The 72,089-nt window shown below is 32.3% G+C and overlaps 2 long non-coding RNA genes and 1 pseudogene across 2 annotated transcripts; all 3 read right to left on the minus strand.

The window, feature by feature from the left end:
- Positions 1-11,697: 11,697 nt before the first annotated feature.
- On the minus strand, positions 11,698-27,380 carry LOC127721975 (uncharacterized). Its single transcript, XR_007991554.1, has 3 exons — positions 27,107-27,380; positions 21,917-22,137; positions 11,698-12,511 (listed from the first exon to the last, which is right to left on the minus strand). It is a non-coding gene; the product is annotated as an uncharacterized LOC127721975 (long non-coding RNA).
- Positions 27,381-34,138: 6,758 nt separating this feature from the next.
- LOC127721976 (uncharacterized) lies at positions 34,139-40,523 on the minus strand. Its single transcript, XR_007991555.1, has 2 exons — positions 39,962-40,523; positions 34,139-34,856 (listed from the first exon to the last, which is right to left on the minus strand). It is a non-coding gene; the product is annotated as an uncharacterized LOC127721976 (long non-coding RNA).
- Positions 40,524-51,678: 11,155 nt separating this feature from the next.
- Positions 51,679-52,198, minus strand: LOC127721117 (putative nuclease HARBI1; annotated as a pseudogene).
- Between the last annotated feature and the right edge of the window lie 19,891 nt (positions 52,199-72,089).

Raw genomic sequence — 72,089 nt, forward strand, 5'->3', positions numbered from 1 at the left:
CCTGCCGAGCAAGTCAAATTGAAACCTGTAGTGTGAGGAAGAACCTGCCTGCCCGACAATACGCCAGCCGGAAATGTGAAGCGATGAGTCTCCACGAAGGGAATGAGACTAGGCGTCTCATCTGCAGCCGGGGTGTGCAAGGTCTGCATGGGGGATAGCCCATGTGGTGCTATTACAAGTAGTAAGTAGCAGGGTCTATCAATCTGGATCTGGAATAAATTTGATAAAATTTTCCCCGAAAAGCTTGGGGATGAATGAAATTTTAGGAATGACCAGTGATAAAATTCCATCAAGGTCCAAAAACTCAGATGGTTACAGATGAGTGCCCCCAAGGATTTTGGATAATTATACTTTCAATAATGTCATGAGAATAAAAAAAAAATTAAAAAAATTAAAAAAAAAGATAATATACATGTACACAACAAGACATCCTATTTTACAATATAATATAGTGTAATATAGATGCCATAAAAAATGATATTCAATATTCAAAGTTTCAAACATGATAATACTATAAAAATGATACTCAATACTCAAAGCTCTAACATGAGAAAGCTATAAAAAGATATTCAGTAATTCAATGATGAGATTACTATAAAAATTATTATCAGTAATTCAATGATGAGAATGCTATAAAAATGGTATTTAATATCAAAGTTCTAACATGAGAATGCTATACAATGATTATCAGTGATTCAAGGATGAGATTGCTATAAAAATTATTATCAGTAATTCAATGATGAGAATGCTATAAAAATGGTATTCAATATCAAAGTTTTCGAACTGAAAACTACACTAGATTGATTTATATAGATTTGAACATCATGAGAGATGCATTCAGTTAAATTGTAATTCAGAGAGCAAGAAACTGCCTGTATGGCAATATGCCAGTTTGGGAATGTGGAACGAGGGGTCTCCACAAGGGGGGTAAGACTTGGTGTCTCATCTGTAGCTGTAAGTGTGCAAGGTCTGTTAGGGATAGCCTATGTGCTAGTAGATTAGCCAAGGTCTATCACAACTGGTACTGAAATACAGGCATGATAATGCTATAAAACTATATTAAGTATGCAAATATGATAAATTTTTAAAAAGATTTTTGAATAAAATGCCACTGTTCAGTTATGCAGTTAATAAATAATTCTTTCTCGTGCCTGAAGCTCTCATCATTGAATACATGTTACATGCAGCTATATATCTAATAATTCTTTTGATGTGTTTGTCTGAAGATCAAAGTACACAGCTATAAAGAACTGTTAGATTCTGGGATGGTATTGACTGTTTGTATGTACTGCTGTCTCCAATGTGAACATTTGGTGTGTAAATATAAAAAGTTGAAATGCATTTATACTCTACAGTAAACATCACTGTATTCCAAAAAATAAATAACTTTAACATAGTAAGTTTCAACAGTAAATTCTCCACTGTGTATAATGCAATAATATCTATGTTCATACTGTTTCTGCTATTGTAAAAAGTGGTAAAAACACCTGTCTAAAATATAATACAATCTCTATAATATCTTTAAAGAAAAAGGCAAACTGTACGGTTCCTGGGTCATGTTGGTTCATGTGGTTTGCCATATTTTAAATGCAAAGTAGTCTATTTAAAAGTGTTTGTTGTCAGATTCTAAGGTATTCAAGCATGCTTGAAATAGCAACGTCCCAAGTAAGTTTACAATTTGGTTTGAAATCATATACTTCTGGACTCGTTTGGCACTGATGGGGCTGTAGTGCTGCCTCGTAGTCAATATGCTGAACCGGGTATCTCTTGGGTCCATGTGGAAATACCGAGGTTCTAGTATCAAAATATGGTAGTCATGTCTGTTGTAATCCTGTTTACACATGAGAAATTCTGAACTTGATAAATGTGAGACTAGTTGCTGATTGTGCTTTAAACCACAGGTGAAAGATGAAATATTGTTCAAGATTATCCAACTGGTGATACTATGATTAGCATACTGCCAATGTCCATGAGAATATATAGGTATGACTGAGCTCCAGTTGAACAAAAGTAAAGTTGAATAATAAGGTCTGGAAATAATTGTTCGTCCCATTGACATATAATTCTAGCTGTAGCCACATCTTAGGTAAAATAAAGAACTTGATAGTGTCATGTGTCTTTGATTGTGAATCTGATGAACCTAATGTGCATACAAGAGGTGCAATCTGTCTCCATTTCCTCAGTGTTTAGATATGCAAATAAAGAAAAGAAGAAAGTTGTCAGTAAAAGGCGATTTCAAATGCTTATTGATAAACTCTAAATATATATACATTTATATGTAAAACAAGCAAAGTTACTGTTTATCCATTTAGAATCATTTGAAATCTGTTATAAGGATGTAGGTAGGTGAAATTAAAATGGATCTGGAGTTTAAAATTTTACTATAAACCAGAGCTCATTAGTTCAGGGGACAAAAATAAGTTAAAAATTTATATAAAACATTGCATTATTTTTGTCTCAAATCATAAGAAAAGAAATCTAAGATCTGTTTAAATTTGGTAAGAAACCTTTAATGACCTATTGAAAGTCTTATATACTAAGAAAGTAGGTGATATGAGGAAACTTATTTTACCCTGTATCATAGGAAAATAGGAAAACCCCAAGAAGTCTGAGCACCTGACAAAAATTTAAACTTGACATGACTACATCCTTAGATTACACCATGGAAGTATTATACTGACTCATTTTACTTCGATTCCATGATTACACTAAATGTCAACAAGTGTCATTTCTCAACTTCTAAATCAGTAATGGATATTAATTGAGATGCACAAGGTGTGTAAAATGTATTTAAAATCTTCAAATTATATACTTGATGCAAGGACTAGTAATAATATATTCAACATGTATAAAATATACTATTCTATGTGATTGTCAAAAAAAAATGTTAAAATTATACTTCGCTCATAATGCTAAGGCCCTTGAATTTCTTTATCTTAGCTGTCTTTAGATCATGAAACTATTTAATAATTATTCTGCATAGGTGGGGTAGATTACTATGTTATGAGGACAACAAACAAAAATCTTATAAGAGAGAAAAAAAATAGAAAATAAATAAAAATAAAACACTTTTATTCCTAAAAAGATGATGAAAAGAATCCATGATACTTAAGTATTTCATGAGGCTGTTTTCTGAATTAGCATGTAAGATATGTATATATAAAAGAAAGATGAAATTAGATTATTTCTTTTATATAAACCAGTGAAATCTAGTCTCTAGTTTGCCTTAAGTTTATAATTTTCTAAGAAAATCCCCACATCTGTATATAAGAAATAAAAGTTCAATACAAAATACTTGCCTACAACAGTTGTATAGAAGGTATGGCCAGTGCATAAGCACTCGATGGAATGATGGAAATCTCTGTAAGGTCACAAATACATATGGATCTGATGATGTCAGGTTCTGCTCTTTCACACAATACTCTCCGACACAGTTAACAATGTTATAAACTCCACAAGTATAATACACACAATGCAATGCTGCTTCATGTAAGTCATCCAAATTCGGATATATCCAAAATAAAAATGTGTTAATGTACTACACAAGTTTTTAAACATTGAAAACTCAGCTGTGTATAGGTTAATAAGATCTGATGGTAAAAACAAAACAAAGTTACATTTACAAAGCATTACAAATCAGTATGGTAGCTGTTCAGTAATGCAGCCACATTGTGACAATGTTCAAGTTAAAAACAAAATTTTAAGTCCAGTTGTAAAGTTGAAATAATGATAAATTGAATTCTAGCACTGTAAAAATGTCAAGTTGAACTTAGTTTGTCTGCTTTGAACCAAGAAACTGATTGCACAAAGACCATGCATATGGCTTAACACACAGATTTTGGGTACATCAGTCATCTAGTGGGAGGAGACTGACAGTTTATATATACATTTTAAAGTGTAATTATTTTTATGAGACTGAAATTATTCTGCCTTTCATCACACACAGTGAATAATTGTAATATGTATCTGATTAGGAATAGATTCGTATGTCCCCTGGTGAGATTGCAGTGTAACTTCAAAGTATCAAATTCCAGAGAAATTAATCTCAAGATGTAGCAAGTGGTCTTTGTATGTTAATTAAATGTATCTAAGATGTCAGCATTGTTTACTGGAAAGATTAATTATCAAAGTTGGCTGGAAATATTGTTTGTATAAACATTACTTATATTACATATAAGTAACCTATTAGCTTGTGTTGCAAAATCAGTAACTTTTTTATTTGCAAAATGTACACTAAAAACAAACTATTTTACGTATAATTGGAATATTAAAAAAAGACACCAGGTTAAACATTTAGAAAATTTCCAAACTCTTTACCTTTTCTTTAAAGACTTTGAATATGAACTAATTTGAAATGCAGTTGGATAAATTATAATGTGGTTATTCCACACAATTTTGTTACAAATTTTTCATATCATCTAAAAACGACTATTTCACGTACAACCATTGACACTTGACACGTGCATGTAAAAATATATCTAGATACTAAATATATCTTATATTAATTTATATCTACTGTACTGAATATAGAAGTAATGCAGATTTAGTCAGGTTTAAGCCGTATTAAATCATGGGAGCAAACGTAGCTCATTTTCAAGCAATTAGCGTTTTCCATACATCTACATCTTTCAAGTTTCGGTTTTGAACATTCCTGATGAAGGTAAATTCAAAGGAGCTCTTCGAACACACCAACTTTATAGAGAGTTATTTTTATTTTGCACTGATATCGCTGAAACTTTCTTAATCTTTATTCAGTTCTTCTGTTGATACCATACAAGTACGTTGCACAAATTTTTTTATATGCCGTTATAGCTACGGTATCGAGCCTTAGATTTAGACTGACAAAAAGAGTCCCAAAAAATGTAGTTTTATCATCCCTATATTTGCCTTTTTTAACCTGAAATTGAAATAAGATGTTCTTCCTAAAATATAACAGCTTATGACAATTATAACAAGACTAATACATCCGGTGTCTTGATTCCCTATTGTCTAGAAGCTGAACATGGTAGCATGTCTTTAATTTTGTGATTTTCGGGACATTTTCCTACCTTTTAAAACATGTAAATGACTTACAATTTAGCATAAACAGTCCCGAATCAATACATCTATTAAACTCTGCATACAAATCTTGGTATTCCATAAGTAAATTTCGTCTATAAACGAACAGGTTACGTTTCAGATGTTTAAAAGTGTAAGAATTTTGTAAAAGTTGAGAAGAATGTTCGTCAAGTTGAAATCCGCTGGTATTCATAACCTTAACAACGTATGTAATTAGCCTGTTATTTACATGATTTAAATCTCCTTGTCCAGGAACAGCCAAACTTAAAATGACACTTTCTTTAGATGATAAGCTCCATATTTAGATCTTCTACGAATAAATGTTTCCCTAGCGCGATAGCGTTAACAATAGTGGTTTACTCCAATGTGATACAGTAGAAAAGACATTTATAACTTATCCTGTTTATAGAGGTGGAGAGGTTGAGTGTTCCATATTTCGATATGCTTATAATAGATGTTTCCTACCGTGATAGAGTGGAAAATGTTTTCATAACTTACCATGTGTGTAGAGGTAGAGAGGTCCAATATTTTAATATGTTTACAATAGATGTTTTCCTCACAAATATGGCGTACAAAATACTTTGATAACTAACCATGTGTATAGAGGTTGTGGAGTTTACAAGTCCTTATTCTAATATGTTTACAATACATGTTTTCCCCTCTCTACTAGAGGTAGTGAGATAGTTAGTCCTATATATTAATCTGTTTACAATTATAGAGGTTTACTCTATTGTAATAAGTCTAAAATACATTTATAACTTACCCTGTGTATAGAAGAAGTATTATTGATAAGTCCCATATTTTAATATGTTTACAGTAGCTGTGTCCCAACTCTGATTGAGTATAATAAACATTTAGATCATAGTAGATGTGTCCCTACTCTGATAGAGTACAAGATACATTTATAACTTACTTTGTGTATTAAGGTAGTGAAGTCCCACATTTCGATCTGTTTAAACTAGATGTTTCCCCTGTCGTGATATAGTACAAAAGACATTTACGACTTATCTTGTGTATAGAGGTAGCGAGATTGATAAGTTCCATATTTTAATCTGTTTACTATAGTTTTTTCCCCTGTGCTGGAGAAGAACTAAAATACATTTATTACTTACCCTTGGTATAGAGGTAGTGATATTGATAAGTTCCATATTTTAATCTGTTCACTATAGATGTTTTCCCCTGTGCTGGAGAAGAATTAACATACATTTATAACTTACCCTGGGTATAGAGGTAGTGAGGTTGATAAGTTCCATATTTTAATCTGTTCACTATAGATGTTTTCTCCTGTGCTGGAGAAGAATCAACATACATTTATAACTTACCCTGGGTTAAGAGGTAGTGAGACTGATAAGTTCCATATTTTAATCTGTTCACTATAGATGTTTAAACATGTGCTGATAAAGAATTAACATACAGTTATAACTTACCCTGGGTATAGAGGTAGTGAGACTGATAAGTTTGATAAGTTCCATATTTTAATCTGTTCACTATAGATGTCTTAACCTGTGCTGGAGAAGAATTAACATACATTTATAACTTACCCTGGGTATAGAGGTAGTGAGATTGATAAGTTCCATATTTTAATCTGTTTACTATAGATCTTTTCCCTACTGTGTCATTTCCTATTAAAGTTATCACATATTCCAGTAATGCCATAATTGTTTTATAAATTAAGTGAAAATTGTGAAACAGATTTATAAAACATGTCCCTTTAACACGGACTTACACAGACAGAATGACCGTTACTAACAGGGACTTAGATAGACAGACCATGGCTACTAATACGGACTAAATTAGACAGAACAATGGCTACTAGCAAAAACTTAAATAGACAGAACTATGGCTACTATATAAAAATAAAAAGGCGTAGTATGATTGCCAATAAGACAACTAAGGTTGTGCTAGCACGGACTTAAACGGCCACTGTCACGCAAAATAAATAAACAGGAATTGACAAAACTCACCAAAGACACCAACCAGGCTTTTTATTCAGTCTGTCTTATTTTAAACTTTAAAAGTGAATCATAATTTTCAGTATAGAGAAAAAAGTATGATGTATGGAATGTTGATAGTAAAAGTCCAAATTGAAAGCACATCAAAATTGTGTAATAATAATATAGATTCAAAACAAATACCTGATTTGTATGCAATGCATTTCATTAGTTAAACAAGTCAAAATCGTAACGATATTCATAATTCTTGCCTATAAAAAAACAACAGAAGCAAATCTTCTTTTATTTCGATGCGTTTACACACCGGATGTGAGGACTGATATTTCTGTCTTAAAATGTCACGGAGTATCGAAATCAATTTTATAATTTTCATAATAAGATGGTGTCAGTGGTTTATACAACTGATAAATAAATCATAATTTGCTTTTCCTATACAACTATATGATATGAAATATGGGTGTCTCAGTTTACCAAGTCAAGATATGGGACATGTCAACGATATGTCTAGATCTTTTATCTGTGTTATATTTGTCGTTATGTTTGTGTGTAAATATAACCGTAGAAAATAATGAGTGTCGTTTTAAATTGAATATTTCTTGTTTTAAATGTTTATTTATTCTTAAATATAATGTTTCGTTATTTCAAATACCTAAATCGATTATAGATTTTAATAATTTACAACGTAATCCGATGGCATTTAAAAGTGCGAAAGATAATACACGTATCTTACATTCAACTACAAAAGAGGCAATTGTCGCTATTTTACTAAGTTTTGCCGGAGGACGATTATTATTGTATAAGATTGGACAATAATAGATATATTTTATCAGAACACTTTTTAACGTTTTAAGATTTGATTGAATGTATAATTGTTTTGCAAACTGTTGCTTGGGCATTCTTCACTAGTTTCCAAACTGTATACTTGTGTGAATAAATTTGTATATGTTGTGAATGGTCTTCTGTTTAAAGCAGCCACAGTGTCGAATATAGACCAACACACTTTAATGTAACCCGTATGAATTTATGGGATTATATATATACATGATGTAAAAGTCATCATTTGGAAATGTTGTGACTACATTTGTTTTCTATTTGTACACCGTCTATTCAATTCTTGTCAGTGTGTTGGTATACATATTATTATATAAGAAAGTTTAAGTTTCAGTTTTGTGAAATTTAATGTCAATTAAGAAACTTGATACATCTTTTTGCACTGGCTTTAGTGAAAACTATCGACAAACTTATCATAATAATAATATTAAAAACAATTATAGTATCTTCTGGATATGCCTTTTTTAAAATATTTTTGTCTTTAAAGATTTTCTTTTTAATTTCCCTTTGGAATCTAAAATAACTTAAAAATATCTTCTATATTGCCATTATAAAAACATACATGTTAAAACACATTTGATTTAAATAAAAGTAAATAGATTTCATATAATATCAAAATAAGAAGATGTGGTATGATTGCCAATGAGACAACTCTTCTTAAGAGACCAAAAGACACAGAAAGTAACAACTATAGGTCACCGTACGGCCTTCAACAAAAGCAAAGCCTCTACAGCATAGTCAGTTATAAAATGCATGATTGGTCCTGTGTCATAACCTGACAAACGATACTACGCCTGTACGTAATAAACGAATGATTAAGACATATTTTTTTTCTTATTTTCAAAATTTCATTATAAATATATATGTCTTGTATGCCTGGAAAGAATAAGTGACAAATACGAGTTAAGTATAGTTATCTATAAAGGTCAGGCAGGGGGTGACTGAAAGTAAAAAAGAAAAAAAACGGATGTTTGGATGTGTAAATCACTAGGCAAGTCTGAAACATTTCGAGTTATTGATTGTTATTGTTTTTTGTTGTTTCTTTTCTCTGTAAAACTTAATATTTTGAATCCCCCTTTCAAGCCACTAAGTCGATATGTATGCAATCTTTCTGTGAGGTTTTGGGGGTTTGGATTGAAAACTGAAGGGGGAGTTGATTACACAAATTATGTATCCATTTTTCTCCGTTGCTCGCACACCCGTCCATCCGCCTATACGACATCACCACACTATAAGCTGGTTTTTGGCCAATGAAAATATTTGGGGTAAAGGTCAACGCGATAGCAAACCAACAACATCAATAGCTTAAGGACATCTATAGGTCAACGTTTGATTTTCAACAACAGCCAGGTGTCTATACCCAGGCAAATTTTGCTCACATGAATTTCACATGCATCTCACGTGAAATTTGTTATGTGATATTCACCTCAAACGAGCTTATACGTGAAATTCACGCGAACATTTTTATGTTAATTTCACGTGAATTGAGATTTACATAAATCTTGCGTGAATTTCATAAGTTAACAAACAATAAATTGTTTTTTTTCTTAATTCTCATGATTTCAATTAGATTTGAAAATTTAGATATTATATTTGAATAACTTTATTTTAAAAATTCACGTAAAAAAATCATGTGAAATCAGTTCACGTGAATAACAATTTACGTAAGTGAAATTTCACTGTGTACATCATGTGTCTACAAAAGATCCCCTGCCATCTACATCAAATGTTCAAATGACACAAACAATAAGATTAGACACAAGACAACCATTGCCGAGGTTCCAGACATACAAATGACTATAGTGATATGGGACTACCTGACAGTCGACCAACCTCTTGTACATATTTATCACCACCTACAGCAAAATATGTATCATCTTTTATTGTCATAGTAAATCAATAACTCACATTGCACATGAGATACAAATATAGTTACAGTGTTCGATGACCAGACATATGTTATGTAGCTAACACAATAATTCAATTATCAAGTATCAGAGGACAAATACTTGTGGGGGGGGGGGGTGGATCGGTGGCCGAGTGGTCTGAGTAGTTGAACTACTGTAACACTAGCATGTTAACATTGAAGTTTTGCGTTCGAATCCCACACGTCGCAGGTGCGCTCGACTCCAATCTTAATTTACTATCATTGTCAGTTTTCCTACCGAAGGTAGGTGTTTCTAACTGGGCACTCTAGCTTCCCATACCAATATGAATTGACCGCCACAAACAGCACAATAGGGATGAAAGTGGCGTTAAACACCAATCAATCAATCAGAGAAGAAGTATGTCCTTACTATTATTGTTTATAGATATAAGAAGGTGTGGTATGAGTGCCAATGAGACAACTCTCCATCCAATTCACAATTTGTAAAAGTAAACCATTATAGGTAAAAGTACGGCCTTCAACACGGAGCCTTGGCTCACACCGAACAGCAAGCTATAAAGGGCCCCATAAAATGACTAGTGTAAAACCTTTTAGCTTGTGTTGCAAAATCAGTAACCTTTTTATTTGTAAAATGTACACGAAAAAAAAACTATTTTACGTATAAATGGAATATTAGAAAAAGACACCAGGTTAAACATTTAGAAAATTTCCAAAATCTTTACCTTTTCAGTTTTTATATTTGGCATGCTTTTCAATAGTTCTGTGTATCCTTTTCTTTTAAGACTTTGAATATGAATTAATTTTTAAAAAAAATAATAAATTATGTTGTGGTTATACCACACTATTTTGTTACAAATTTTTCATATCATCTAAAAAGCGGTTACCATTTCACGTACAACCATTGACACTTGACACGTGCATGTAAAAATATATCTTAATACTAAATATATGTTATATTAATATATATCTACTGTACTGAATATAGAAGTTTATACTGCACACGTTCTATTTGAGCAGTCAAAATGCGTTGACCGTATATTTCTATGTCATATACAGTCACTGACCTGATATCACTTTTCCCCATGAATATTTAAATAGAAATTGCCGAAACTATAATTAATTATTTATACGACCTATTCAACCTGTTCTTGTTTCCAATGTATACAACGACTCAAACTTATTTCTTTTGCAATTTTTTGAAAAAAAAACATATTTCACTTGTTAATATTTTTGGTTTGCAAACTATAAATCATTATGTTTTATGCTTATTGTTGATATTTTAGTTCATTCTCAAACAAATTCGTTCACCATCGATTGCGGGTTTCAACAGGTAATTAATGTACATTTCATTGTGTTGTATATTTCTCCGCCTGCATGATATGAGTCCTTTTTATAAAAGGGGGAAGTTTCCCAATATTAAAATCAAATAATAACATTAACACATTAAACAACAATTTGAAAATGTTTTTTTTTAGATTGCAGTATAAAGACAATAATAGTGCATTGACTTGACATATCAACGATATAAGGATTCGGCTCGAAACGGGGAAAAAGCTCGGCAGAGCCTCGCATTTCACCGTTTATAAGCCTCATCCTTATATCATTGATATGTCAAGTCAATGCACTATTATTGTCTATATATGCAGATTTAGTCAGGTTTAAGCCGTATTAAATCATGGGAGAAAACGTAGCTCATTTTCAAGCAATTAGCGTTTTCCATACATCTACATCTTTCAAGTTTCAGTTTTGAGCATTCCTGATGAAGGTAAATCCAAAGGAGCTCTTGGGACACACCAACTTTATAGAGAGTTATTTTTTTTTGCACTCATTTCGCGCAAACTTTCTTAATCTTCATTCAGTTCTTCTGTTGATACCATACATGTACATTGCACATTTTTTTTTATATGCCGTTATAGCTACGGTATCGAGCCTTAGATTTAGATTGACAAAAAAGTACATACAAAAATGTAGTTTTATCATCCCTATATTTGCCATTTTTAACCTGAAAAATGAAATAAGGCGTCCTCCAAAAACAACTTATGATAATTCTAACAAAACTAATACATCCGCTACTGTCCAGAGGCTGAACGTGGTACTATAATTTTGTGATTTTCGGGACTTTTTTCTACCTTTTAAAACATGTAAATGACTAACATTTAGCATCAAACAGTCCCGAATCAATACATGTATTAGGCTATGCATACAAATCTTGATATTCCATAAGTACATTTCGCTTATAAACGTAGAGGTTACGTTTCAGATGTTTAAATGTGCAAGAATTTTGTAAAAGTTGAGAAGAATTTTCGTCAAGTTGAAATCCGCTGCTACTCATAACCTTAACTACGTAGGTAATTGGTCTATTGTTTACATGATTTAAACCTCCTTGTCCAGGAACAGCCCAACTTAAAATCACACCTTCTTTTGCATGTCTGAATATATTGTCCAAAAATATACCCTCGTATTGCTTTGGTATATGTTCGGCTACTTCAATTGAAATAACCCAATCATACACTGGTAGTCCATATTGAGGAATTGTAAGGTCCATAAATTTAACATTCCCCTTGCTCTCCTCTTCAGAAAATGGTCCACCATCGTATGAATCATATGATTTTATATTTCCTAGTTTTAGAAGCTCGTTTTTATACTGTCCAGTTCCGTCTCCGAAGCTTGCAACAGTTTTTCCTTGCAAAAAATTGGACAATGCAGGCAGAAGTGTTTTATCTGCTCCACTATGCCCACCTCGTTTACAATATCCCCCTCCTTCAACTGTGGGCCTTCGCCTCTGAAATAGGATCATGCAAACTAGAAAATAACAATAAAAAAAAGAAAAATATTCCAAAAAATAAAAATATAAAATCTGATTGTTGTCAAGAACTTAATGGCGCATTGTATTATGTATACCCGCTTTTTAAAACAAATTTAGTTTACTAAATGGCAGGAGTTTTTACTGGGTTTCATGTTTTTCGGTTATAGATTTTCTGTATTTCGTTAAATTGCTACATTTTTTTTTCTCTGGGTTTGTTAGATAACTTTGAGGTTTAATCTAAAAAAGAATGAATGTCCGTTAATGCTGGCTGAAACGTGGAAAATTTCCTCAAACAAATTTACGGCGAGCCGAACTTCCCACTTGTAAAACAGTCATTTCAAGTTGTCAATAGAACTAATATTGCGACTGTCTCGTGATGTTTTATACAGTTTTGATAAAGATGCTCTAAAATGTACATTTTATTTGGCTTTCCATATTTTTGGTTCTGAACTATCGGCAAACGGTCCGGGTACACAGTTATCGTCCTTTGATTTTCGTTGTCCACGAATATAGTCCCTAGTGTGGACAGTGTGTTACTTGTCGATTTTTTTTATACCCCTTCCGAATTTATTTCTCCATGTTTTATGACTCAAATAGTAAGAAGGGGGGTGAAATGACACTGTAAAAAAATTTGGGTCATGAATTTTAAAGTAAAGTAGTGATTTGGTCCAGCTGAAAAATGTTAAAAATTAGCACATCGGAAGCTGTCAAAAGATTTGAAGACCCCCTTAGCATGAAATTGTCCATATTTTGAGTTAGAGCCGATGAAGTTTTCTATAATTTTGATATAATTTGTCCCAAAAGTAGTACAACACACTGTAAAAATATTATTGAGAAAGCGCAGGTGGGATTTTTTTAATTTCCATTTATTGTCTAAAAGAAATGCACTACGAAATAACTGTGTACTCGGACCTAAGAGGTGAAATCAGGAAATATAGAATCTGTACTTTGGCAACTTCCCTGAATGATTTGATGGTGTCAATTTATCAAATAGCATAAAACTAAAGGATTTAAACTTTTATTTGATAGAATTTCTGCAAAAATGACCAATTTTGGCATTTTATGGTCAAAATAAACATTTCATAGCTTTTTCAATTTTGATGCATAAGTGGCATTCTGACTTTCTATCTGACAGGTTTTTATGTGTCAATATTTGTGTTTCTATGTTTCAATCCAGTTGTATTACTCATTTGTGAACTCTGAATCTACAGAAAAGAAGATTATCTCAGACAATATGCGCAAAATGTGTTGTATATATGATCATCGTTTTACGCCCTGTTTGGATCAAGTTAAATGTGAGGAGCTTGGAACATAAAAGTTGAAGTCCATTATAAAGACCTCACTAAATTTGTATAAAAAGCACTTAACAATGTCTTTTGTACCTGTTTTATGTCACAAAATACCTTTCTTTTCTTCTGTAGGATAGCAAGTGGTTCAAATATAAGCCTGTTGAGACTAAAATTGCATGCATGTTTTTCACTAAAAAGTGAAAAATCTTTGTATCAGACCATACTGTCTGCAAAAAAAGTTGAATGCAAGAGTCTTTTTGTGCTCAGATTTATTGTATCATGTCACCTGAGTATAGAAATGATAGAAAAGACACAAAATTTTATTTCATATAGCTTCATATGCATTTTTAAATGTAAATATGTGATACGGCCTAAATTGACCCTAAATTATTTTCAGTCTTACTTGGCCTAAGACCCTTTTAAGCTAATGTGATATGTTATTTGTAAGTTTTCTTTCCATTTAAAGTACATTAAATACATATGTAAGGATTATTTATAACCAAAAAGCTTTACAAATTTAAAATTGCTGGAAAATATTACATCTTCATGTAAGGCCCCCCTTCATTGGAAAACCTCCATTTTTAGCCACAGGCTCATATAAATTTGACTTTTTAATAATTATGATAAGTCTGATGAATCAAATGAGTACTCTATTGCTTTTAATACATAATATATTATATATTAAGGCATTTCAAAAGTATTTTTTTGCAATATTTTAATTTTTTAAGCCTCAATTGTTGATAGTTGAAAATTTTCAATTTTAACGTCTAAATTTAACACTCAAAGTTCAATATAGAATTAGTCATATTGTCTATAATATATATCCTATTGCCATGAAACTTTGTAAGCAGTCTTATAATTTAATAAGCTTTAGTCATACCAAGTTTCATTAAGATTGGTCAACTTTTTCTACCCTATTAGGTCCGGGTACACAGTTATCGTCCTTTGATTTTCGTTGTCCACGAATATAGTCCCTAGTGTGGACAGTGTGTTACTTGTCGATTTTTTTTATACCCCTTCCGAATTTATTTCTCCATGTTTTATGACTCAAATAGTAAGAAGGGGGGTGAAATGACACTGTAAAAAAATTTGGGTCATGAATTTTAAAGTAAAGTAGTGATTTGGTCCAGCTGAAAAATGTTAAAAATTAGCACATCGGAAGCTGTCAAAAGATTTGAAGACCCCCTTAGCATGAAATTGTCCATATTTTGAGTTAGAGCCGATGAAGTTTTCTATAATTTTGATATAATTTGTCCCAAAAGTAGTACAACACACTGTAAAAATATTATTGAGAAAGCGCAGGTGGGATTTTTTTAATTTCCATTTATTGTCTAAAAGAAATGCACTACGAAATAACTGTGTACTCGGACCTAAGAGGTGAAATCAGGAAATATAGAATCTGTACTTTGGCAACTTCCCTGAATGATTTGATGGTGTCAATTTATCAAATAGCATAAAACTAAAGGATTTAAACTTTTATTTGATAGAATTTCTGCAAAAATGACCAATTTTGGCATTTTATGGTCAAAATAAACATTTCATAGCTTTTTCAATTTTGATGCATAAGTGGCATTCTGACTTTCTATCTGACAGGTTTTTATGTGTCAATATTTGTGTTTCTATGTTTCAATCCAGTTGTATTACTCATTTGTGAACTCTGAATCTACAGAAAAGAAGATTATCTCAGACAATATGCGCAAAATGTGTTGTATATATGATCATCGTTTTACGCCCTGTTTGGATCAAGTTAAATGTGAGGAGCTTGGAACATAAAAGTTGAAGTCCATTATAAAGACCTCACTAAATTTGTATAAAAAGCACTTAACAATGTCTTTTGTACCTGTTTTATGTCACAAAATACCTTTCTTTTCTTCTGTAGGATAGCAAGTGGTTCAAATATAAGCCTGTTGAGACTAAAATTGCATGCATGTTTTTCACTAAAAAGTGAAAAATCTTTGTATCAGACCATACTGTCTGCAAAAAAAGTTGAATGCAAGAGTCTTTTTGTGCTCAGATTTATTGTATCATGTCACCTGAGTATAGAAATGATAGAAAAGACACAAAATTTTATTTCATATAGCTTCATATGCATTTTTAAATGTAAATATGTGATACGGCCTAAATTGACCCTAAATTATTTTCAGTCTTACTTGGCCTAAGACCCTTTTAAGCTAATGTGATATGTTATTTGTAAGTTTTCTTTCCATTTAAAGTACATTAAATACATATGTAAGGATTATTTATAACCAAAAAGCTTTACAAATTTAAAATTGCTGGAAAATATTACATCTTCATGTAAGGCCCCCCTTCATTGGAAAACCTCCATTTTTAGCCACAGGCTCATATAAATTTGACTTTTTAATAATTATGATAAGTCTGATGAATCAAATGAGTACTCTATTGCTTTTAATACATAATATATTATATATTAAGGCATTTCAAAAGTATTTTTTTGCAATATTTTAATTTTTTAAGCCTCAATTGTTGATAGTTGAAAATTTTCAATTTTAACGTCTAAATTTAACACTCAAAGTTCAATATAGAATTAGTCATATTGTCTATAATATATATCCTATTGCCATGAAACTTTGTAAGCAGTCTTATAATTTAATAAGCTTTAGTCATACCAAGTTTCATTAAGATTGGTCAACTTTTTCTACCCTAAGAGGTGAAATCAGGAAATATAGAATCTGTACTTTGGCAACTTCCCTGAATGATTTGATGGTGTCAATTTATCAAATAGCATAAAACTAAAGGATTTAAACTTTTATTTGATAGAATTTCTGCAAAAATGACCAATTTTGGCATTTTATGGTCAAAATAAACATTTCATAGCTTTTTCAATTTTGATGCATAAGTGGCATTCTGACTTTCTATCTGACAGGTTTTTATGTGTCAATATTTGTGTTTCTATGTTTCAATCCAGTTGTATTACTCATTTGTGAACTCTGAATCTACAGAAAAGAAGATTATCTCAGACAATATGCGCAAAATGTGTTGTATATATGATCATCGTTTTACGCCCTGTTTGGATCAAGTTAAATGTGAGGAGCTTGGAACATAAAAGTTGAAGTCCATTATAAAGACCTCACTAAATTTGTATAAAAAGCACTTAACAATGTCTTTTGTACCTGTTTTATGTCACAAAATACCTTTCTTTTCTTCTGTAGGATAGCAAGTGGTTCAAATATAAGCCTGTTGAGACTAAAATTGCATGCATGTTTTTCACTAAAAAGTGAAAAATCTTTGTATCAGACCATACTGTCTGCAAAAAAAGTTGAATGCAAGAGTCTTTTTGTGCTCAGATTTATTGTATCATGTCACCTGAGTATAGAAATGATAGAAAAGACACAAAATTTTATTTCATATAGCTTCATATGCATTTTTAAATGTAAATATGTGATACGGCCTAAATTGACCCTAAATTATTTTCAGTCTTACTTGGCCTAAGACCCTTTTAAGCTAATGTGATATGTTATTTGTAAGTTTTCTTTCCATTTAAAGTACATTAAATACATATGTAAGGATTATTTATAACCAAAAAGCTTTACAAATTTAAAATTGCTGGAAAATATTACATCTTCATGTAAGGCCCCCCTTCATTGGAAAACCTCCATTTTTAGCCACAGGCTCATATAAATTTGACTTTTTAATAATTATGATAAGTCTGATGAATCAAATGAGTACTCTATTGCTTTTAATACATAATATATTATATATTAAGGCATTTCAAAAGTATTTTTTTGCAATATTTTAATTTTTTAAGCCTCAATTGTTGATAGTTGAAAATTTTCAATTTTAACGTCTAAATTTAACACTCAAAGTTCAATATAGAATTAGTCATATTGTCTATAATATATATCCTATTGCCATGAAACTTTGTAAGCAGTCTTATAATTTAATAAGCTTTAGTCATACCAAGTTTCATTAAGATTGGTCAACTTTTTCTACCCTATTAGGTCCGGGTACACAGTTATCGTCCTTTGATTTTCGTTGTCCACGAATATAGTCCCTAGTGTGGACAGTGTGTTACTTGTCGATTTTTTTTATACCCCTTCCGAATTTATTTCTCCATGTTTTATGACTCAAATAGTAAGAAGGGGGGTGAAATGACACTGTAAAAAAATTTGGGTCATGAATTTTAAAGTAAAGTAGTGATTTGGTCCAGCTGAAAAATGTTAAAAATTAGCACATCGGAAGCTGTCAAAAGATTTGAAGACCCCCTTAGCATGAAATTGTCCATATTTTGAGTTAGAGCCGATGAAGTTTTCTATAATTTTGATATAATTTGTCCCAAAAGTAGTACAACACACTGTAAAAATATTATTGAGAAAGCGCAGGTGGGATTTTTTTAATTTCCATTTATTGTCTAAAAGAAATGCACTACGAAATAACTGTGTACTCGGACCTAAGAGGTGAAATCAGGAAATATAGAATCTGTACTTTGGCAACTTCCCTGAATGATTTGATGGTGTCAATTTATCAAATAGCATAAAACTAAAGGATTTAAACTTTTATTTGATAGAATTTCTGCAAAAATGACCAATTTTGGCATTTTATGGTCAAAATAAACATTTCATAGCTTTTTCAATTTTGATGCATAAGTGGCATTCTGACTTTCTATCTGACAGGTTTTTATGTGTCAATATTTGTGTTTCTATGTTTCAATCCAGTTGTATTACTCATTTGTGAACTCTGAATCTACAGAAAAGAAGATTATCTCAGACAATATGCGCAAAATGTGTTGTATATATGATCATCGTTTTACGCCCTGTTTGGATCAAGTTAAATGTGAGGAGCTTGGAACATAAAAGTTGAAGTCCATTATAAAGACCTCACTAAATTTGTATAAAAAGCACTTAACAATGTCTTTTGTACCTGTTTTATGTCACAAAATACCTTTCTTTTCTTCTGTAGGATAGCAAGTGGTTCAAATATAAGCCTGTTGAGACTAAAATTGCATGCATGTTTTTCACTAAAAAGTGAAAAATCTTTGTATCAGACCATACTGTCTGCAAAAAAAGTTGAATGCAAGAGTCTTTTTGTGCTCAGATTTATTGTATCATGTCACCTGAGTATAGAAATGATAGAAAAGACACAAAATTTTATTTCATATAGCTTCATATGCATTTTTAAATGTAAATATGTGATACGGCCTAAATTGACCCTAAATTATTTTCAGTCTTACTTGGCCTAAGACCCTTTTAAGCTAATGTGATATGTTATTTGTAAGTTTTCTTTCCATTTAAAGTACATTAAATACATATGTAAGGATTATTTATAACCAAAAAGCTTTACAAATTTAAAATTGCTGGAAAATATTACATCTTCATGTAAGGCCCCCCTTCATTGGAAAACCTCCATTTTTAGCCACAGGCTCATATAAATTTGACTTTTTAATAATTATGATAAGTCTGATGAATCAAATGAGTACTCTATTGCTTTTAATACATAATATATTATATATTAAGGCATTTCAAAAGTATTTTTTTGCAATATTTTAATTTTTTAAGCCTCAATTGTTGATAGTTGAAAATTTTCAATTTTAACGTCTAAATTTAACACTCAAAGTTCAATATAGAATTAGTCATATTGTCTATAATATATATCCTATTGCCATGAAACTTTGTAAGCAGTCTTATAATTTAATAAGCTTTAGTCATACCAAGTTTCATTAAGATTGGTCAACTTTTTCTACCCTAAGAGGTGAAATCAGGAAATATAGAATCTGTACTTTGGCAACTTCCCTGAATGATTTGATGGTGTCAATTTATCAAATAGCATAAAACTAAAGGATTTAAACTTTTATTTGATAGAATTTCTGCAAAAATGACCAATTTTGGCATTTTATGGTCAAAATAAACATTTCATAGCTTTTTCAATTTTGATGCATAAGTGGCATTCTGACTTTCTATCTGACAGGTTTTTATGTGTCAATATTTGTGTTTCTATGTTTCAATCCAGTTGTATTACTCATTTGTGAACTCTGAATCTACAGAAAAGAAGATTATCTCAGACAATATGCGCAAAATGTGTTGTATATATGATCATCGTTTTACGCCCTGTTTGGATCAAGTTAAATGTGAGGAGCTTGGAACATAAAAGTTGAAGTCCATTATAAAGACCTCACTAAATTTGTATAAAAAGCACTTAACAATGTCTTTTGTACCTGTTTTATGTCACAAAATACCTTTCTTTTCTTCTGTAGGATAGCAAGTGGTTCAAATATAAGCCTGTTGAGACTAAAATTGCATGCATGTTTTTCACTAAAAAGTGAAAAATCTTTGTATCAGACCATACTGTCTGCAAAAAAAGTTGAATGCAAGAGTCTTTTTGTGCTCAGATTTATTGTATCATGTCACCTGAGTATAGAAATGATAGAAAAGACACAAAATTTTATTTCATATAGCTTCATATGCATTTTTAAATGTAAATATGTGATACGGCCTAAATTGACCCTAAATTATTTTCAGTCTTACTTGGCCTAAGACCCTTTTAAGCTAATGTGATATGTTATTTGTAAGTTTTCTTTCCATTTAAAGTACATTAAATACATATGTAAGGATTATTTATAACCAAAAAGCTTTACAAATTTAAAATTGCTGGAAAATATTACATCTTCATGTAAGGCCCCCCTTCATTGGAAAACCTCCATTTTTAGCCACAGGCTCATATAAATTTGACTTTTTAATAATTATGATAAGTCTGATGAATCAAATGAGTACTCTATTGCTTTTAATACATAATATATTATATATTAAGGCATTTCAAAAGTATTTTTTTGCAATATTTTAATTTTTTAAGCCTCAATTGTTGATAGTTGAAAATTTTCAATTTTAACGTCTAAATTTAACACTCAAAGTTCAATATAGAATTAGTCATATTGTCTATAATATATATCCTATTGCCATGAAACTTTGTAAGCAGTCTTATAATTTAATAAGCTTTAGTCATACCAAGTTTCATTAAGATTGGTCAACTTTTTCTACCCTATTAGGTCCGGGTACACAGTTATCGTCCTTTGATTTTCGTTGTCCACGAATATAGTCCCTAGTGTGGACAGTGTGTTACTTGTCGATTTTTTTTATACCCCTTCCGAATTTATTTCTCCATGTTTTATGACTCAAATAGTAAGAAGGGGGGTGAAATGACACTGTAAAAAAATTTGGGTCATGAATTTTAAAGTAAAGTAGTGATTTGGTCCAGCTGAAAAATGTTAAAAATTAGCACATCGGAAGCTGTCAAAAGATTTGAAGACCCCCTTAGCATGAAATTGTCCATATTTTGAGTTAGAGCCGATGAAGTTTTCTATAATTTTGATATAATTTGTCCCAAAAGTAGTACAACACACTGTAAAAATATTATTGAGAAAGCGCAGGTGGGATTTTTTTAATTTCCATTTATTGTCTAAAAGAAATGCACTACGAAATAACTGTGTACTCGGACCAAACATCGGCAGATTCCGTTACCCGACATCTTGTCAGATCTGTCGAGGTGTGCCGAATGGAACTACCTGGTATACCGAATAAAAAAACGCATGGCGTGCACACTTAAATATGTAACAAACGTTTGAATGAGATATGTATATTAAAACTTCTCCATATAAAAGATACGTAAGTTTTACAGTGTACGTCAGTTAGACCGCACCCAAGGGTTGACTGGGGTTCAAAAATATCATCACCTGGATTTCTCGTGTTCAGTAAAAGTCAAGCTGACGGGCCGGGCCGTCAGGCTGGCCTTGTGTGTATAAAGAAAGCAGCAAAGTTGGAATGTTGATGATAAATTATGTAGAAAGAATAATCACGCCCTCTGTACGTTAACTCTTGTAACAACAAGTTTATTGGTCCTTACAATATTGGCACTCGTACCACATCTTCTTATATCTACTTACAGTTCTGCACCGTTCTAACATATTTTCTATTTCCAGTGGCAGTTTAAATTTCCTGCTCCTTATAAATTGCGATTAATCTACTTTGCAGAATCTAAGAATTGAATTTATTGTTAATTCGTTATTGTCCTAAAATCCCCCCTTTAAATATGTTTTCTATTAAAAATACCGTAAAAACACAATAATCTTTTTTTTATAATTTACCTCACACTGAAGTTTCCCCATCTTTTTGCTCAGTTTATTCAGCATCTCTGACACAGTATTCCGTTGATTGCGTACATTGGTCATGTAAGTATCATTCTGTTCTGTATAGTTTCCATTGCTTAAGGTTACATAATATAAACCCAGTACTATGTACCCAGACAGCAATAATAGCAAAAAATGCTTGGCATTGTTGTTCACCATATTTGTACTGTCATGGACATCTAAAAAATTAAAAGTACTTCAAATCTAAATTCTATATTACCATGAACTTAAATGTTGCCCATTTTTCTCTATTTTCTATATTTTAGCACCTAGCTATTAATATCTTATCTTTTCATTTTTTTTGCCTATTTTTCTCTATTCTATATTTTTTGGGCCCATTTTTCTCTATTCTGTAAACCCCATCTAGACCCTCATTACTGTTCATTGGTGTCAATTTAAAACAAGTAAGCAGACAGAGAATGTTCATGTCACAACGATGTCTATGATTTTAAATGCAGTAAAAATATATGTTCTTAAGTTAGTTTAATGTTTGATGTTCTTCATACTCAAAAGTTCGATAAGTTTAAACACACTTGGCCTACACCAGTAATAATTCTTGATGTATTTTGCTCTAAATTCCTTATATTGAGGACACGCTAGGATAAAATGGAATTCGGCTTCAATTGGTATTTAACATAGACACTGATTTCACTTGATCGCCGCGATATAAAATTGAGAATGGAAATGGGGAATGTGTCAAAGAGACAACAACCCGACCATAGAGCAGACAACAGCCGAAGGCCACCAATGGGTCTTCAATGCAGCGAGAAACTCCCGCACCTGGAGGCGTAGCCTTTTTGTGCTGATGCGGCGTAAAGCAATCACCTATCAATCAATCACTTGATTGTGATACCATGATATAAGAATATAAATAATAAAAAAAGATAGACTATAATATATAGAACTATATTGCGACAGATAAATATAAAAAAGGCAATGATGAGACGAATAAGCATAAACAATAGAACAGTTGACTTGTATGATTGTTATAACTAATAACTTGCCTTGGTCACGGTGTATAACCGCCGTACAGTTAATTACGGACTTTGCTGCGTATATCGAAGCGAGGTTTATAAATACAGAGTCAAAGCATTTTCCTTCAAAAACGAATTGTCGTAAAAGTTAGCATATAATGCTTAAAGAAAAAAGGTTGACGAGATTCTCGGTAAAAATTTACATGTAATTGTACATTACTTTATATGTAGTAACATAAAAAGCTATCAAATAAAGTTTTCGAATACGCTTACCATGTTTTATTTATTGTTTTATTTGAACAAGTTGTTCGTTACCCGATGTTTATTTGTAATTTTATACATTTGTTTATTGAATAATGCTATATAATGAATTACAAAATCATTATTTTATTAAAATTAAAAAAATTTAAAGACGGATATTCGAATTTCACTACTGTACCCATCGTTGTCTGTATAGTGTGTGTGTGTGATTTGTACCGTTCGTTGTCTGTATAGTGTGTGTGTGATTTGTACCGTTCGTTGTCTGTATAGTGTGTGTGTGATTTGTACCGTTCGTTGTCTGTATAGTGTGTGTGATTTGTACCATTCGTTGTCTGTATAGTGTGTGTGATTTGTACCATTCGTTGTCTGTATAGTGTGTGTGCTTTGTACCATTCGTTGTCTGTATAGTGTCTGTGATTTGTACCATTCGTTGTCTGTATAGTGTGTTTAATTTGTACCGTTCGTTTCAAATTCTTGTACAATATTAGTCTTTTCAGTAAGTAGGGTTAAAATGATGATTAGCAGCCACTAGAGCCCTAGAGCAGGGTAGAGCACTAGTGGTATTTGGCCAAGGTCAAATAGTACGAGAGATAGTTGGTTGGTGACAAGGGTATGTTTGAGGGTGGTGTCCATTTAGTCTCCACGTCACAGAATCTATTTATTCAAGCGTTGAAATTCAGATATATTTTACCAGGTTTTCTTTACCACTAAAAAGGGGCCAGATATATATCGTTTTTTATATAGATTAGACCGTTGGTTTTCCCGTTTGAATGGTTTTACACTAGTAATTTTTGGGGCCCTTTATAGCTTGCTGTTCGGTGTGAGCCAAGGCTCCGTGTTGAAGACCGTACTTTGACCTATAATAGTTTACTTTTATAAATTTTGACTTGGATGGAGAGTTGTCTCATTGGCACTCATACCACATCTTCTTATATGTATTCAACCGTTGTTTCAACAATGTCAAAAAGTTGTTTTAACTCTCTGAATCTATGCAAACTATACTTAAATAATAAGATATATATCTGGCCCCTTTTTGTGGTAAAGAAAACCTGGTAAAATATATCTGAATTTCAACGCTTGAATAAATAGGTTCTGTGACGTGGAGACTAAATGGACACCACCCTCAAACATACCCTTGTCACCAACCAATCATCTCTCGTACTATTTGACCTTGGCCAAATACCACTAGTGCTCTACCCTGCTCTAGAGCTCTAGTGGCTGCTTATCATCATTATAACCCTACTTTTGTCGTTGTGCGTTTCCAAATGTCAGATTTCTACATCAATACGGTAGACATGTATGTGAATACTGCGTGACAAGACCTGAAAGCTTATGTAAATAAAGTACTTTAAGTTGTCATTTTAAATTTTTCTAAAGAATATAATAAAACGTTGTATCCATAGAGTAACTACTTGAACTGTAATTGGTTTAATTCAATGAAATTCAAAATTGGGTTAAATGTGTTCGACGGTATATTTGAATGTTCTGTGCTAAGGTTATAACTCATTAATAAAAATTTGTCAGGAACGTTTTTTGAAATTAAATTGAACAAATAGCAAGACCAGTGAATCCGCACATTTCGTGTTAATAGTCAGCTGCGATAATATAAAGAAAACGACCATTTAACTTCAAGGGGAGGGTTATGGTTTTTTCCTAAATAAATATTCTGATCCGCCATTTGATGAAAACAATATTGTGGTCAAGCAGATGACCAAAAAAAAATATTCTGAATCCAGATTTTCTTCATCTTATAGTGTTAAATTTTGAAAAACAATAATTTGATTGATAGCTTTGCGCTTTGCGCGAAAAAAAATTCTGACTCAGACAAAAAACCATACCCCCCCCCCCCCCCCCCCCCCCCACCCCTTGAAGTTAAATGGTTGCTCCCTAACGGCTTCAAACCCAAACAGTGTTGCTAGATGTGTAAGGATTTTAAAATTGTTATATGTTACATCATACATATACACGAGATTAAAATACCTAAAAGTTAGGTATTCCTATACAGACAACATAATAAGTATGTTCTTATCGCGCAATTACTAGTAACGTACAGAGTATCGAAGAACTTTGCAGTAAACAAGTTACAAAGACGAATATTTTTGAAATAATCATAACAATTACAATGAAATAGGCATTTACGATATATTAGGAATAAAATACGCTTGCAATACGTATACCAGTTGGGTTTTTTTTAAGTTTTTGTGTACAAATTTAATGTAGATCGTGTGTCTTTTATCTGTGCATCCCTTTATGCTCGGCATTTTGCAAAAATACTTTTTGGTTTAAGAATATTTAACTAAGTATCATTTAATACACAACACATACATCTAAAGTTTGAAATTTAAACTATAAAAAAAATCAAGTGTATTTAAGATTAAAAAAATCTTTTAACATCAAGGGCAGATAACTATATTGAATTTGATAGGACAATTTGTATTTTCTTTTTTCAAGACAATAAGTCCCGTGACCCCCTATTTGTATTTGATATATCGGAAGTATTTGTGAAATGTAATTCTTTCATTGAATTTTATCCAAGTCTATCTTTAATGATTCCTCAATAAGGAAACTTTAAGCAATCAACAATAAATATATATTAACAAATAAGGAAACAATAAGTTTTACCTAGTATATTATAATTCATATAAAATGACTGTGATTTCGATATTTTCAATGTATTTCTACGTAAAAACAAGGTCCGTGACCTCAGTTTTAATATTGAAATTTGGAAGAACATTGACCCAGAAGTCTTTTACAGAAGTTTTAGAATGGTTATTTTTTTTTCATAATTTAATATTGGATGTAACACGTCTTCTGATTGGCTGAAAGTTTTTTGTCTATCAGCTCATAGACATAATTTTGTCATGGTGACTGTGACGTCATCAACATTTTTTTGTGATTTATTCCTTAAAAATGGAATTTAGAATTAAATTATAAGGAATGACTGTAATATTTTTTATGTCTATTTTAAATTGCCTAAAAATGTGATTAAAGTAAAAATAAAACGTCCAAATGAATACAAACACAGAAAATAAATCTAATCAAAAACAAAAAATAGAGATGATAATAGAATTTAAAGTAAAATTTTGTCTTCCAAAATTTAAATAAGGGGTTCATGAGGAATTGCGTAAAAAACTATACAAAATGGGCACCACAAAAATTAAGCAATGGCAAAGTCCATACTTCGGTATAAAGGGAAAACCCAAATATGAATCTGACAAAGAAATAATAGTAGGTGCACAATAACATATTTTGATTAACATGTTGAGAAGGTTTTAATAACTCTTAATAGGGTGAGTTGCGGATACAAAATGGGTATCCCTAAATAAAGCAATGGTGAAGGCAATGCTTTTTAAGGGAAATCTAAAAAAAAAATAAAATCGAACCAAAACAAATAAAATAGCATTGCACAATATCATTATATGGTTAAAAATCATCAAATTATGATCAGGGGTTTAGGAGGAGAAAGGAAGATATTTAATTTTTAGGTATAATGTCCCCAAAAGGCTTTTGACAACAACTGCAACCTGTACCGTACAGTACGTTTTCCTGTGCCGTATAGTAAGCTGTCCTGTACCGTACAGTACAGCTGTATAAGGCTACGGTATGACCGGAATGTGAACAATTCAAAAGAGAAAACCACCGGCCTAATTTATACTACACAATTTGAAAATAAACGAATTATGACAGACAGCAACCATTGAACCTCACCCTGAACTACAAGTCCATGGTTGGGAACGTGATAATAAAGAAATTGGCGGGGTTCAACATGTTTAAATATGCTTAATGCTGAAAATTTGGTGGATAGTTGTTTCATTGGCAATCATACCACATCTCCTTATTTTTATATTAATACAAATTAGAATAATTGGTAATTACTAAAATAAAAACAATGGAAACATATATAATTACTTACCTTTCCCTGTGTTTGTTTAAGTGTTGCCTTAAATATCTATTAACGTTGTTTTTAATTGTGAACTGATATATTATTTACTTCCCAAAAAATCCAAAAACAGTGTAAACAGTTGTAGCTATTGAAGAACGGAGGAAATTATGCCAAATACCGTGTTTTGATTTTTATCCTGTTAAAATCGTTTTTTAAATCTACAATACAACTCAGATCATTTTTATAAATAATAGGTCCTTGGCACGTAAACGTCATAATTGTAAAGTGATTTAAATGTTCTATAAAACGCCAGTCAGTCACATATCTGATATCTGGCTAAAACTATACTGAGCAAGTTGAAAAAAATGCACTTAATCTCGGCATTTACATTGTATGTTATATTTTTAAACTTTAACTGAATTATTTGGGAAAAAAATAATTCACTGCAAATTAAATATCTGTTGACACTGAGATATGTTCCGCCTGTATCATGTGTATGTAATTTTGACAATATAATGCAATTGTTGATTTTAAAATGGCAATACTTAAACGTTTAAACTATGGAAAACAGTCAAAGTCAATGAACTATGATTGAAGGTGCAGTGCCAAATAATCACAGGTTATGAATAATGACAAGGCTAAAACATTGCACACTTTACAGCAACTATATACAAAATAACATTTATTTATCACATGTGGTCTTCTTTAAACTGACCTTATCCGACCTTTTATATATATAAAGTATGCAAAAGTTTCGAAGTCAATAAACCATGTCGGACGGGGAAAGCAAATATACTCTCCATGGGAATGAGACGTGCACACATCATTGATCTGCCATTAGTAGTTCATCTTAAACTACATAATCACATGTAAAATACAAATAAGTCATATATCATGTTCAATGTATATAAAAAAAAAACAAAAAAAAAAGAAACATAGAAAACTAAAGACTTAGCAACACGAACCCCACCAAAAACCGGGTGTGATCTTATCTGTTGCAGAAAGGGAAGCAGATCCTGCTCCACATGTGGCACCCGCGCCGTGTTGCTAACGTAGGTACAAACCCGGTATAAAGTCTAATTAGGTAGGTCACATTCGAGGGAAAGAAGACAACATTGTGGTTACGACAATTGGATCATATCCGTCGTCATCTGTGAAACAGATATTTCATAATGGTCAACCAAATTGAGATGGCGATCGTAAAATGTTCGAAGGAATGACTTCAACTTCACCACTTTGAACTTGAAAAGTTTATAAACATCATCTTATATATGCATTGACTTCAAAGGGAACTCTGTGACTTTTAGATGAAGAACAGCAATGAAAGCGCTGTTTCTTTGTCTTTTGTGTTGTTGTTTTTTTTTTGTTTTTTTGGTTTTTTTGCTGTGGATGTACTGATTTTGTGTCATCGATGGATACCCCATATCTTTGTTTTTCTGTTATCTTACAATGATGACTATCCGGATATATTAACCCCAGTCTGAGCTTCTCGTCTACAATTTTCAAGATATTAGACAATCAATATTTGTATTTTATCCTTTAGTTCTATTTTTTGTTGGCTATACCACCGGGTATAATTTTAACCCACCATTTCTTCGGAAAATGCATGTAACAGGTCAGGAATATGACAGTTGTATTTTTCTAAACTTGTTCTGTTGGTTGACAACATTTGGTTTTGTCAAATTATGTGGACTTCCCCTTTTTGAATTTACCTTGGAGTTCGGTATTTTCGTTATACTCTTTTACAACTAAAATCTAGACACTCTGAGGATAATATCTTGACATTTTATCTTGGTTTAGATATGCACGATGATCATAGTTTTTGGGCAATGGCAACAAACGCTACTTTATGGAAATAACTCATATGGTACAAAACGGCATTTGGACTGAAATCCGACAGAAAAAAAAAACAAAATATAGTTTTCGTATGTTTTGGGATGTGTAAAAAGATGTAGTCGAAAATTTGTTACAATTGAAATATTGTTTTGCTGTCTCTTTTTTATTTGTAAGTGTTAGGGCAAATTTCTTATTTTACGAAAGGGCCATTTTCAAAGTCTTCCAGTCATTTAATATTCAGAGTATAACTGCTTTATATGTCTACTTTGAGGTATAATATAACAACATTAATGGCGTATTTCTGAACCTGCTCCAAAATTTAAAAGTCTAAAAATTGCTTCATTTTGATAGATTTTGGCAAGTTTTGAATAATAATGGCGTCGCAAAGAACATTCCTAACGAAATGTAAAGCCATATTTTGTTTGTCTTTTAGATACACATTAATTAACGATAGTTAAGAATGTCCTTCAATAAAAAAAAAATCATTTAAAATTTGCAACATTGTATCAAAAACTGACTTCAACAGCAATGTTCAATGCTGAATAACATTTTGATTTTAATCTATTGATATTTGTAAAATAATTGTTAAAACTTAAAAAACAATTAAAGAGATTATGTAGGTTCGTCAAAACGGCAAGTATCACCAAGAGTCCAAAGGACGTGGATGTAAGTAGCAACTATATGTGACCCGTGACCGTACGGCCTTCTGCCATAAACAAAACCAATACCGTATAGTCCGATATAAAAGACCCCGAAATGCATGATAATATTTGAAACTATCCAAACGTCAAAAATAACTGCATGAACTATGACAAAACAACAACCGAATAACAAATAATTATGACACTAGAAAGAAATCAACAACCCCGAAATCACGGGCTCCCGACATGGGATAGTCACATAAAGAATGTTGCGAGGTTAAACATGACTTTTGTTAATCATTTAGACTCTTTGATATTCACATTAAGGGGGCTAGGTGGCCGAAAGGTCAAAGTAGTTCATCTAAAGCAATAACTAGCCTGTCAAGACTGAGGTTGTGAGTTCAAATCCCGCACGTGACAGGTGCGTTTGACTCGGATCTTAATTGACCAAGACTGCCAGTTTTTCTGCCGAAAGTCGTTGGTTCTCTCCGGGCACTTCGGCTCCCTCCGCCATGATATGACCAAGAGTGCTGAAAGTGGCAATAAAGACCAACAATGAATCCATCTTTTATTCACATAACGGTTCATGTAAATTTTAGGCTGGTTCTCTCCCTAGCAATATACGGGTATTAGACCCAACCAGATAAAGGTCAGGGAACCAGTCTAATGTAGATTTTTACAACTTTTTTATTCTGACAATGGACATGAAAGTAATACAGGGAAAACTGACCTTAACTAATGTACATACTACAGTGGCGCATTCATTCTTTTTTTCTCCCAAAATGAAATAACAATTTGATTTAAAGGATGAACAGTTGGGATACTTTTCTTGCTGTTCAGTATATTGAAAGTCATTACCTTACAGAAAATATTCCCTATGCGTAATGTCAATACTCTATTGATTTTAGAATAACTTAAAGAAAGGATGCTAGTGGTACTGAATGAATTTAAAACTGCGTTTGCATGTATATATTGTATATATTGTAAAAAAACATGTAAAACCACATAACGTACTTATTGACCAGTTTTTTACCTGGTTATTAATGACAAAAGTCGTCATAATATATGGGCGTTGCTATGGAATGCAATATATAATGATCTAGCTTCATATTTACTTAATATTACAAAAGTTATATATATCTTTTTTAAAATGATTCCAAGTGGTTATGACTCTCTCTGTCTCTCTTTTACAAAAAAAAGTATTTATCTTTTGTTCTCTTTGGTGTTCATGGTTTCTGTTAAATTATTTATGGCCTTTTGCGGGGGCGGGGGAGAGGAAGATTTCGAAAATCAATATTCTAGTTTGGTAAGGACTAAATCAGATAACCCTGTTCAAAAAAGAATAAATGAAGGAAAATGATTTATTTAGCAAACAAACTGCAGGATTTGAAATCAGTGAGACTGGCAAAAGGTGAAAATGAATATTACATCAGAAAATTCTATCCACCCCTCTTTATCCTCAGAATATCAAATGGTAGTCCCCTAAGTACAACTACAATCGTTATGTAACATATGTACGATTTTTAGCAAATGATAGTATAACAATAACATGACCATGAAATCAAATCGTTCAAAGTTATTTATTGAAGCGTAAATTTACATCTTCGTAGCTGTTTAAATAAACAATTTTTGAATATTTCAAAAACGCAATTAAAGAAAATAAATACTTTAATCAGTATTGATTATAATCTTAAAAGACACGCAAAGTGTAGCATTGGTATATATTGGCAGCACAAAGAGAAAGAAAATTTAAAAAAAATACCCGAACATGACTTTTGTGATATTTGCTCATGTACTTTAGTCTGGTTTCAAGTATAGATTAATATATGAGATATTTGAACAATATTTTACAAAACTAAACATATATACACAAATTATGTACATATTACGTATTATTATCTTGTTAACAGTGTAAGTCACCGACCATTCATCTTTTGTGAGTGGGGTGATTTTTTAAAATAGATTATTTAAAAATAAATTTCTTGATTTTTGTTTTGCTAAGTTCCATTGAATATAAGGGAACGGAGGGTGGTGGATTCGATATTGCGATTGAAAAAAAAATTCTTGTTCCTGTATATTATTGAAAACATAATATTTTTTTTTTATTAGATTGCAGAAAAAAAATTTGCCCCATGAAAAAAAAATGCCCCCACAAAAAAATGAATGATAATTTTCTATGCCCAAGTCAGTTACAATTCAATTTGACAATGAGAAGAGACGTGAATATAGTCTCTTATTCTTCGTCCTCTTTTTAGGACAGTGTTCCCCTTAAACAAATTTTCTCATTCATCGCAAATGCATTGTTCAGAGTCAAATTGTTCTAAAGGGTTTCTGTCTACCAAAACTATTTTACGATATCAATACACAGAAACCCTGATAAGCTGCTAATCGCACTATGTCTTGTCTTTTCCCTCCCTTAGATAGTTTTACGCTTGACGCTCACACTTTGTGACGTCGCTGATAGTTTCCCCACGAACACTGTGACATTACCGATAAGTTCTGGTGATGACTACGCCTAGATACCTAGGTACTAGAATTACGGAGCGACTGAGCACGATGATATAGATGAGGGGAGGACGATACACACACAACATTTCGCGCTGTATGTTCATCTTGTATACTAGTATATCCTTCGACTGTTATCAATAAAAGATGTTGAAGATATTTTGGATTTTGCTTTGTAAGACTTTGTGATTGTCAATTTAGTAACAGACATTTGCAAGAACAAACAGTACTGCTCCGGCTTCTTAATTTTGAGCGTGACTTTAGATACAAATGAACGAAAACATTGATGAACGATTAAATCGGTTTAAGATCAAACAACGTTTCAAAGAACTAGTTTCATATAGCTTCACTTTCTAGATGCCGCTGTACAAAGAATTGCTATAATTTTTGGACCTTTTCCCAGAGAAGCTACGTTGACTCTCTTTGTTTTTGTTATTTTTTTTCAGTAATGTCCTTGCTTTTACGTGTTTATTCTTCTTTGCTTCTTTGACTGATGCTTGTCTGTTTTCTTTCGGTACTAGTTTTTTCAACATTTGGTTTTTGATAGTCGTTTTAGTAGCTTCTCCTTCTTTTTTAATGTGTTATGCAATTTTCACGGTGCGATCTAAGTTCAGTTTGGTAATACAATGAAGTTTAAATGATATCTTTTATGAAGTTTAAATCAAAAGCAAAAGCAAAAAAATATCAATTGTAGAATATATTCTCATTCCCCCCATTTCCATGGAATGCAAGACAAACTAAAGGCTCTAAAGAGCCTGTGTCGCTCACCTTGGTATATGTGCATATTAAACAAAGGACACAGATGGATTCATGACAAAATTGTGTTTTGGTGATGGTGATGTGTTTGTAGATCTTACTTAACTGAACATTCTTGCTGCTTACAATTATCTCTATCTATAATGAACTTGGCCCAGTAGTTACAGTGGAAAATATTTTGTAAAAATTTACAAAAATTTACAAAATTTATGAAAATTGTAAAAAATTGACTATAAAGGGCAATAACTCCTTAAGGGGTCAATTGACAATTTTGGTCATGTTGACTTATTTGTAGATCTTACTTTGCTGTACATTATTGCTGTTTACAGTTTATCTCTATCTATAATAATATTCAAGATAATAACCAAAAGCTGCAAAATTTTCTTAAAATTACCAATTCAGGGGCAGCAACCCAACAACGTGTTGCCTGATTGGTCTGTAAATTTCAGGGCAGATTAATCTTGACCTAATGAACAATTTTATCCTGTCAGATTTGCTCTAAATGCTTTGGTTTTAGAGATATGAGCCAAAAACTGCATTTTACCCTATGTACTATTTTTTAGCCATGTCGGCCATCTTGGTTCGCAGGCGGGGTCATCGGACACATTTTTTTAACTAGATACCCTAATGATGATTGTGGACAAGTTTGGTTAAATTTGTCTTGAAGATTTTTGTAAAAGATTACAAAAATTTACGAAAAATGGTTAAAAATTGACTATAAAGGGCAATAACTCCTTAAGGGGTCAACTGACCATTTTGGTCAAGTTGACTTAATTGTAGATCTTACTTTGCTGAACATTATTGCTGTTTACAGTTTATCTCTATCTATAATAATATTCCAGATAATTACCAAAAACGGCAATATTTCCTTAAAATTACCAATTCAGGGGCAGCAACCCAACAACGGGTTGTCAGATTCATCTGAAAATTTCAGGGCAGATAGATCTTGACCTGATAAACAATTTTACCCCCATGTCAGATTTGCTCTAAATGCTTTGGTTTCAGAGATGTAAGCCAAAATCTACATTTTACCCCTATGTTCTATTTTTAGCCATGGCGGCCATCTTGGTTGGTTGGCCGGGTCACCGGACACATTTTTAAATCTAGATACCCAAATGATGATTGTGGCCAAGTTTGGTTTAATTTGGCCAAGTAGTTTCAGAGGAGAAGATTTTTGTAACGGACGGACGGACGGACGACGACGACGACGGACGACGGACGCCAAGTGATGAGAAAAGCTCAATTGGCCCTTTGGGCCAGGTGAGCCAAAAAGGTAATGGATAAATTTTAAATAAATAAATAAATAAATAACAACACAACAAGACAAAATTCCGAAATATGTATATTCATATCTGTCTTTTGAACATCTGATTTAATTGATAGATTTATAATATATCTTTATTTCTTAATTCCATGTGTCAATAGTATACACCTACAATATCTTATTCTTTAAGTTATACATACAAATTTTGATTATTAAATGGTAATCTTCTGGTATATACGTAGAGGTTACGTTTAAGATGTGGAAAAGTGCAAGATTGTTGTAAAAGTTTTGACGAATTTTCATCAAGCTGAAATCCGTTTTTATTCATAACTTGCATGACGTATTGGACCGATCTATTGTTAATATGTCGGAATCCACCTTGTCCAGGAACAGCCCAACTTAAAATAATTCCTTCTTTTGCATGTCTAAAAATATTATCTAAAAATATACCCTCGTATTGCTTTGGTATATGCTCAGCTACTTCAATTGAAACTACCCAATCATACACTGGTAGTCCATAATGAGGAATTGTAAGGTCCATATATCTAACAATTCCCTTGCTCTCCTCTTCAGAAAATGGTCCACCATCGTATGAATCGTATGATTTTATCTTCTTTAATTTCAAAAGCTCATTTTTATACTGCCCAGTTCCGTCCCCGAAGCTAGCGACTTTTTTTCCTTCTAAAAAGTTGGACAATGCAGGTAGAAGTGTTTTATCTGCTCCCAAATGCACACCTCGTTTACAATATCCCCCTCCTTCAGCTGTCCCTTTGCTTCTCTGAAAGAAAATACACTTTTAATTGAGAGGTAATTTAAAGCTCGACATATTGTTCACCTGTCTATTGTTGAGGGAATAGAATAGATCAGAATAGAATATGTTTATTTCCCAAATTACAGGGCCCATAAAGGGCATAAAATCAGTTACAATTGATTGACATAATTGATAATTACAACAATAAACATAACAGTGTACATGCAAATGTATATTTAGTATATTAGCATTGGATAGAATCAGAGCCAACAACGATATATATTATGAATGCACAATTAAATAATAAAATTACATTATATGCATTCATCGTTCTCAAATTATTTACTAGACTAAGTATCAATATTCAGACCGGATCTCTTTAATTCAAATGTATGTAGGGGCCTCGGTGGCCGAGTGGTCTAAGTAGTTACTACTGTAATTACTAGCCAGTCAACACTGAGGTTGTGAGTTCGAACCCCGCTCGTGCGGGTGCACTCGACTACAATCTTAATTGACTAGGATTGTCAGTTTTCCTATCGAAGGTCGGTGGTTTTCTCCGGGCTCTCCGGCTTCCTCCACCAATAAAAACTGGCCCACACGAAATAGCCCAACAGCGGTGCTTAAAAATGGCGTTAAAACACCAAAAATCAAATCAAATGTATGTTGTCCTCTAAATGTCCATTTGTTTTGGTTCTTGGATTATTTACATAGACGTATACCCCAACATCTATTTCTATTTATAACTAGTGATTTGTTTACAGCATGTTTTTATGTTTGGGTCAGTTCTCTACCTCGCATCATACAGGTATCTGAGTCATAAAATTGAGAATGGAAATGGGGAATGTGTCAAAGAGAATACAACCCGAATAAAGAGCAGAAAACAGCCGAAGGCCACCAATGGGTCTTTAACGCAGCGAGAAAATCCCGCACTCGGAGATGGGCTTCAGCTGGTCCCTAAACAAAAATGTGTACTATACTTATTTAGAGCAAACTAGATAAAGGACAGGGAACCAGTATATATGGAACGCTAAAACTGTCTTGTTATGACCATTTTCATTATATGATTTGCATTTACCTTTATATGATGTGCAAACACCTTTATATGATGTGCAAATATCCTTATATTATGTGCAAGTATCCTTATATGATGTCAAAACATCCTTATATGATGTCAAAACATCCTTATATGATGTGCATATATACTTATATGATGTGCAAATATACATGTACTTATATGATGTGCAAATGTACTTATATGATGTGCATATGTACTTATATGATGTGCAAACATTCTTATATGATGTGCAAATATTCTTATATGATGTGCAAATATCCTTATATAATGTGCAAATATACTTATATGATGTGCAAATGTACTTATATGATGTGCAAAGATCCTTATATGATGTGCAAATATACTTATATAATGTGCAAAAATATTTATGTGATGTGCAAATGTACTTATATTATGTACAATCAGCTTTATATGATGTGGTTGTGTCATTATATGATGTGGTTGTAACCTTATATGATGTGGTTCGGTTTACTTCATTATGTGATGTCGAAACGTCATTATATGATGTGCTTTCATCGTTGTTATGGTCAATGAACATGATTACGATTAGAACGATTACTGTCTAGGTCATAACTGATTCCGATATGCTTCTGTGGAATTACTATAAACCGGCACAAATATGTAGCTATCGTTTAGAAAATGGTTGAGATTTAAAAAGAGATAAACCTTGGCTTGTTGGTACCTCGTTTTAAGATGAAAAAGATCACATCTGATATTGTTGGAACATTGTCAAAATATGAATTGCAAAGTTTAGTTTTAATCGATGGGTCTACAATAATAAACATACGGGTTCTACCAGTGGCGGATCCAGAAATTTTCATAAGGGGGGGGGGGGGGGGGGGCACTGACTGCCTAAGAGGGGGCCCGCTCCAGTGATGCTTCAGTGATTCCCTATATAATCAACAAAATTTTTCCCACAAAAGGGGGGGGGCCGGCGGACCCCCTGAAAAACCCTCTAAAAACGCCTCTGTCTACAATAATGAACATACGGTTATAGTTATTTAATTTAAGAAATAATTCTTTTATGCCATGCTGTATGTTCATTTTAACAAGGGTAGGCATTATATTTGTCAATATCTTTATACCTATCGTTAGCGTTTTTTCTATAAGAAGTTATTACATGAATTTCCAGTGTGTTCATTTTTTGTAAATTTTGCCTGGGTGATCATTTTAGCTGTTCAAGTTTCTCTTTATATATTACATTTCTTAAGATAGACACAAAAATGGGAAAAAATCGGACATTGAGAGGGTAATGACTCATATAAGGAACCGGTCATTTAAAACCCCAAAAAGAGGGGATAGGAAGAAAGTAAGGGGCCTTTGATTTAATTTTTTTTGGGGTGGAAAGGTGGTATTCAGTTTTTTATAGTTGTAGATTTGCCGCCGTATAATATTATGGCGATGTCTTCGTCGTCCGTAAATATTTTGTTGCCAGACAATAACTGTTTAGGAATTAGGGGCCAAAACAGGACCAAAACCAACAATTATTATGGTTCTTTGATATGCTGAAGCTAACAATATATTTAGATTTTGGATATTGGACCTTATAGTAGGTAAATGTCCATTTTCATCTTTTTAAAATCTTAGACCACATTCATTATGCGTCACAAACCTATGATGTGTCAGATATTTAATTATATTAAAATTCATAGCTGTATCAAGCTTGAAAGGTGTTTCCATATTTTCCCTAACTGTTCAGGGTTCGACCCTCATCGTACACCCCCCCCCCCCCCCTCCTCCCCTACAGTAAAAAATAATAGTTTTGACTCGAAAGACATCAATTTTTACGCCTCGCTGAGCTCTCCTCAATTATTAAAACCTAAATCCTTAGTTTCAACAATTTCTTCCAGCAGAGTATTTTTTTATTTTGTTAGCTAATATTGAATGAAGGTGTGGTAAATATCAATGAGACAATAACCGGCATATTAAGTTCCCTAAAGTCGCAAACAACTTCCACACATGAAGTTCTAGATCCACTACTGACGCAATATTTTAAACTTATAATGCAATACAAACTTAATGCGTTTTTTTTATTTGTTATTACGAACAAAAGTATTGAGAAATGTGTATGTGTGATTGTTCGGTGGTGACTTTTTTTTTGGGTTGGGTTGGGTTGGGGGGGGGGGGGGTTGTGAAATGTTTATGTCTTTGGAAAGGGGGGTTTGTGATTGTTTTTTTTTTCTTTCTTCCAGGTCAAGACTTGAAAAAAATAAGAGAAATTCCATTGTTTCCTCCGAATGAAAGAAAATGACCACAATTATAATTTATTTATTTTTTAAATATGTTCTTGTATATACCAATTTGCAAGGAAAGGTTTCTCTATAGATAAGTTATCAAGATAATAAGCAATAAAACAACTAAACTCATAAAAGCCAAAACAGCCCAAATGGGACCTTTACTATAGAATATATTCTGACACATTGCACTATTTGTTTTTTTTTTTAAATCTATTGTAGTTTTCAATATAAACGCAAAATATTAAAAGCCGCCGCCGTAAATCTTCACTTAAAAAAAATTAAAACACAAAACACAACTCTCTATCTATAAGAGACCAACAGGCCTCAGTAAACAATAAATTAATGCAGTTTTTTTATGTTAATTTAGACACATATCTGATTAAATTACAGATATTTTGTGTCCAAGCTTTGCTTACGCGGATCTGAAAACGCTCCATTCTATTTTCTGTTTTAAAGACCATTGGGGTTCTCTGGTTTCGTCGGATTGATACACACCTTCATAAATTTGAAGGCTGAAATGTAAAATGAAGTGTTGTCAGATCCTTGTATCCAAAGCGTAGACAGATGAGCTGTACATTGTATCTTTATCAGATTGGTTAGGCACCGACATTTCATCTAGTGTGGGGAGGAGCACGTGTATTTCCATGTTCTTAGGACAAACATATTTTTCTATTTTGATAAAAAATAATTTTTTCAATAACATGGTTATTTTTTTTAAATTTCATTATTGTTTTATTTTTCCCTCATTTTCAAAGGAAACAAACTATTTCGCTTCCCTTCTGAAATAGATAAAATCTCTTTCAAGAAATTTGGAATCAAACATTTACAAAAAACATGCCCCCCACTCGCCAAAAAAAAAATCAATGCTCGGTACGTTAGCCCTGTTTACTTGAGAGTCTGGAGGTGTATATATGAGCCTGATTATAAGTATGTTTGCACTTCATATAATGATGTTTGCACATCATATAAGGATATTTGCACATCATATAATGATATTTGCACATCATATAAAGGTGTTTGCACATCATATAATGATATTTGCACATCATATAAAGGTGTTTGCACATCATATAATGACAAGTGCACATCATATAAAGATAAATGCACATCATATAATGATTTGGGCATAACAAGACAGTTTTGGCGTTCCATAAGTATACATAAATTTTAAGCTTGGAATCAATTTTATCTACGATCGAATAACTTGATAAAAGAGTACATATCAGTGTAGAAAAAAAAAATTAAATGCAAATCTTATAAATTACGTTCCGGCATTGTGGTTCTGATTATAATCTATAAAACACGAAGGGCAAAATGGTTGGGGAGTATATATCAATGATCCATGAAAGTAGGTTACTTCGACATATTTTACGCTTCTTTGATCTCTATCAAACTAACGTCCCAACTTCGTTAAGAAACTTTGAAAATAAAAGTGATGGCTTAAGCTATATTTTACGATGGGCCACACATAAAACCCTCACTTGAGTCGACTGTCTTTTCAATTTCCAATTTATCCCTCTCCACGGTATCTCAGGAAAATCCAAAAAACACACAAATATATTGTTGAACAAATTAGTATCCCCCAACTGTTATATAATGTAACTTATAGTATGATAAATTTCGCATATGCATCATTATAATTTATGGTCAACCGAACTGATTGATTGATTGATTGATTGTTTGCCTTATGCCCAGTGGCAAATTTTCCGTGCATGTTCAGGACGATCAATCAAAATGAAATAAAACTTTTTAAAAAAGAATCGGTTTCGGAAACTATCAGTCTTAGATATTTCCCTTAATTACACTCTCTGTATATTTACCTCACACTGCAGCTTCCCCATCTTTTGACTCAGTCTATTCAGCATACCTGACACAGTATTTCGTTGCTTGCATATACTATCTATACTTGAATCACACTGAAAACTCTGAACCGTAAATGAATTGTCATCTTTTTTTGATGATGTCATATAATATAAACTAACCAGGGTGTAACCAGAAAACAATAATAACAACATATCTTTTACATTTAGGTCCGGCATTTTGGTTCGGTTGATAATCTGAAGGAAAAAAATGAGAAAATTAAGTGCATTGTTATGAAATTTAGACTCGGCAGTGACAAAAGGAGAAAAGCGAATTGCTATGATATATACAATCGGCAGTGAAAAAAGTGAATTGCTATGAAATAAAGACCGCAGTGAATTATTTGAAATAATTAAAATGAATGCAAATTTATCTGATATATATATAAAATTAAATTACGTCTGTTCATAACATACTGTCAATGCCGTCAATTCGTTCTTCTTCAACAGTTTGCAATACATGCTGTAACAGTTTGATGGTCATCGTTTATTAAGAAGAACGAATTGATGCAGTGGCGGATCCAGGGGGTTGGAACACCCAATTTTTTTGACAATCAATGCATTTGAATGGGGACATATAGTTGGAACCCCCCCCCCCCCCCCCCCTTATCCTGGGTTAGGACCCCCTCCCTTTTATAAATAGTTGGATCCGCCCTTGTGATGGATCAAAAAGTTACATTATAATACGTTTCGTAGAAGAACAATGGAAGGACAAAAACGTATGTAACATTCCGAAGATGAATAATAGACGGAGTGGATAAAAGAATTACAACATGAAATCTTTCCACCAAAAATATAAAAAGTTTGTAAGGGTTCCGCGGAACCCATTGTCTCGCCTACTTTAGCTGTTAGTCGCAGGCTCAACAAAAATGGGGAAAAAATTATTAAAAATTTTTCCTCTAGATACTATCTTTTGATTGTAAGAAATTCTGTTCAAGTTTTGTAAAATTCCAAGAAGGTTTATGAATGTAACAAATGTTTTAAAAACTATAACTGCAGACTACGTAATGTTAACTGGAATAAAACTAAGCCCATCTATAAGTAATATACGGAAAAACAGGAAATAATTTTTTACAAAATTTCCTTCTAGATACTAGCTTTTGATCATAAAGAAGCTTCTGTCCAAGGGTGGTACAAATCCAGGATAGTTTAAGAAAGTTATTAAAATTTTGAAAGCTTTAACCACAGAGTGAATGTAATGTTAACTGGCAGAAAAACTAAGTCCATTTATAAGTGAAATACGGATAAGCAGGTTTTTTTTTAAAACAAAATTTACTTTTGAATACTATCTTATGATCACAAACAAGCTTCTGTCCAAGTGTGGTACAAATCCAGGATAGTTTAAGAAAGTTATTAAAATTTGAAAAACTTTAACCACAGAGTGAATGTTACGATAACTGGCAGAAAAAATAAGTCCATATATGAGTAAAATACGGATAAGCAGGATTTTTTTTTTACAAAATTTTCTTCTCGATACTATCTTATGATTATAAACAATCTTCTGTCCAAGTTTGGTAAAAATCTAGGATAGTTTAAGAAAGTTATTAAAATTTGAAAAACTTTAACCACAGAGTTAATGTAATGTTAACTGGCAGAAACACTCAGTCCATTTATGAGTAAAATACAGAAAAACAGGATTTTTTTTTTACAAAATTTTCATCTGGATACTATCTTATGATCATAAACAAGCTTCTGTCTAAGTTTGAAATGCAGGATAGTTTAAGAAAGTTGTTAAAATTTCAAAAACTTTAACCACAGGGTGAATATTTGTGGACGCCGCCGCCGCCGACGACGACGACGGAATGTAGGATTGCTATGTCTCGCTTTTGCGACAAAAGTCGCAGACTCGACAAAAAGAAAACAAATAAAAGATGATAGTGTCCATAAAATAGCAATATGCATTATTTCGAGGAAAAAAGATGGAATTAAGCTGTATATGCACTAACGGATGGATGGACCCTAATGTTACAGTATGTTATCTTACAACGAAGATCAAAGGCCTGTGACAAAGAAGCGCGTGTCACTTTGTAGTTCTTAACTATTTCAAAACTATCTAGATTGTATTACATTGTACTAAGTTCATATGTAATGTATAGTATGAGTTCTATAAATCTCTTAAAGAAAATCGGAAATCTGATATTTGCAGAACATATTTTATTGTATCTTTATAAAGTCTTTGGACATTCCTCCAGTAATTTAACATTTTATATTAAAAATAAATATCTATGTAAATAGCAGGTAGATTAACCGTGACAGTCACTTAGTTAGATGTTTTGTTCGCAATTCTTTACATAAATGACTTCATTTTAATCTATTGTTACATGTACATGACGTAATTTTTAACAGTTGAATGGCTGTTCTATGTAATATATGAAATACACACCCCTTGTTTAAGATGAATTGTGAATTAAATAGGTTCTATAGAGACTTATTAAAAGCCGACACACAACAGGCGAAATTTTAGAATTCGTAGAAAACAAGATATCGATACAAAAAGACCGATATATAAAAAAATGCCACAAACGCATTTAGGATTTTAAATGACTAAAATTAAAACTTAGAAGAGGAGTAGAGGACTCACCCCTCTTTTGTCGATTTTTAATCATAAAATCGTTCAAATATTTTGTTGCTTTTTTTTTTTCGTGTTGAAAAAATAATATAAATTAAATTGGTATACCAATAATAAATTATTATTAATAATAAATATAAAGATAAGAAGATGTGGTATGATTGCCAATGAGTCATTTCCCCACCAGAGACCAAATGACATAGAAGTTAACAACTATAGGTCTATATTATATTTACAGTACAATTTAGGAGTTTCAAGTAATTGACAATGCAGGGGCGTGCAATAGTACCCAGGTAGCACAAAAACATTTTATTGATATTTTTAAAATATATTGCAAAATGTCACAAAAATATTCAAAAATATTTTTTTGACGTGAAATGTATGGCTGTACTCATGTGAATAGCATATTTCTGGAAATATTTGTTCTGAATGTTAAAAGAGCATTATTTTTAAATATCTTGATTTTATATTTAAATAACATAATTTTGATATTATTCAGTGTCAATTGAAAATATCCAGACAACATATATCAAACGTTTTGAAAAAATATCCTTTTCGTGTCTATAATATTAGTTACATGGTGTTAGTGACCTAATATGATATATATGGGGTCAGTAAATTCCATATGGGGTGAGAGCGAATCGAAGCTCGAATCCCCATATGGAATTTACTGATCCCATATATATCGTATTAGGTCACTAGCACACCGTGTAACGAATTTATCTTACCGACTATCTTCACATGTGGTATGTTGACTAGCGACCCATCAAAGTGATTTTAAAGTCTTCAATACTTAGTATTAAGATCCTACTTCCATATGTCTATGCAAAAAACAAATGCCCACAATAACAACTTTTTAGCTTTAAATTTGTTTTATGAATTTATTTCAATCGTTCATTACATGTATCAATTTCTTCGTCTGTTGAAACCTTTCAGATTTCTTTTTTGTTTTGAAAGGGAAGTAACTCCTTAATGCCAACAATAACAACTTGTTAGCTTTAATTATGTTTTATCAATTTATTTCAATCTTTCATCATCAATTTCTTCGTCTGTTGAAACCTTTCAGATTTTTCCTCAACACCGTGTTGTTTTTATAAAGGGTCGTGCCATCTTTTTTGTTTTGAAAGGGAAGTAACTCCTTACTAACCCCATATGGTAACTAACCATGTATGGTAACTAACCCTATATTTTTTAGGACATCCTATATCAAATATACATAGTCACCACGTGTAGTCCTTTAACCAATCATATCCCTATAAATCTATAGGAGGTAAGATAATATGTTTTATGGATGTCTACCAAATGTTTTTAAAATATTAGAGGCAAGTTTAGCGGGTAGAAATATTTCTTGAAAATGTAAATTAAATATTTCAACAATGTTTTATGGATGTCTTCCCAATATTCTTAAAATATCTGAGGCTTATTTTGGTAAAATATTTCTTAAAAACATTATATAAATATTTAAACAATGTTTTATGTATGGAAGTGATCAAATGTTTGAACATGTTGAACAACATACAAGATAATATGTTTATAACATTTTTTAAATATCAGAAAAATGTTTTCTTGATATTATCAAGGATTTGTATACCACTATACAAATCCTTGATATTATATATATATATATATATATATATATATAAAAAAAACATTCTCCAAATGTTTTGATAAAATATTCCTCAACAATATAAAAAAAAACGTAAAACTAATGTTAGAAAGTACTAAAAATAAAAATATAAATAATATTTTTTTAATCATTAAAAAAACGTTTTAATAAAATTTCTCCAAATAAAATAAAAATGAAAGTATTCCTTTACCTACACCTTGCTAAAATTCAAATATGCAAACACTTTGCCCAATCATTTTCTTGAATAAAAACATGAAAGTAAATATTGTAGTACCGCATGAGCATACATAAAAACTAAAAACTGGTTGATAGTACTGGAAATACAGAAACAAACAGATTGAAGTAGTCGGCTGACTCTCTACAACTCTGCATAGATGCTACCAACTATTAAGTTCCAAAAATTGTTCTATTATAATAATTGTGAACAAACAAGGTCAATGCAGAATGAGACTTACTTAAGAGTTGAGTTACAACAATCTGTGAGTTCTCTACCCTCACCTTTTTCTTGGGACAAACTTGTGACAGTTTAATTGAATAATAAATATCAATTACAAAGGGTTTACTCAAAGCACTATGAAACAAAATATTGATAGAATCTGAATTCATGTTCAGTCCAACTCTCAGCTTGCAAATATATCATGCATATTTAGACTAATATTTATCAGCTCTCCTCTAGAGCACCTGTTTCTTGTTCTATCATTATATGTAGTGTACTGTAGACTGTTTATTTTTTATTTTGTTTAGCAATGAGATTGTTTTTCTCCGACTTGTGGATATTTAAATTTTTGTGTGATATTTTTCAGACTCTTTCAAACAATTGAGAGCAGTCAATGCATGACTTTGTATACTGCCAACATGAAAGCATTGCTAGGTTAGCTTATTTCCTATGACAGGACTTAATTATGAGATCTTATTCATTCAGAGTCTGAATCTTCAACTACAGGCCTCCTCTTCTTGTTTGCTTTCTGAAAAAAAAATACATATAAATGTTTAAACTCAATTGAGATTTAAGCTTTAAGCAGATATCAAGACAAACTGATTTTTTTTTGTTTTTTCAAACATTATGAAAAAAATTGTATTATAATAATTAGATTACATGTATACCGCTATTTTGATTGGTTAACAACAATTGGTGTCATTCTAAAATTGCATATTAAGATAAAACATTAAGATTCATGACACATGACTATAAACAAGAAGCTCAGGAGCCAGAATAGCTCACCTGTAAATTTTGTGTATATCTGTCATCACTGATTATTTTTGTGTGCTTAAAAATTTCATTTAAAGTTCCTATCATATTTTAAAGCCAAAAAAAATGCATTTTACCCCTATGTTCTATTTCAGCTTTGTTTTATAACGTACAAGAACATAAAATACAACCTTTACACTAGATACCCTGAACTTTGGCTGGAATTTATCTAGAAGTTTCAGAGGGGAAGATTTTTTAAAGTTAGCAATTATGATGAATAAATTGTCTTTTAAGGACAATAACTCCTTAAGGGGTCAATTGACAATTTTGATCATCAGACTTATTTGTAGATCTTACTTTACTGAACATTTTTGCAATATACAATTTATCTTTGTCTATAATAATGTTCGAAATAATAACCAACAACTGCGAAATTTTCTAAAAATAAAAAAAATCAGGGGAATAACCCGAAATCGATTGTCCAATTTATCTGAAAATTTTGTGGCTGATGAACATTTTTACCACTTTTTAGATTTTCTCAAAATGTGAAAAATCCGTGAACCATCAAATTAAAAAACAATGGCCTAACTAAAACTGCAAAATTTCCTTAAAATTTAGGGGCAGCAACCCAGCAACAGGTTGTTTGAAAATTTCAGCGCAGATAAATCCCAATCTGATGAACATTTTTACCCATTGTCAGATTGCTCTTAATGCTTTAGTTTCAGAGATATTAGCCAAAAACTGAATTTTACCCCTGTGTTCTATTTTTAGCCATGTTGACAGGCAGGCGGGGTCATCGGACACATTTCTTAAACTAGATACCCTTATGATTGTGGACAAGTTTGGTTAAAATTGGCTCTGTAGTTTCAGAGGAGATTTGTGAAAAATTGTTAAAAATTTACTATAAAGGGGAATAACTCCTTAAGGGGTCAATTGGCAATTTTGTTCATGTTGTTTTATTTGTAAATCTTACTTTTCTAAATATTATTGCTGTTTACAGTTAATTTCTATCTATTATAGTATTCAAAATAATAACCAAAAACTGCAAAATATCCTTAAAATGACAAATTCAAGAGCAGCAACCCAACAATAGGTTGTCTGATTCGTCTAAGAAATAGATAAAGGCGGATAGATCTCAACCTTATAAACAGTTTACCCCATTGCTCTAAATGCGATAGTTTCAGAGATATAAGCCTGTGTCGCTCACCTGATATTTTTGTTTACATTGATGCATGAAATAATGCAACCACTATACTTTTGCTTAAGTTTCAGAGATATGAGCCCAAAGCTGTGTTTTACCCCCTATGTTCTTTTTTAGCCATGGCGGCCATGTTGGTTGGCAGGCGGGGTTGTTGGACACATTTTCAAAACTAGATACCCCAAAAATGAATGTGGCCAATTTTTGTTAAATATAGCCGAGCAGTTTCAGAAGAGAAATATTTGTAAAACTTAACGGATAACGGACGAAGACAAACGCCAAATGATGAGAAAAGCTTACTTGGCCTTTCAGGTCAGGTGAGCTAGAAAGGATCTTTTAAAATGTCCGTAAAACTTAATTTAAAAATTTCACTTAAAATTATTTTCTCATAGACCTGGATGCAGATTTTCGTTTTTGTTGAAATCTAGTCTTTTTGATCAAGCTTATCCATTTTTAGCTAATTTTATATAGCGTGTCTTTTCATGTTACAATGTTACACAATTGCATCGGGCTAGGGTGAATTTTCACGCACCTTTCAAAAACTTAAACCAGCACCTGTCCTAAGTCAGGAGCCTGTTTTCCAGGGTTGTCGTTTGTTGGCGTAGGTAATAGGTGTTTCTCGTTTGTATATAGAAAAGATTGTTGGATTTTCCTGTTTGAATTGTTTTACACTTGTCATTTTGGGGCCCTTATGTAGCTTGCTGTTCAGTGTGAGCCAAGGCTCCGTGTTGAACGCCGTACTTTGACCTATAATGTTAACTTTAAATAAATCTACACAAATCCCCTGTAGATAAACTTTGTCAGTTTGTGGCTATTATAACCTGTACAAAGTAGGGAATGAGACTAAGATTTTCCAAAGAGGGGCCCAACCTACTACTATATAAAAATTCACATTAGAACTATGGACATTTTCATAAAAGTTTTAGGGACTGCAACCCAGTAGCATTGGCTACTGGGCTCCTTCTACTGTTTTCCCCTGCTTGTCGAGAGGCTGCTAAATTATATAAACTTTTGAGTCCACAAGCTGGAAGCTGAGTTTTTTGAAAAATTTGGTTGAATTCTGTTGCCTTGTAGAGAAGAATTTTACAAGCCTGAAAGCATTTTTAACAAGCCAATGCTGTAGGACTTGTGGTTAAGCGTGAAGACTGCGACTGTTATTGAAAATAATGTAAAATGGTGGCTCAACTGGCAAGAACTTGACCGTGGCCGCTACTACTGAGCATGGCGATATAAAATTTTTAGGGGGAGACAGGTGATCATGAATTGGACAGAAAATATACTTTTTAGTTTCTTAAATGACTTTAATTTACGACACTTTATTTATGTTTTTCTTACCATTTATAAGCATAATTAAACGATAAAATAGTTATACTGTATATATATGATATGTTCAGTTGCAACTCTAGGTAAATTTAACTTAGCATGGCGATAAAAAGGGGGAGACAGGTGATCATGAATGCGACAGGAAATATACTCTTCGGGTTCATTATTATACGACACTTTATGTTTTTCTTACCAATTATAAGCACAGCCATAAACGATAAAATAATTCAATCAAATAGTTATTCTGTATCCAGCTGCAACGTTAACTCTAGGTCTATTTCTTTTTCTTTAAACAAGGCGCGAATATGGCACTTCCGTTTAAAACTTTAGCGCCCTCTTGTTTAAGATCCAATCGGAATCCTTCCATGGAGGTACGGAATCGGCCGAGTTGTGACGAATGCGGCAATGCTCCGGAGTATGTTTATCATTTTTTAAAGGATTCTTAAAGGATGTGTGCCGGGACTACCAATTAAATATTTTATTTTCATTTAAAACTTAACTCATGTTCTTAATTCACGCAGATATTTATAGTTCCGTGTGTATACAGTTGTTTTAAAAATATCTATATATCTGATGTTAATAAGATATTGTCTAAATAATATTTTTGGATACAATCATGCTATTTCTTTTAGCTTGATTGGAATTTTCATCAAAGCTAGGTTAGAATTATTAAAACTTTTCTATTAAAAATGAGGAGACATTCATGTTGATGTGATATCTAAAAATATTTCTTTTTCATATCAAACATCACTAACAAACATTTGAAAAACACTTATGTCATACATCTTACAAATATTATTAGAAATATTATGTAAAAATGTTTATAAAATATTTCTTTTTCATATCAAATATATGCTTCACTCAAATATCACTAACAAGCATTCGATAAACATTTCTAACAATACATCTGTCACAGTAGCAAATATCTATTAGACATATCATGTTTAAATGTTTATATAATAGTCTTCAACTAATATTTTCTAAATAAAATCGAAAAATATATTGTTATTACGTTATTGAAATATTCATTAGATATTACCAGCTTGTATTTTTAATTAGGACAAAAAAATTATTTTGATGTTACATCATAAAGATATTTTATTGTACATCAAACCTATGCTTTACGCAGATATTAATCAAAAATGTTTTATAAACAAATATATTGTTATTACGTTATTGAAATATTCATTAGATATTACCAGCTTGTATTTTTAATTAGGACAAAAAAATTATTTTGATGTTACATCATAAAGATATTTTATTGTACATCAAACCTATGCTTTACGCAGATATTAATCAAAAATGTTTTATAAACATATTTTTTACACATCTTACAAATATATATTATAAGTATATTTTTTCTGCAATTCGTAGTATAGTAGAAAAATAATGTATTACACGGTTCATCAAGACTAAGTGTAGTCACTTGTTTAGAATGACCAATGGTCAAGGTTTTTATGATTTGGCGCCAAATGTATTGTCTTGTGTTCAGGGGCCGGTTTCACGAAGCTATCCTAAGACCTGTCGTAAGACATATCTTAGGACATGTCTTATGATCCTCTTATGACTATCCTAGGACATATCTCAGACCTCGTCTCGAAGCTGTCTTAGGATGATCTTAGCAAAGATATCATAAACCTGTCGCAAGTTCTTTAAAATTTACAATATAAACATTGATTTATGCGAATGATTCATGTAAATATAGTATGTATTTCCCATAAATTAATAAACGTATTGATTAATATCCAATAATTAATATATACGTTAATCAATAGGTAATTTGCAAATTTAATATAAAAAAATAAGTGTAATGTATATAAATAATACACCAATATACATAAACAAATTCAAATACAAAATGAAGAAGAAAAAAAAAAGAAGAAAATGTTGACAATTTCTTTTTTTACAAGTGAGTTGAATTTAATTTGGGACTGTATCGGTTATAGTAAGGTTAAAGGATAAAATCGTGCATTCCTGCTATAAATACATCGAATGTTCATTGTTTTTAAATCATTCTGATAATCCGTCAACCTAAAAAGATTTCGTTATGAGCAGGAAAAAGAGTCCCAATTTCACCGAATCAGAGCTTCAAATTCTTCTGGATGCCGTGGAAAAGAACAATTCAGTTCTATTGAGTAAACTGTCCAATGTAATTACAAATAGTGCAAAAAAGAAGATTTGGGAGAAAATATGCAGTACAATTAATGCAACAAATCACACTGACCATACACGTACGGTAGAGGAGATTCGCAAGAAGTGGACGACATACATGAGCAGTGTAAAGAAGGCTGCTTCAAATAACCGTCGCGAGACACGGAAGACGGGCGGCGGACCTCCACCAGAGGAATTAACTCCACTACAGGATAAAGTCGTCGGTATCATCGGAGAAACACCAATAGAAGGCATAGAAGGGGGAACTGACACAGGATCTGTACCATCTGCGGATGGAAGTGAACCCGATGTCTTGGACTTCACTTTCCCTACCTGTCCGAATTCTCGAAGGAGTTCAAATTCGTCTATGGAAAACGGGAAGTTTCATTATAAAAATGATAAGATGAGGTATGATAATAATGGCGGATCCAAGGGCAAGGGACGAGAGTTCTGAGGGTTGGACCCCCCTTTTTTGTTGGACACCTTATGCTGGTTGAAACCCCCCTTTTTATACGACTTGTATGTACGTATTGCAACCCCTTTTTAAAATGGCTGGATATACCCCAACTCACCATGCAATACAAAATGTCAAAACGCAATTATATGTTACGGGACGACCTGCCTTTTTTGTAGATGTAATCTCTGTCCTGCCTTTTTTTAATTTTTCGCTCTATTCGAACCTGCCTTTTTTTATTAGTTTTTCTGACTTTTTTTACATACATTGTGATCCTACCTTTTTGTTACACTGTTTTTACCCAAAACTCCTGTCCTGCCAGTTGCGGATCCAGAGGGGGTTCCGGGGGTTGGAACCCCCCTTTTTTGACGATCAATGCATTTGAATGGGGCCATATTGTTGGAACCCCCTCTTTATCCTGGGTTGGGAACACTAGTACCACCCCATTTTTTACTCCATTTATATGTAATTACAAGTTCCAGTGGCCAAATGTTTATGATTAACACAGTCGAAGTGTATTACCTGAAGTACGCATAATGGAAAAAGTTCCAATGTCTGTTACTTTCAATCTCTTACAATGTAAAAATCATGAATATTAATCTGTTCGTTCTATTTCAGAACCAAGCTGCTCATTCTGGACAGAGAGTACCAAGGACTCATGTATGACAGGAGAGGCACCAATCGCCAAATCGGCAATGACATCTAACAAGATACTTGAGGACAAAACAACACAGAGTTTGATTGCCATCGAAGAGAGACGACTAAAAATAGAAGAAGAAAGGCTTCGTGTCGAAAAACAGAGATTGACTATGGAGTCGGAAAGACTTGATATAGACAGACAGCGATTTAACATTGAACAACAGAAACACCAACTGTATTTGGCACACATGAACATTAATTTAGCACAAATAGGAGTCCAAGCGATAGACCAACAAACACTGAACACACCTGATGATGCCTAGATTTAAACTTTATAAAACTCGCATAATGTTATATTACAACTTTTTGTTAATCTTTATTTCTTTAAATTATTAACGAGTCTATAGTGGTTTTTTTAAAGCTGTCAACCTAAGCATTGAACTATTAATAAACTTTCTGCACAAAGAGTAGAGGATTTAATAAATCTCTGGTAGTTGTAATGATAAAAAATACAATATTAAAAAGTAATTGGATGATACAATTTATTCAATGTCCAAATCTTCCATTTATCAGCCTGTTTCTAACATTTGCACCATCATTCAAATGGCCGACATACTGTTGTCTGTCTATGTGTCCTTGGTCTGGGCGATTTCCGTCAATGTCTGCCGGCAATGGGATTCTATTTGCTATACACATATTATGTAAAACAGCAACAGCAATAAAAATGTCACAGCATTTTAATGGTCTGTAAAGCAATGTGCCAGCACTTGCTTCTATGCAACGGAAACGTGATTTTAAAACTCCAAAACTCCTTTCGACAACGCTCCTCGTCTTCATATGGGAAGCATTGTATCTTTGTTGATTTCTCGTTGTTAGGTTAAGCACAGGAGTGAGAAGCCATGGTCAAAGTGGATACCCACTATCTCCTATCAGCCATCCATGATCAATTGTTCCGTCCTCAAACATTTCACTCAAGCTAGAATTAGCCCAAATGAAGGCGTCGTGAGTTGCACCTAGGCCATTTAGCTACAATGTTAAGAAATTTCATGTTAGAGTCACAAACTCCTTGAACATTAATAGAGTGATAGTTTTTTTCTGTTCACATATAAATGTTCATCTTTTAATGGAGATTTTATTCTAATGTGCGTCCGTCTATTGCTCCGACGATATTTGGGAAGTCATCAATGCTGTAAAAGCCTTCCATCATGTTATGCAGCTGTGCTCGATCAGTTGGCATCTTAACATATTGGTTGCATACTCTTTTCAAACACATTGTCACATCACGGGTAATTCTTGAAACACTCGAGATTGAAATATTGTGTACGTCGGCATTGACGAGCTGAAAACTCCCAGTTGCAAAAAATCTCAAAGCAACCATGACTTGTAAAGAGACAGGGAAAGCGCGAGATCTCCTCGTTCGTCTTTGAAGATCAAATTCAAACATTCTGCAAATATCTTATTATCATAGGACGTGATAGTCTGTATTTTCTTACTATTTCTGTGTCATCTAGGTAATCCAAAGGATTGTCAGGGTCTCGGAAAATTCTATTTCTGCGTATGTTTTGATGTTGTCGTCTGAGGAGCATGAAAACTAGAGCCGCCATATTTGTTTACAACTCATGTTAGGACATCGTAACAATGTCTTAACTTAGGACTATCCTAAGACCATCATGAGACACCTCTCGTGTAGTCCTAACTTTATGACCAACTTTAAGAGATGTCCAAAGTTATGACCACTTCGTGAAACCCACTTAGGACTAAGATATGTCGTAAGACCATCCTAAGACATGTCTAAGTCCTAAGACAGCTTCGTGAAACTGGCCCCAGGGGCCTGTTTATCGAAACTGTCCTAAGATCGGTCCGAAGAATTTCTCAGGACAGAAATTAGGATAAAGTTTGGACCGACTTACGACATGTCTCAGCATGCAAATCGAAGCTATCTTAGGATTATCTTATCTAGGATGTCCTAACCACTGTCCTAAGTATTGGCGTAAAAGAAAATAAAAAGATTAAAAATGAAAATATTGTATCAAATTTAACCAATAACTATAATTTAAAAAAAGATAAATAGTTAGAAAATAATTATTAGTTTTAAATGAAAGGTGATAAATACTTTTTATATTATAATTATACATTTAAACTCATAAAACAAAACATAAGACAAAAAATATAACTACGTTTTATATAAGAATTGAAACAAACGAATTGTAAATAGTAAAAATAAAATATATAATCAGTAAAATCATTATATACTTTGAGTGAGCTGAATTCGAAGTGTCACGGTTTCATACTAGTACTTAAAAGTTGAAAGGCAAATCTCCTGCATCTTTCATATAAATACTGAGTACTTCAACTATTTCATTACTGCAAATAAGTATTAGATACAATACAAAGGTAACAAATTGAAAGAAACAGGCCGGTAACAAGCGTTAATGTACTGTTTGTCTATAGCTCTGCTAGGGGCAAAGTCGTACAACATGCGATGATACGTGTGAATATAAGAGACGAAATTCGAATTTTACCGATGTAAAACTACAGACTCTCCTGGACGACGTGGACAAGAGTAACACTTTGCTTTTTGGTAAATTGTCAAATGTTGAAAATTGTGATGAAAAGAGGAATAGGGATTTAATATGCATTAAGGGAACTACCATTTGATTTTTATGGAGGGGGTGGGGGGGGGGGGGGGATGACTAGGAAGAAATTTTCTAAAAAAAAAGGCAGGACAGGAGTTTGGAGTAAAAAAAAAGCAGGATGAGCAACTTTGCAAAAAAAAAAAGAAGAAGCAAGATGACAATTTATGTAAAAAGCAGTCAGGATAAAGTAATAAAAAAAAGGCAGGACAGCAGTTTGAGAGTAAAAAAAAAATGCAGGATGAGGAACTTTGCATAAAAAAGGAAGGATGACAATTTACATATATGTGAAAAAAAGTCAGGATAAACTAATAAAAAAAAGGCAGGACCGAATTATAGTGAAAATAAAAAGGAAGGTCAGAGATTACAACAACAAAAAAAGCAGAACAATATTTTTCATCCCAGCCCCTCCTAAGACTGCTTCGATAAACAGGCCCCAGGTCTTCATTCTGGCCGTGGACGTTCGATAGTAAACCACAAATTACAAGTGTATATATATTTATATATAAGTATGTTATAAACTAAGATGGACAAATCTGTTAGTCTAATTTATCATTTTCGATTGATGTATTGTATAAATATGTATCGTCACATAATGTCAGATTATGTATTAAATGCCGGCTAGTTCGTCCGCACGGCAAATGCAAAATATATTAGTTGAGTTATTTTTTTAGATTTATATAGTTTTGTAGTATAGTCCAATTTGTGTTTGGTATACTGGTCAGTCAACATCTTGAGTATGTTTGGTATTTCTAGTATGGTATAGTAAATACATGTAATATAAAAATGTCCATCAGATATTGATTGAATATTGTAAAGAAATATCCCCTCGACATATAACTGTTCTCATTTATAAAAATGTCTATTAAACGTTTTAAAAACATCAGCAAAAAATATTTATTTATTTATTATAAAAAAATATTAACATAAAATGTTTTTATATTAGCAATCAAACATTGGAATGAAATGTTATTATTAAAATATCATTCACGCATAATTTCTGATGTAAACAAAATGTCTATATACTATAATTTTTTTGAAAATATTTTTGAAAAACATATATATAACCAGTCAATAATATCATGAAAATATTTTGTGTTAGCTGGTTAGTTAACGAACATACAGCACACTATTATTATGTTTTTAACATGTATATTATTATTGCTGAGTTTTTCTTATGTTTGTTTTGTGTCTGTATTGCCGGCTATAACCAAAATTGGTTTTTGTTTGCTTTGCGATAAAGAATATATATCATGCTTGTTTTACTTAATCGAAATAAATACAATATGGACAATTTGAATGCCTTACCTTTTTAATTTTCTTGTTAAAACTGTCAAACATTTCCCATGTTTATTGTGCAGTAGTTATTGATTGGTTTAAAAAAAAGTGTTTACACCTACAGTAGTAAATTGTCTTTCATATGTCAATACTGCCAGCTTAAATTGTATTGAATTTAATTTCATTATTACATGTAAAATGCGTGTAAAACGTGTGTAAAAATGTTTAAATGTCCATTTCGGATACAGGTCAATCAATCCGTACAATTACAACTGTGTAAATAGCCAAAAGGTTACACACGGCGGGATCAATACATGTCTACGTTTTGGATTATTTGAAATAATTATACTTATAAACTTTAAATACAAATACAAAAATGTACTATCGAGAGCAGTATTGTAAATCAAGTGAAACACAGTTATCTCCCTTCGTTTGACAGCGGCATAACTATTTACATCGGTCAGTTTGAACTTTGTCGTCAACAGACGATACACTGAACTTATCGGTCAATTTAACTTTATCGTCAATGGACGATACCGTTGAATTCATTAGTCAGGTTTAACTTTATCATCAATAGACGATACCATTGAACTCATCGGTCAGTTTTAACTCTATCGTTCACTGAAGAGATCTACCAGGTTGAACTTTATCGTCAACGAACGATAGCACTAAACTCATCTATCAGGTTTAATGTTATCTGAGTAAAGTCTAAACAGACGGTACCACTGAATTCAAAAATATTTAAAAGACATAAAAGAGTAGTTCGAATGATATAAACGAGTAGACAATTTAACTTGATTACGTTGAAAGGACATCATTTAAGATATTTTGTCTTCGTATATTCAGAAATTGATATATTTTTATTCTGTGAAGCAACTTTTCAGGGAATCATAAATTTGACATGTTCTGTCTTAAAAGCGACACATATTGATTAATAACGACAATATAGTAATGGGATTATAATATTTTCTTATATAAACATAATATTTTTTAAGTATGTTTCCGACATTTCATTACAATTTCAAGTACACAACATCAGAAGGCGCGTTGAGCTAAATAGACTAAACGGGATATCCCATCGTAATTTACGGCCATGTTTTTTTATAAAGCCCGCAAGTTTAGATACGATCCATGCAAACATGTTTAACCCCGCCACATTCTTTATATGCCTGTTCCAAGTTAGGAGCCTGCAGTTCAGTGGTTTGCGTTGGTTCATGTCTTTCATTTTTGTTCTTCGTCAATTGTTTTGTTATAAACAAGGCCGTTAGTTTTGTCAATTGAATTGTTTCACATTTTTCATGTCGACCCTTTTATAGCCGACTATATGGTATGTGATTTTCTAAATAGTTAAAAGCCGTACGATTGCCTATATATGCTTACATCCACTTCATTAGAACTTTGTTGGATAAATGTCTCATTCGCAATCCTATCGCATTTCCTTATTTAAATACACTTTACAAAAATCTATGCATAAGGGTCTGAATGTGATTTATAGAATAGAGAAGCATGGTCTAAGAAATTCTGAACAGAGAAAAATGAACAAAAAACGTAAAGAATAGAGAATAATAGGTTGTAAAAGTGTAAAGAATGATTGTAGAAAAAAAAAAGAATTAGGTAATAAAAAACTGAATACAGAAATGAACGATGTACAGAATAAATAAATCATCTAATTAGAGAAAAAAAATAATAAAATTTTTCGAGAGAGCTTTACAGAATAAGCTTTATAAAGATAAAGAAAACGACCCAAGATTTAAAGAATACAGAAATGTAGGACCATCCTTTTTAGACTCTCATGCATACAAACTTTGATCATCCATTGGTATTCAGTCGCCTTGTATAAACGTAGAGATAACGTTTCAAAAGATGAAATACAGATGACTTTTGTGAAAGTTGAGGCGAATTTTCACCAAGCTGAAAGCCGTTTTTATGCATAATTTGAATAACATATTTTATCAATCTATTGTTAATATGTCTAAACCTTGCTTGTCCAGGAACACACCAACTCAAAATGACGCCTTCCTTAGTAATCGGACTAACTTATCTTTAAATATTCCCTCGTATTCTTATGAAATGTGTTCGGCTACTTTAATTGAAATCACCCAGTCATAAAAACCGGATCGAAGTCCATAATGTGGAATTGTAAGGTCCATATATAAAACATTTCCCTTGCTCTCCTATCTTCTTTCTTATGTATAAGCTTCCTATTTTAGGAACACCCCTTATAAAAAAAAGATCCACTGTCGTACGAATCGTATGATTTTAACTTTTTTTAATTTCAGAAGCTCATTTTTATACTGCCCAATTCCGTCTCCGAAGCTAGAAACTTGATTTCCTTGTAAAAATTCTGCCAATATAGGAAGAAGTGTTTTATCTGCTCCCAAATGTGTACCTCGTTTACAATATCCCCCTCCTTCAGCCACACCCTTTGCCATTCTGAAATTAGTTCAAAATATTAATGTGACTAGAAACATTAATAACGGAATATTTAATTGACCATTGATTCTGCTCCTAATTATAAGCTAAAACAAGTTTAACCTCTCTAAAAATGAACGGAGTGCTTCGTTGTATCAAAAATTACGTCAAATTGAAGCAATTATAATAGATAATAGGGTATTGACTACCGATACTGTAATTTCGTTCCTTATCTTCCGTATTTAATATATTCTCCTGTCCGGGACATATTCTCAATTCTATATTTCATTCTAGCCTATAGATCTTTAGACACATCATATGGCAACCGATGAGAACCGATAATTGTTAAGTTATAATTTCAAGATGTCATGAATGTCGAATGAAAATAATAGCTTGACACCGTGAAAAATAGAGCACGTAAATACAGAAAAAAACTAGTAGATCCACTTTGAGATTATCTTTAAAAATGTAATTCGAAAAATTCAGCGCCCTCTATCCATTATCCTTTCGCAAAGGAATTGAGTTATGATTGTACTGAGCGGAATATAACGACTGGCTTATATGGGTTATAAAAAATGGAAAACGGTAATACACAAACAATAATCTCAATGTGGAGTCTATTTACGATTTCGATTCCTTTATTTTCCTGTGAATTGTGTTTTGCTGTGTCCAATTTCTCTGTCATTGAGGGAACAATTTCAATCTAATTGAAATATAGATCTCTTATTTAATTAGAGCATGCGAGTTGTGATAAATCTAAATTTTAATCAGATTATTGACAGTTTCAGTCACGTGGGCCTATTTTTCTGATCAATCAACAGGAAACTTTCTCTCTTTCTACCAAAGTTTTCAAGATACGAGCAAAAAACACACAACAAAGATGAAAATTAGAATTTCAGGGTCTACCTCTTATAATATAAATATATTTATTAAAGTTATGTACACCGGTATGTAAACATTACCACGTGTATTTGTTTATAATTGATACACTTGTTGAATGTATATAATAGGTTTTTCATTGGTTGAGTAAGAACTGACCATAATATTTGAATAAGGTCAATTCAAATATTTCGTGATACACTTTTGGCGGTTGTGTAAATTTAAGATATTGTCACTCGAGGTTCGCTTTTGGTGCAGTAAAGTTGTAAGCTTGTGCTTTAATCTGAGTATGTCAGAGATTAGAGAAGGTAGTCCAAAGTCTGAAGGTGAGACTGAACATCCACACATTTCCACTGGTAATTCACACAAAGTCTCAACCATATAATAGAAGAGCGCTGTGATTTGGCCGATACCTTTGAACTTTTAAAGTGCATTTTGACAATAAACTAGTTGATCTCAAATCAGATTTGGTCCGTGAACAGGAGGTTATTTCGAAAAAGTTAAAAGAAGAAGTTTCGCTAAAATTTAAGCACGAGGGCAATAAAATCCAACACAAGTTAAACGAAAAAGTCATTACCGAGCTAAACAAAGTTTATAGTTTTGTTCCCCGTTCTGAGACGAAGGTATCACTTATCATAGACCTCATAGACAAGGTTAAGGGCAGAAACTAACTAATATGTAGAGACTTCAGCCGGTTTGTTGGACTATTGCCAGAGAATATGAATCAAATGTCATTGCTTCGGATTCCGAAGATGAAAAGAAAATCCGTCAGGCGGAGTCCAGAGCCATGAGTACTATTAAATCCCGTCGTCCACATCCTTACAAGACAAATTCTAGACCATCTCCTGTTGAAACTGCTCCTAATCCTTATTATGTCAATCAGTACCAGCGTCAGAACCCGCCGCTCTTTCGAGTCGGCAGCGGGCGGCGTGAGCCGTCCCAACATGGCATGTGCCATGCCTGTAAAAAATTTGGTCACTGGAGAAAGAACTGTTCGCTACTCAAACGCAACCAGTTCAACATCAACAATACACAACAGAACAATTAACAACGAACAGTTAGTAAATGATAAGTATTTATATTTATTTTCTGATTTTAATAGTGACTATTGTTTAAATCACGATATTTAGATTTTGCTTAGACAAGTAAGATTTTTTGAAAATTTTAAATCTAACACGGGTATTTTCTCTGGTGTAAAAGGAAGGTTAGCAAAAAGTATTCAGTACTGGGAGCATATTGGTGCTAATTCTTTTATTTTAGACACATTGAAAAATTGATATCTTATTCCATTTATTGATAGTCCTTCGGGCATGTACATCAAACATAATAAATCTGCTCTTCAGAATAATGAATTTGTTAGCAAATCTGTTAATGAACTTGTTCCTTTAGGTTGCGCCATTGAGGTCCCATTTCAACCTTACATTATCAATGCACTGAGTGTAGCTACCCAAAAGTCTGGGAAAAGGCGTCTAATTTTAGATTTTAGCACTTTGAATTTATCGGTGAAAAAAGAAAAGATTAAATTTGAAGATTTGAAAATAGCTGTGCAATACTTTCAGTAAAATGATCTCTATAAATTTGATTTAAAATCTAGTTATTTTCATTTGGATATATTTCCACAGCAGCACACTTATTTGGGTTTTTCGTGTGAAGAGAAATTCTATTGTTTTACTGTTTTAGCATTTGGTCTTTCCACGGCTCCTTACATATTTACCAAGTGTCTCAGACCATTGGTCAAGTATAGGAGAAAAAATGGTATAACAATCGTTTATATCTTGAGGACGGATTTTGTATGAATAACGACAGTAATGAATGTATTAAAGATGCTGAATTCGCGGATCAATCATTTTTGAATGCAGGTTTTCTTCTAAACGAATAAAAATCAGTTTTTACTCTAGTACAGAAGTTGGATTGGTTGGGTATTATTTGGGATTCTTGTAATTTCACGTTATGCATTCCTCAAAGGAGGATTGACGAACTATTACAATCTATTCATAATGTTTTCAGAGAAATTCCATATATTTCAGCCAGACATTTAGCACAGGTAACGAGTAGAATTATAAATATGTCTCCTATGATCAGAAATATTTCTAGAATAATGACTAGGTATTGTTATATGTCTATTGAAAATAGAATTTAATGGAATAGTTATTTAGTTTTAGAAAGTAAAAGTTTTTTAATATCAGAATTACAGTTCTAGCTTGATATCATTACAAATGTCAATTTTAAAACAGTAAATCAATATAGTCAGTCGCATGTTATGATAAATTCTGATGCTAGCAGCATAGCTGCCGGTGCATGTACAGTAGAGTTGGAAAGTGAAAATGTTCACACTATGTGGAAATCCGATGAAATGTTAGAGAGTTCCACGTGGAGGGAACTGAAGGCCATTGAATTGGCGTTGATGTCTTATGCATTTTCTGGAAAATCCTTAAAATGGCTAACTGATAATCAAAATTGTGTCAGAATTGTTCAAGTAGAAAGTATGAAAGAAAAACTGCAAAATATACCAATTTCCATTTTTTCTATTTGTTTACAAAAGGGAATCTCAATAAACATACAATGGATTCCTAGAGGCGAAATTTGAAAGCTGATTATATCAGTAAAATCATTGATTATGAAGGCTGGGGTGTTTTAGAATTTTTATACTTTTATTAACGACCTTTGGGTCCATATACAGTTTATCGTTTTGCTAGTTCTCGTAACGCAAAATTAGAAAGATTTAACTCCTTATTCTGGAATATAAATACAGAAGCTGTAGACTGTTTTACTCAGAATTGGTCTGGTGAAAACAATTGGATTGCACCGCCTATTTACTTAGTTTTGAGAGCTATAAAATATTTAATTGCTTGTAAAGCTAAAGGTACTTTAATTGTACCAAAATGGATATCTGCAACCTATTGGCCATTCATTTTTGATAAAAATTTGAAATACAGAGATTACATATCTGATGATATTGAATTTAAAAATACAAGCGGTATTTTTGTCAGTGGTTCAAATAAACAAATCATTTTTGGCCCTGAGCCTTTTATTGCTCCAGTATTAGCAGTAGAATTAGATGCGACAAGGATGACAAGGCCCTAGTGCACTAATGTGTATTGTAACTGGCGAGGTTAAAGTGACGAGGCCCTAGTGCACTTATGTGTATTGTAGCTGGCGAGGTTAAAGTGACGAGGCCCTAGTAAACGAATGTATATTGTAGCAAGCATGGTTGTTGTTAAGGCCCTAGTGTATATATGTTACAGTGAATTTGTATAATCAGGGATTATGTAGAATCCCTAAAATTTTCAGGGATTATGTATAATCACTGGTTAGTTTAGGGATTATATATAATCACTAAAATTTTCAGGGATTATGTATAATCACTAGAAAAAACGTCAGGGATTATACAGAATAACTGAAATGATATTAAAATATATAACATATTGAAATATATTAAAAGTTAACCGTAATATATCAAAATAATAACCTTAATATGTTAAAACGTTAGGCATAATATATTAATATGATAGACACAAAAATACTGAAATGTTATACACAATATAATTAGATGATAAGCACAATATAATTAAATGATAAGCAAAATATATATAGAATAATTGTTTTGTTTTTTATTAATACCAAGCGAGCCCTTTTTGACACTGACTATCAGTATTAATAATACCAAGCAAGCCCACAAGGGCGGGTTGATGAAGTCAGTATGAAAATATTAAATGGCATAATGATTATTCTTTTTATCTGATTGTTTTAGCAATTGTTTTTAGGTTGAGAATATGAAATAAAATGAAATTGTCATTAAAACTATTTTTATGCGTACAATCGTTTTGATAAATGTTCGTCCATTGTATGAATGAAGTCAAATGTCATGCACAATATTTTAAAAATAAACATTTTATTTACAAACTAAATTTGGATGGCATCGACTATTACACATGTGCCCTGCTTTTCTACAGGCATATCTATCAAATTCACATCTGTTTTTACCACAATATCAACATTTAAAAACAACCTTGTCCTCCATATTGAATCAGATTTTATGGCACGTCTCAGAGAAATAGAGTTTTCAGCACAAACATCTGAAGGTACCAATGAAGGGAAATCAGCAACCTCAAACTGATTTCTTGTATTAAAGATCCGAGCAGGATTCCATGCTATATGGCAAGGCGATATCCTTCTACAGTCTTTTCGTGAATAATGGCCTTTATGTTTTTTGGGATCTCCCTTTCCTGGAACCACTAGTGGAATTGGTATGATCATGGAAGTAATATTGAAAGGAATAACAACAACGCCAGTTAAATATTACTTCCATGGTATGAGATATGCATATGTTGCATTTTGTTTTTCCTCTGCAATTTGCATTAACTTTTGAGCATACGTTTTCTTCAACCCAAGCAACATCTGTGCCTGTGCCGAGCTTATTTGTTAGTGACATAATGAGGTTCAACACTTGAATAAAATGTAAAGGGAGAAACTCATCACTTAAGATTCACATAGTAGATCAGGAATGAAAACTGTTTACTTAAACTTTCAAGGAATAAGAAAAAAAAATGATAATTTGTCTGTGTTAATTTGTTTCATCATCTTTGGAGCTTTTAATTATTGATAATCCCTGAAATCATATTAGGGAATTTGTAGAATAATAATTAAAATTATCAGTGATTATATAAAATCACTGGTCATTTTCAGGGAATCTATATAATCACTAATGATTTTAGTGATTCTACATAATCCCTGAAAATTCAGGGATTCTACATAATCCCTGATTATACAAATTCACTGTAACATATATATATATATACAGTTATGTATATATGAATAAAAGGAGTTGCTGATATATATATACAGAAATTTGTTTTGCATGCACACGTATAAAAATTGCGGTTTTTATCCAACGCAATCAAAGGTTTGAACGTTGTTTTCAATTTAGACTTGTTTTTATACAGTTATGTATATATGAATAAAAGAGTTGCCGTGTTTATGTCTATGAGACAGTCACCCAACAACAAAAATAACAAATAGACATGCAGCCGTCAACAATGCACGTGTTCACAATACATTATATGAACATATACAACATAGAACATACAAACATGAATAGTCATCCTCAACACTAACAGAAACTTGGTTTGTCACTAAACAGTCATATTCATCTGTTTTAGGATATAGAACAGAAACTTGGTTTGTCACTAAACAGTCATATTCATCTGTTATAGGATATAGAACAGAAACTTGGTTTGTCACCAAACAGTCATATTCATCTGTTATAGGATATAGAACAGAAACTTGGTTTGTCACTAAACAGTCATATTCATCTGTTATAGGATATAGAACAGAAACTTGGTTTGTCACTAAACAGTCATATTCATCTGTTATAGGATATAGAACAGAAACTTGGTTTGTCACCAAACAGTCATATTCATCTGTTATAGGATATAGAACAGAAACTTGGTTTGTCACTAAACAGTCATATTCATCTGTTATAGGATATAGAACAGAAACTTGGTTTGTCACTAAACAGTCATATTCATCTGTTATAGGATATAGAACAGAAACTTGGTTTGTCACTAAACAGTCATATTCATCTGTTATAGGATATAGAACAGAAACTTGGTTTGTCACTAAACAGTCATATTCATCTGTTATAGGATATAGAACAGAAACTTGGTTTGTCACTAAACAGTCATATTCATCTGTTATAGGATATAGAACAGAAACTTAGTTTGTCACCAAACAGTCATATTCATCTGTTATAGGATATAGAACAGAAACTTGGTTTGTCACTAAACAGTCATATTCATCTGTTATAGGATATAGAACAGAAACTTGGTTTGTCACCAAACAGTCATATTCATCTGTTATAGGATATAGAACAGAAACTTGGTTTGTCACTAAACAGTCATATTCATCTGTTATAGGATATAGAACAGAAACTTGGTTTGTCACTAAAAAGTCATATTCATCTGTTATAGGATATAGACAATGTTTTTTTTATAATTTAGATTTCTCTAATACGATGCGTTTCATTACAGTAAGTTTTTTTTACATTTTTTCACTCTCTTTTCCTTAATTCTTACTCCTAATCAAACTTCTTAATCCTTATTAGTAAAAAATACAGCGTAAAAAGTATTTCCGAAGCAAAGCACACAGGCACTTTTGTCTCTGTATTTTGTTTTGTACATATATACCTTAATTTCATATTAAGGTATATATGAATTTATTTTCAGAGACAAGTGACTGTGGCTAAGCAGTCAATATTAAAGATATTGTTTGTATCTATAAGATTGTATGTCCTTAAATAATTGCATTTGTACATGTACCAGTAGTGTCAACGATTTCTGCATTTGCAATATCTTAAACATTTCTAAACGTTTTGTATAAACTCTTATTCTCGCATGTTTTATAGAATTATTAATATAGTTTGTGTATCTTGTCTCAAATTTACGTGTCTTAACATGTCACTAGTGGATCATAAGCTGGCAATTATTGCTCATAAAAAATTAACAACAATGGATTATAAATTTCATTAATAATTTAAATACATGTAAATAGGGGTACCTGAAAAGTGCGAAACAAAATAGAAACGGAACGAAACAAAAACAAAACAAAACGAAAGGAAACGAAAGGAAATAGCGCAAAACGAAACGAAATGAAACGAAAAAAATATTTTTTTATAATTTTAACATAAATCTCTGCCAAATGTCTTATAATACAATATGTTTGTGTGTTGCAAAGTTTGCATGTATCTGAATTTCATAGTTTTAGTTGGAACAAATCAAATGAAACCGGCAGAGGGGCGAACGTTTATTTTCATATATGCGACTATATTGACTTATGAAGGTATACACAAACGTGCCGCTGAAATAGGTTCCCTTTTATATTTAAATTATATTAATGGCATACACTGAATTTTACTGAGGTCAAATATCAATAGGTCAGTAATTTTCATCCTCTGAATTATATGTTTGTTTTAATGCTGTTTTATCGTTTTTATTCGAATTAAGATATCAAAACTTGCACTTGGATGGAGAGTTGTCTCATTGGCACTCATACCACATCTTCTTATTTATATTGTATAATATGTGATTACTGAGAAAACTATGAATGAGTCATGATTTTGCCATTGGAAACATATTAAGTGTCTTGATTTTTTCTCAAGGTTTTAATTTATGAAATTTGGGTGTTTTCCCAGCTGCACTACTGTACCAAAAATCCCATGTTAGATCGACCCCCACTTCACGTGATTGAGAAATAACCTTCATTAAATGAGAATGACTTGAAAGATTTTGAAGCAAACTATTTTAATCCTAATATTTTTGAAAATTAAGTTTTGGGCTAAACGTTGGGGGAAGTTTTTTTTATCATTTGCAGATTTAGATTGGACATCAATGTATATGATCGTGCCACTTATACCCCCCTTTTTTTTCCCTTTTTGCCCTTTCACACAGGAAATTTACCTTCACGTACTGCTGCACCTAAATTATACACAGAATGAAAATAAATAATTGAATTAGACCTTATAAAAAAATCTATGATTTCACCCCAAAAAAATGAGAATTAACCTCATAAAATAATCGGGTTTGACAACAAATTAACATATGATGTCATGAAATGTAAGCTGAGGGTTTTTTTTATCATACCTTAAATTATCCGAATTTAACTTGACACAAATTCAATAAAATTTTGCTTAGGCAAACATGTGACAAAAGGGTAGAATTACAAAACACGTACCCGAAATCTGACATTCTGACAAAAAGGCTACCCGAAAACTGCTTTCAAGACCATTGCAGACCCGAAAGACCAATGCCAACCCGAAATTTCTTGAAAACATACTCACAAAAATACCCAGAATACCTCACATAAACAAACTGTAGTTATCCCTTAACCCTCCCAGTTCACCTGAGAGGACAGCCATCACTCGTAACCAACGTAGGTTTACATATCCATACCTAGATCTGACAGCCAAATAAACAATGATCTATTATTAATGCTTTCGTTTGATATGGGTGACTCGCGGCTTAACGTCAGCCCGGGAGCAAATATTTCATGTTCACGACAACAAATAAACCAACATTACAATGTGTAATGTTCTTTACATGTAAATAATAGCCGAATGTAAACCTGCTCACACAAAAGCAGTCCACAGAAAAAAACATTCTGACTACTGAATCATATCCCGATAACCCACTTTTCGGACCCATGTATATATATCAGTTCACACTGCCTTTCCCTATATTGGTAAATATAAAGACATTGAGCGGGACATTTAAGTTGAAATTGTAAAAACAAAATATTTATTTCGTTTCATTTCGTTTCGTTTTGAGCTATTTCGTTTCGTTTCGTTTTGCTATATTTCGTTTCGTTTCGTTTCGTTTTGTTTTGTTCCGTTCCGTATCTTTTTTGTTTCGCACTTTACAGATACCCTGCAAGGAGTGGTAAAATTTCTCTGAATTCAGTTAATCCGACACCCAATCAAACCCTTAGGATGTACATGTGTGTTAAGTAAAATAAGGCCAAAGTAACATAATAATAAGCATGTCAACACATATTAAATTCTGCCAATACAACGAAATAAGAGAACTGCTATATTATAGACCACGATACATGATGGGAAAGGAGTAAGTTCGGTAAGGGTCATATTTGGCCCGATTATTAAGTTTAATGTTTGAAGATAATAACTGTTTTAAAGTGATAAAAAGACATGTGAGAAAGCTGAATAGAATTTTTTTTGTCAAAGTTTTAGTTTTAAAGCGTTGATTTTTACATCCCAAATAGGTCAAAAATAGATATTTTTGCAAAATTTGACCAAATCGCCGAGATGTCAACCAAATTATTGCCTAGGAAACATAGAACGCAGGCGTTGACATACTAGATATTTAAGTCAGATATGTAAAATGTGATAACAAACATTTTGTTAAAAAGCTTTTTTGTCGAGGCATTGGAAATTTACCAGTTTTCATTGAATTTTCGTTGAAAATCAAAATGAGTGCTATTTGTGACATCATGAATAGAACGCAAGTACGTGAATTTTCAACAAAAAGACATATTTTCTATCTAGTCATTGTATTAGCTATAATCCATTGTGATATTGGTCAATAAATCCTAATTTGAAATTGTAGCTAAATATAGGGGCTGTTTAAGGGTGTTATCAAACCTACTCCTTTGTACGTAAACAATAGTTTTTATTAGTTCTGTCAATTTTAAAGAAACGACATTACTGGTTTGAAACAGATTCAAAATAAAGACATCGGGATATTGAATTCAAACTACATATATTATAAATAAACTTGATATTTATTCCTGTGGAGACCTTGTAAGCAAAATCACTAAATATCCAAGGCGACTCAAGGTGTGTGTAAAGTACAAACTATGGTACATACAAATGCTATTGTATTGCGTAAGCATGCAAATGTTCCTAATGGGCACTAAACGGTCGTTAACAGTCAAATACACTTGATCACGATGGTGGTTTTTGTTTAACTTCCAGTGGTAAATATTAAACCCATATCAGGACGAGAACATGTTAATGTGATAAGGTCTCATTGTAACATGGCTATTAAATATTGTAGTAAATCTATCACTTATGTTGTGTTTTTTTTTTATATTCTGTTTTGTTGTTATTTTGTTGTTTATTGTTTGTTTAAATTTGTATTGCCAGAAACATACTGTAAATGTTTAATGACAATAAGATTGATTTGATTTGATAAGAATACGAATCCTGCTTTGTACTAGACCGACACGCTGCGCCACAATTTTAACGTGCTTGTTCATAATGTACACGTCCACTGGCAGACATGTCACTGTACCCAGACACATTATTCTAACTCTGAATCGACCTGTATTTGCTCGTACTCCTTAAAGCTGCGTATTTAGCGGAGAAGCAGCAAATACCAGTTTCTATTTTTTTGTTGGTTTTACACAAAACATCTTGCACTCGCGGCGTACACTACCACTAGAATACAACGAGAGCGGTCGTATACACTGACGTCTTGTACATGTATGTATGTTTGTATGAAATAACAACCTGAACTGTAGGAACACACGTCATATAAACGGAATTGAATATCCTGTTAAGTATGTGGCCTGTGTCGTCTCTGGTAGATACATGTAGATACCTCATTAGCAATCAAACCACAACTTATTATTTCATATGATACTGAAATAAGAAATTCAGTTGAACAGGTAGGAGTAAAATTCCTTAACTTGAGCTCTTGTTGGGGAATAAAGGGGGAAGTGAAAATAAAATGTTTAATTCTATATTTCTTGAAAACATATAATTTGTTTCAGAAGAGAAGTTCACATTTTTTTTAATCAAGCCGAAAAAAATGTCACGATAATAAAATACTTTATCTTATAGCTATATAAAAATAAGAAGGTGTGGTAGGATTGTCAATGAGACAACTCTCCACAAGAGACCAAATGACACAGAAATTAACAACTATAATAGGTCACCGTACGGCCTCCAACAATGAGTAAAACCCGTATCTGTTTAAAATATGTTCCCAATATGTATGATTATGTAGATTAATGACAAATAAGGTAATGCAGTCAGATAGTTACGGTTGGCAGAATTTAAAGCTGATATTGATCAGAATTTAAAAGCCGATATTGACCAGAATTTAAAGCTGATAATGACCAGAATTTAAAAGCCGATATTGACCAGAATTTAAAGCTGATATTGACCAGAATTTAAAAGCCGATATTGACCAGAATTTAAAGCTGATATTGACCAAAATTTAAAGCTGATATTGACCAGAATTTAAAGCCGACATTGACCAGAATTTAAAGCTGATATTGACCAGAATTTAAAGCTGATATTGACCAGAAGTTAAAGCTGATACTGACCGATATATTATAACTTGAATAAAATAAAAAAATCCACACGAGAGCTGAACAAATAGTATTTTAAATAGATTTCAATACAATTTCAGTGTTGAGTTACTCGTTCAACTTACAATTTTGGAATGCTCATAATTTTTTCCAACATTTACCTTCCCTCTTCAAAATGATGTAATAATTTATAATACAACAAAAACATGGTTTTACCTGGATAAGAGTGGATCGATATTAAATGGAACATAATTTAATTTATATAATCTCAATAGTTTGTTATAAAAACAATCAGAACGCACATATTGCTAGAATTAGACCAAAGTTGTTTTCCACGTGTTTAACGTACGCTCGCTAGGGTCGCTAGTAATTTTTGATATTATCAGCATGAGGTAAAAAAAATACCAAAAATATTTCAATATTTCAGATACTTTAATGTATTAGTTTGTATTAATAAGAATACTTATGATGGACTTAACAAATGGCGTCAATCTGTATACATATACAGTAAGAGAATTATGTGTGATGGCCAAACTATCCACCATAGACCAAACGATGTAGATGTCATGGTCATTTCAGTATACCTTTGCACAGACAGAATACGAATGATCGGTGCGTTCAACACTGTGTCTAAACTACCCCGGCAAAAAATGTTTGGACTCGATGGTATATAATATCCGGCACGGTGACGGAACATCAATAGACAGAGAAAAGGTAGTTTTCTGTTTATTTATTTGTTATTTTTATGATACCGAAGAATATATATACATATATAACTGTTTTCTATTGTGAAATGTAATATTTTCTACAACCGTTCTAGATTAACGGAGAAATAAGTAAAAATGCACGTCAAAATGACGAATTGAGTGAACCTTGCCTCGAATTTGTTTAATTTCTCCTTAAATTATTCACATGGTATGGAAAGAAAGGTACGGAAAGAAAGATATTGACATAGAGATTGCAAAACTAGTCACTTTGAGCACCTCAATCCTTGTATTTCTGCGTATGGAACGAAAGAAATAGGTCATGTCAATATGGAAGCACCCGGTTTTGTCAATGTTGTTTACTACACAATGACCCGGTTTTGTCTATGTATAGAACCCGGTTTTGTTTATTTTATGAAAAACAACGTTAACAGTGGTACCCTGAAACAAAATAATAAATTAACAAATGGCTGAGCATGTGGGTTTTCAAACCAGATACATGTACCTCAATAAAGCGTGTGGCCAAGTTAAATTAAATAGTTAAAGAGGAGAAGATTTTTGTAAGATAATTGGCAAAAACGCAAATAAATGGTAAAAATCGTAATTAAAAGGTCAATAATTCTTACAAGGATACCGACCAAGTCGACCTATTTGTATATATTGTCTTGCTGATCATTTTTGCTATATAACTTTTATATATTTCAAGATAATAGACAGAAATGGAAAAAAAGGAGAAATTTGTCATTCAAGAATTAACTTCTATAAGAATTCGTGTGAGAGTTTTGATGTGTATGGACAAAAGGTAGAGCTCAACATTATGAACATATCAGCCCCTGTTAAATTTTCTCTATCTATAGCTGTTTTCAAATAATAGACAAAACTTGCATCCCCGGGGCTATGTTCTATTTTAAGCCATGTCGGCCATCTTTGTTGACAAGCGGGGGTCATCAAAAACTTTTTAAACTAGATACCCCAATGATGATGAAAAACAGTTAAACATAAGTTCGTTAGACCTTTTAAAACCGACATAAGATTGTGGATAAGGTTTGTTAAATGTATTGTAGCCCAGTAATTTCAGAGGAGAAGATTATGTAAAAAAATTAACGGAAGACGACGGACGACGGGGGCCAAGTGATGAAAAAAACTCACTTTTCCCTTGGGGTCAGGTGAGCTAAAACCAACCAAGAATTCCAAACAAGATTGCACCGTTCTTGAATTAAAAAAAAGTCTAACATTTCATTATTAAGGCTTACACGAACGAGATAAACTAATCAGACATGGCAAAACAACTTCAATTGCGTTTTTGTTTAAACAAAAATAAATACTACTTATTATTTATACAGGAGTGACATGTCGCGACTGCTGGAATGATCGTTATCGATATTATTTTGAAGGTCTGTATGATAAATAATTTAATAAAAGTATCTCATAAAATTAACATTGTTCATGGAATCATAAAAAAATTCAAGGTCTGATGAAACCTCCCAGACGGATATGAACACATTACAATCATTAAAACCAACCCAAAAAAAAACTTAATATTACCAATTAATCAAAAAAATAAGTTCAAAGTCACTTAAATAGTCATGTGCGCCATACGAGCAAATATAGTTGACCTATTACTTGTGGTATTAGAGATACGGACTTGAACACGAAATGATAACCTTAATCATAGATATCAACCATTATCAGCTATTCATTTTGTTAGGAAATCGCTGAACCATGAAAATGAGGTCAAGGGCAATGGACATATGAAAGATAGAAACATCGTTACATAAAAGATCTGTGTGCGAGGTATGTTGCAGTCAGGCCTTCTAACGTCTGACATATTAAGCTTCATACAAATAGTTCAAGCCGCCACGAATTTGCATCCCTTGGTCTCGCATTCCGACAAATCCAAAATATCAATGTGAATTTTTAGAATAAACATGATAATCCTACTAACATACATACAATTTCGCGGGTGTCCCTGCTTTCTTATTTCTTATAAAATTTTAAGTTGGTATACGATTTAGTTATATAACATCAGTGGCGAATCCAGGCGGCGTATAGGTCACACGCCCCCACCCCACCTTTGATGGCCCAAAAAAGATGAATATTAATTTTACGATTTTTTTTTAGCATAATTCGTCCAAAACATTGTTCGGTTCGCTACGCTCTGCGGTATGTAAGCTGTTTGAATTACGCCCACTTTAAAAAAAACATG

This window comes from Mytilus californianus, unplaced genomic scaffold, assembly GCF_021869535.1.
Source record: "Mytilus californianus isolate M0D057914Y unplaced genomic scaffold, xbMytCali1.0.p SCAF_12, whole genome shotgun sequence".
In the NCBI taxonomy this organism is placed as follows: domain Eukaryota; kingdom Metazoa; phylum Mollusca; class Bivalvia; order Mytilida; family Mytilidae; genus Mytilus; species Mytilus californianus.